This window comes from Humulus lupulus, chromosome 9, assembly GCF_963169125.1.
Source record: "Humulus lupulus chromosome 9, drHumLupu1.1, whole genome shotgun sequence".
Lineage (NCBI taxonomy): Eukaryota > Viridiplantae > Streptophyta > Magnoliopsida > Rosales > Cannabaceae > Humulus > Humulus lupulus.
The window spans coordinates 132106580-132178668 of NC_084801.1; the positions used below are offsets into that span (position 1 = coordinate 132106580).

At 38.0% G+C, this 72089-nt stretch overlaps 2 protein-coding genes and 1 non-coding gene across 3 annotated transcripts; 2 read left to right on the forward strand and 1 right to left on the reverse strand.

The window, feature by feature from the left end:
• Window positions 1-33304: 33304 nt before the first annotated feature.
• On the forward strand, window positions 33305-34189 carry LOC133800057 (uncharacterized). Its single transcript, XM_062238035.1, has one exon. The coding sequence runs from the start codon at window positions 33305-33307 to the stop codon at window positions 34187-34189; it is 885 nt and encodes a 294-aa protein (XP_062094019.1).
• On the reverse strand, window positions 33563-33669 carry LOC133802777 (small nucleolar RNA R71). The gene has a single exon (XR_009877523.1). It is a non-coding gene; the product is annotated as a small nucleolar RNA R71 (small nucleolar RNA).
• Window positions 34190-48322: 14133 nt separating the features above from the next.
• LOC133800058 (uncharacterized) lies at window positions 48323-51036 on the forward strand. The gene is made up of 4 exons (XM_062238036.1): window positions 48323-48694; window positions 49241-49732; window positions 49816-50266; window positions 50375-51036. The coding sequence occupies exons 1-4, from the start codon at window positions 48323-48325 to the stop codon at window positions 51034-51036; spliced, it is 1977 nt and encodes a 658-aa protein (XP_062094020.1).
• The last annotated feature ends 21053 nt before the right edge of the window (window positions 51037-72089 follow it).

The following is a 72089-nucleotide window of genomic DNA, read 5'->3' on the forward strand; positions in this document are numbered from 1 at the left end:
AGAGGCAACAAGAAATTCGAATGGACAGGAGACTGCGAGCAAGCTTTCCAGGTCTTAAAGGCCCACATGGCACAACCTCCTGTTTTATTAAAACCCATGGACGGAGAAACTTTGTTCATTTACTTGGCGATCACCGAATTTGCTGCTAGTGCGGTACTAGTACGAGAAGAAGAAGGCGTACAAAAGGCGGTTTACTATATAAGCAAGAGGTTAATCGGGGCAGAGTTGAGGTATCCTCCCATCGAAAGATTAGCCTATTGCTTAATCTTGGCCTCAAGGAAGTTACGTCCTTACTTCAAAGCCCATCCCATCATAGTCTTAACCGACCAGCCCCTTCGGCAAGTTCTGCAAAAACCAGAGGCGGCTGGGCATTTATTAAAAAGGGCAATCGAACTCGGGCAGTTCGATATTACACATTCACCTCGAGCAGAAGTAAAAGGATAAGTCTTGGCTGACCTTATCGCTGAATTCACTGAGCTCCCAGATGACGAGCAATGCGAAAAACCTAGTGCGCCTGAGCCCCTAGTCAAAGCTCCTTCGTGGAAGTTATTCAAGGACGGATCGTCCAACGAATCTCATGCAGGAGCAGGAGTGATATTGATAATGCTGGAAGGGCATCGATTTCATTGCGCTATTAGGTTCGATTTCACTGCATCGAACAATGAGGCCGAGTATGAAGCACTCCTCGAAGGACTAAGGTTAGCCAAAGACATGAATATAAAAGTGCTTGATATCTACAGTGATTCACAGCTGGTAGTGAATCAGGTCTTAGGGGAGTATCAAGCACGAGGCCTCAAAATGGTGGCCTACTTAAACAAAACTAGAGATTTTTTGGTGCAATTCGAGAAGTATACCCTCCGGCAAATACCTCGGGATCAGAATGCAAACGCAGACGCCTTAGCCAAACTCACAAGTGCGAAGGATGCTGACACCTTAAATATAGTGCCAGTAGAAAGATTACGCGAGCCGAGCATACGAGCGGATGAGACCAATATGGAAATCCGGATGGAAGATACATGGATGGCACCATACTTGGAGTATCTCACAAATGGTGTACTACCAGCAGATAGAAACAAAGCCAGAACTCTTCAAAGATAGGCTGCTAGGTATATACTGGTCGATGGTGTCCTTTACCGAAGAGGATACTCCATGCCACTGCTCAGATGCATTACACCGGAAAAATCTAAAGAGCTGATGAGGGAGGTACATGAAGGCTTCTGTGGGGATCATGCTGGGGGGCAGAGCTTGTCAAAAAAGATTCTGAGGTAGGGTTATTTCTGGCCAACTATGAACGAAGATTCAATGGAGTTTGTGTGAAAATGTGATAAGTGTCAAAGATTTTCGAAGATCCCACGCGCAGCTCCCAACGAATTAAAGCAAATGCAGAGTCCTTGGCCTTTCGCAGTATGGGGTATCGATTTGATTGGATCCCTGCCAACAGGGAAGGGTGGAGTAAAATATGCAGTCGTAGCAGTTGACTACTTCACCAAATGGGTCGAAGCTGAGCCACTCGCTACCATAACAACCAAGAAAGTTCTTCACTTTGTCATCAAGAACATTCTTTGCCGGTATGGTTTACCTCGAAAAATTGTCTCAAACAACGGCACCCAGTTTGACAGTGACTTATTCACAGACTTCTGCGAAAGACATGGAATCGTCAAAATCTTTTCTTCAGTCACACATCCACAAGAAAATGGGCAAGTCAAAGTAGTGAACAAAACACTCAAAGATACCCTGAAGAAAAGACTTGAAGACGCTAAAGGACCATGGCCAGAACAGCTGCCTGAAGTACTCTGGTCGTATAGAACTTCTCATCGAATAGCGAAAAATCATACCCCGTTTTCCTTAGCAAATGGGTATGAAGCTATGTTGCCTGTCGAGTTAGATCCGCCCTCACATCGAAGAATCACATATGACCAGGACAAGAATAGCCAACTGATGATGGAATCCCTAGACTCACTTGAAGAGAAACGGGAAAAAGCCCAACTCCAAGTAGCTACGTACCGGCAAAAGGTCGCCCGGTATTTTAACTCAAAGGTGAAAGAAAGAAAGTTCAACATCAGAGATCTAGTACTTCGACGAGTTTTCTTAAACACCCGCGACCCAACTGCTGGAGTACTCGGACCAAACTGGGAAGGACCTTACCAGATTGAAGAAGTCCTTCATCCAGGCACCTACAAGCTTGCACGCTTAAATGGAGATCTCGTTCCACGCTATTGGAACGGAGAACACCTGCGCAAGTATTACCAATAAACAGTCCTTTTTAAAGGAATGGCTTGTATTAATTTTTACTTTTTACAAGTTTTGAAAAAGGGTTAGCCACGTTGTATGGCTAATCGCTTATAAGTGTAAGATCTTTTTAAGATCACTCGTAAAGACATGTTTAGTCCATTTTTAATACGATAATTATAAGGGACTGTGCGCAGCCAGTCATTCTTGCCAACCTTTGTAAATTTATTTTTACAAGTATTTGTTCATTACGTGTATTGTTTTGCTGTATTATAAAGTGTTACATTTTCTACCGAGCAGTAATGTTCGTACAGGTCGTGGTCAAGGCAAGTGACCATGGACCTAAAGCTCATCGATCACTTGGGGGGCATATAAGGTACATTGATAGCAAAGCATACCAAGAGGTATGTAAACACATGAAAAAAATAAGTGAAAGCATGCTACGGTACTTAGAGTATTTTTCAAAATTTATATTTTGTTAAATCAAGCCAAAGTACTATGCTAAGTTTGGTCATGCGAATAGATGTTATAATAGACAGAAATATTATAATATCAAAAGGCATTCTTTTACACCGCGAGCAGTACTGCTCGAATGTAATTGTTTAATTAAAAGTAAAAAGCTGCCCTTGCAGCAACAAAAAAAAATTATCTTTACAATGCGACCCGTGGGCCATGAAAACGAAATAAAAAGAGAGAAAAATTCTTAAGGAGCCGGAGGGTTGGGAGGAGTGCCTTGGTCAGCCGAAGGACTAGCTTCAGCATCAGCACCATCAATCCCCTCTGCTAGGGAGATCTTTGGAGAGGCAAGCACTTTGGCCTTTTCTTCTTCTTCCAGCCGGATGGCGCACTGTGCCATCAGAGTCCTCTTCAAATGTTCGGACAGGTAGTCGAAGTTAGCCTCCCGGTTGTGCTTCCAGAATTCATAGAAGCAGAGGTGAGTGGCCTCCTTGTACTTCTTTAAATTCTTGGCCCCGGCCTCCTCGAGCTCCTGCACTCGTTTTTCAAGCTCCCCCATCTCCTGCTTCCTGGCGATCAGATCAAGCTCAAGCTGAACACATGCTTGAGTGTTGAGCCTGGCACTTTCTCTGAATTTTTCCCGGGATTCGTTGGCTTTCTTCAGGGAATCTTGGGCGTCCAGAAGCTCCTTGGTGAGAGTAGCTTTGTCCTCGCACAGTTGTTCTTTCTGTTTGGACAGCTCCTTATTCTCCTCGAGCAACTTGTTGTTGTCAGCCTCAAATGCTTGTTTAGTCTCGGCAAGCTTGGAGTCAAAGTTCTTTCCTCGAGAAACGAATGCCCCAACACGGCGCCAGCCAGTAGTTAAAGTTAGCAGCCCCTGAAGACAGAGAATAAGATAAAGTAAGGACAAGAAATCAGAAATAAATGATAAAGTAAACAGTAGATAACTTACGCTAACTATCTCATTCAACCCTCTGTTGACGACCTGATCAGCCTCCATGGAGGCAATTTCAGTAATGGCTGTCTGGCTGCGTCTGTGCTTGGAGAGCTTATATATCCTCTCCCTGGCTGAGCCGACCACGAAGCTGGGCAGGGAGCCTTCGGGCGAGGTGTTCAATGCATCCTTACCAGGAGCCTTAGAAGAAGGTTGTGGATCAGCAGGAGTGGGAGTCGTCTTCCCGGAGGAGGGTGGAGGTGGTGAGTTCTCCTTGGAGGGGGCTTTGGCTGGAACATCGTTTGTTCGAGCCTTCTTCGAGGAAGTCTTGCTGCTTTCCCCTCGAGCCCTCTTGCTATCCTTCTCCGGGACAGAAAAGGCAGTGGCAGCCTGGTAGTGCTCAAAAATGTCCTCGGAGTCCATACCTGCACAAAAGGAAGCAACGCAAGCAGTAAGACTAAATGGTCATGCAGGATAAAAGAATGAAAGTAAAAGGATTACAAGTAAAGTACCCACGCTACAACTACAGGTCGTTACATTATTTACTGAACTACTTAGTTCCTGGAAGAAATCTGGATTTAAGGAGGGAGCATTCTTAAAGTTTCCATCCCCATCAAATAGATGAGAGGGAATTGGCAAATGATTTAAAAGCGAGATTATTATACCGTTTTCATCAAACGATTCGTCAGAAAGTTCAGTAGGCTCAGCAGCCTTTTGTTTTCCTTTGCCCTCGGGGGCCAAGGGTTTCTCTATTTGGTGAGGGACAGCAGGTTCCCTAATCGTTACCCCAATTGGTCTCCTCCGCGGAGGAGACGCTTGGGGTTGTTGCTCGGGTTCCACTTCAGCTTGGGCATCATCCGCCGAAGGTTTGCTCGTCGCTGGTTGGGGATTCCAGAGGCCGGCCAACCTAAGGTTAGCCTCAGTAACTAAATTTTTGACACTCTTATCAGCATTCGGCATGCTGGCTAAGAGTGCCGCCCTTGACTCCATCCCTGGAGTTGGGATTGGACGTAACCATGGGCCTGGAACACAATGAAATGTTAAGACATTGTGGCAGAGAAACACTAAGTGAAGAAGCTAGTGACGTAAGAATTTTTACCTCCTCGGGTGAAGGCCAAGTTGTCTGCGGCTAAGTCGGGAGTAAGGAAGTATTCCTGGTGATACCTCGCCACGTTGGAGATGTAAGTAGTGTCGGACAGGAAAGTGCGCTCGATTTCTTGATGACAAAAGTGGAAGAACCCCGTGCCTTCTTTGTTAAGGTTGGACTTAAGGTCAAAAAGAAAGTTGACCTCGTGGGGAGCGGGTTCTGGCCATTTTTTGAGTTTGTAATGGATATAGAGTGCGGCCAGCATTCTATATTCATTTGGGGTAATTTGAAAGGGGGCAACTCCAAAGTAGTTTTCCACCCCCTGAAAGAATGAGTGAAGAGGCAAAGTGGCACCTGCCTCAATATGAAACCGCGACCAGGACGTCTGGATTGTTTCGAAATTCTGGGCTCTAGAGCAAAGTTCTTGAAAGTTCTTGATCAAAATGGCGAAGTAAAGGATTATAAGAAAGATAAAAAGGTTACTTATAGAAGCTGAAGTATAGCAAAAATTGGCAATCATGACTTTCCCATTTTCAAAACGTGGGGGAGTGTATAAGCCGTCAAATTGGTTTCTTGAAAACCGAAAAGGCTTGATTAGACATAATTATGTCAAGGTTTTCAAAAATGCACGAAGACTCTGACAGATTTTGTGGGGCATATGAACGGTTGTTTCCCTAAAGTTTCTTTATTGCTGGTCGCACTAAACAAACTTGGGGGGCAAATGTTATCCAAAAAACAGGCATGGATGACATGGCAGACGTTTGGTACACGTGGCTGACACCTGGCGGAAGTCTTGTTGGACCATCGACCAGAAAGATTTTCGTGGCGCAACGCTCAATCGTTATATACGACCAGCTTGGTCGTATATTCGTTATATTTGGAGAAAATCTTATGCAGTTATGATCATATCCGAAATTATCTCCCATGATTTCCTGAGTATCCGAATATTTAGGAAAGAATATATGTAACTGTTGACTGCTTTTTTAGCCAACGACGTGAGAACGTCAAATATGACAAGCCTTCAAGAGAATGTAAACGACAACAGACAGTTTATGAACAGAAAGATAAACAACACAAGAGATTTTATAGTGGTTCAGCCCCGATTGTCGGTAATAGCCTAATCCACTTAGAGTTGTGATTTATAGATCTATACTCAAGGTCAGATGGACTGAGCCAACTGAGTTTCTTCAGTACAGATTGTGAAAATACAAGAGTTCTCTCAAATATCATCACTTTCTCTCTCTAGAATACACAGACCCAATTTTCTCTCTCTAGAAAGAAGAAGCAGAAGGAGCCCCTCTCTCTTCCCATAAGCCCCCTATTTATAGGCTTAGGGTTATACATACGGTATCCCCAAGAACCGGGATATTTTATTATATTTATTACATTTAAATTACAAAGAAACATTCAAAATTCAAAATGTAACAAAGCCCCCATTTGTGGGAAGAATGAGAGATTCCCGCATATGTTGTTGAAGTTGTTTCTGGGGACTTTGACGTAGTCTCACATGCATGTTGGTTACTCCTTCAAGATTTCCTTGGACCAAGGTGATATATGCATGCTTGGCTCTCCTCGAACCAAGGTGGTCCGAGCTAACACCCTTGCTTCTCACCTCGGACAAGTCCGAGCATACCTTCTTCAATCAAGGTCCGACCGGACCTTGTGGCCTTCTCCTCGGACCAAGGTGGTCCGAGGCATCCTCCTCTTTCCTTCTCCTTGGACCAAGGTGGTCCAAGGCATCCTCCTTAACATCTCACCTTGGACAAGCCTGAAGCACTCCCCTTTAGCATCTCCCAACTATGTCCGATCGGACATTGTGTAGGCTCTCCTTGGCAAAATCTAAGTCTCCATTCTTGGCTTGCATGGGACTCCTCCTCCTTATCTACTTACCTTGGACACGTTCGAGCGAACACTTAGGAAACCTTGGGAGGCTTACCTCAAACACACCCTTTGGGGTCTCCTAGGCCCACATCCTCCTTGGGGTCTCCTAGGACCACTTTCTCCTTGGGGTCTCTTAAGACCACTTTCTTGAGTTCTCCTTGGACCTCATCCTTGGGTTCTCCTAGGATCACTCTCTATGGGTCTCCTAGGACCACATCCTCCTTGGGGTTTCCTAGGACCACTCCCCTTACCTCTCCTAGAATGCATTCTCCTTAGCCTCCTAGGATGCATTCTCCAATTTTTGGGTATAACATTTGCCCCCCAAGTTTATTATACGATTTCCCTCGTATGATAAACTTTTCTTCTAGCAAAATATTCTTGAGATCATTCAAAAGCTCCTATCCGGTTGATAACTTTCACGTAAACTTCCATGATAGAACTTGTCTGGTGATTTCTTCAAACTCTATTTTCTTGATACAATGAAAACATAAGCTCCCTTTGTATGTGTTGCAAAATCATCATGGTATAGAGACAGGTTGTTGAATATCCTCAATTTGGTTGCGCTAGGATTAGAATTTCGGTGATCGATCGGATGCTAGGACTAGGGCCCTCGAACAAGATTGTCCGAACGGACACATGCATTAGGCTCCTTGGATATGCTCGGCCTGCACCATGCAAAGCATGGTCTCCTTGGATGTGATCCGACCGGATGCAGGCACTCTCCTTGGGTATGGGTCCAAGGCAATCACTTTGGCTCTCCTCGGACATGTCTGAGCCACATATTTTTGGAAACTCACCTCGGTCATGTCCGAGCCACACATCTTGGAAGCTCAAACTAAGGTCCGATCGGACTCTTTGTGGCTTCTCCTTGGACCAAGGTCCAAGCCAATGACTTTGAAGCTCACCTCGGATAGGTCCGAGCCAAGCACTAGGCTCCTCCAACTATGTCCGATCGGACCCTTGGCACACATGCATGGCTCTCCTCGGACATGTCCGATAGGAACTTTCATGACTTTTCCTTGAACCAAGGTCCAAGATAATGACTTGGCTTCTCCTCGGACATGGCCCGAGCCAAGCTTTTGTGGCTCTCCTCGGACTAGGGTCCGAGCCCATCTCTTGAGGTGCCAAAGACCTATGTCTGATCGAACACTAACACTCAGACGCACTCGGGCCTTCCTGAATACTTATCAATGTGATCCGATCGGACCTGAACACTTCTTCTTGGCATCTCCAACTATGTCCGATCGGACATTGCGTACCCTTGGCCAAAAACTAAGTCCATCTTTTGGGCATGCATGGTACCCTCTCCTCGGACTTGGTCCGAGCCAACCATTTTGGAAGCTCACCAAGCTAAGGTCCGAGCCAATCCCTTGGCACACATGCATGGTCTTCTCCTCGGGCTTGTCCGAGCCAACCATCTAGGGGCTCCTCAAGCTAAGGTCCGATCGGACCCTTGGCACACATGCATGGTCTTCTCCTTGAACATAATCCGATCGAAGCTTTCATGACCTTTCCTTGAACCAAGGTTCAAGCCAATGACTTGGCTTCTCCTCGGACATGGCCCGAGCCAAGCATTTGGCTCCTCCAACTAAGGTCCGATCGGACCCTTTGTGGCCTCTCCTTGGCCGAGCTCTGAGTTTATTCCCTTGGCATGCATGTGCTAGGGTCCGAGCCATGTCTCCATTGGCTTTCCTTGGACTAGGTCCGACCGGACACTTCTTGTCTCCTCTTGGTCGGATGTAGCACCTTAGGCACACTTCTTGTCCGAACGGACACTTCTTTTCTTGAGGTGCCAAGGACCTAGATCCGACCGGACACTTCTTGTCTCCTCTTGGTCGGATGTAGCACCTTAGGCACAAAATTTCTGGGCCTAGATCTTTGGACATAGGCGAGATGCTCCTTGGATCAACATGCATCCGATCGGCCATCTCAAGGTATGCTTGGACACTACATTTTTCAAACATTTTAAGCACCTTGTTTGAACCTCCCATAATTATTTTGAGAGATTGATTCCTCTCAATCAATCTTGGTGAAAACTTGACTTCTCCTCCCAAAGACAAATTTTCACCATGTAGCATTTATTTTGCATGCATTTGTTTGATTCACTCCAGGGAAGTTGATCAATGATACATGCTTAGCCAACCAGGGAAGTTGTATCTGCTCTCCTGAGCAAGAAAACTTTGCACCTGATCAGCTAAACTTGTAGCTGTTGGCATTCATATTTTACTTCTCTTTATTAACTTAAAACATTCTAAGTCTCCTCTAGACTTATAAAGTTATAAGTTTTTTGTGAAGAGTAAAGTCACTCTGGTGTATGCCTCATATTTTCGCATGAGTACTTAGTTTTCTAACTTAGAAATTCTAGACATTTCATAAGTCCATGCTAAGTATACTTTCTCACACTCTTATTGCTCTAACAATTTATGAGCATGATGTCTATGGTCACACGAATATCTGCTCCTAACTTGAAATTTTAAAAAATTCCAAGTTACTTAAGCTTTGCCAAGCAAGTTAGCTTAATGGCCTTTTTGGACTTCGAAAATTTACATGTCAGCCTAAAAACAGATATATTAACTCGTGCTCTTATTGCCTGTGTTAAGTTATATACCAGTATACCCCATGTGCCCCCCAGGTGGTTGAGGGTTGAAAGATCCTTAGTCACTTGCTACCTGACCGAATCTGTTCGAGCAGTTAATTACTCGTGAAACACATAGAATATATGGAAAATACTCAAGCAGTTGAACACTGCTTGAACATATCGACCAGTTGAACACTGCTCGGATAACTAACACACATGCATATTTGTAGCAAGAATCGACCACGCTGCGCGTAGTCTCTTTTATTACACGTAAATTAAAATGGACAAAACATGTCTAATAATGAGTCTTAAACAACCAAAATTGTTCAAAATAAAATGACTGGTTAGCAAATAACCAGTTCATACACCAAACTTAAATAACAAGTCTAAAAAACTCAAAATCAAGCTACCACTTTGAAAGCGGTATTTAAAAATAATATCTCCTTCGATGCTCTATGTGCACGTCACTCCAGTGATTCCTGCTCCTAGCACTCCTCCTCAGCATACTCCTCCTCTTGCTTCGTTGCTCTCCTCAGCTAAGGGTGGACCTCCACATATAGTGTCTATGGTGAAGTCCACAGGTCCAGGCTGCAAGGGTGGAGATCTTTGTCGCTTGAATCCGGAGTTGCTTCTACCTCCTTCTCCTTGGGGTGTCTCTGCTCGATACTTCTTCAACTTGCCCGACCGGAGAAGAAATTCTATCTCGTCCTTGAGGTGGTTGCATTCATTCGTGTCGTGACCATAATCTTCATGGAAGCAACAATACTTGTTCATGTCTCTCTTCCTCATCTCTCTCCTGATGGGTGGAGGCTTCTTGTAGGGAACCTCTTCTTGGCTAGCAAGATATATCTCTGCTCGGGTGGTTGAGAGAGTGGTGTAGTTGGTGAATTGAGGCTCATACTTGGTTGGCTTCTCACTTGAACCCAACTTTGCTTTCTTTTCCTCATGGTGGTCAGACCCATTATTTCCACGCTTCCTTCCACCATCACTAGGAGAGTCAGTTGGTCTGCTTGGGTTGTTTATGCCATTCTCCCCTTTCTTTATCGCATCATCCAAATTCATATATTTTTCCGCCCGGTCAAGAAATTGTTGAAGTGTTGAGATTGGATGGCGATGGATGCTGTCCCATAAAGGACTCCGATAAATTATCCTAGTAGATATGGCAACCATCTTCCCCTCGTCTCCTACAGCGGTTGCTCTATTGGCTTCTCTCATGAATCTCTGTATATAGCTCTTTAGAGACTCATCTTTTCCTTGTTTGATATCTGCCAAGTCATTGGCGTAAACTGGCGGAGTCCGGGCAGTGCTGAATTGTCTGCAAAACTCTTTCCTGAATGCCTCCCAAGAGGTAATGGAGTTTGGCTTAAACCTCCAATACCACTCCTGGGCAGTGTCTGTCAAGGTGGTGGGGAAGACTCTACACCGAAAGTCATCACTCACTCCGAGCAGTTCCATCTGGTCCTCAAACTTCCCAACATGTCTTATCGGGTCTGCCTTTTCAGTATAAATTGGCAGTACCGGTGCTTTGTACTTTGCTGGTGGTTGGGCTGCTCTTATTCGAGCACAAAATGGGCTGCCATTCTGGTAGTCGATCGCATCTATCTCGGAAGGTCGTTTCGACAAACCTTGCACTGCAGCAGCTAGCATGTCAAGCTGGGCTTGGATGGCTGGTGCAACTGATGAGGTTCCAAGGTTTTGACCGCCTGGTCGGGCATTACCATCTGGAGCGCCACCGTCAAGTATTTCTACTTGACTGGCAGGACGGTCCAGATTTCGCCCTTCGACCGGGACGGTCCTCCTCTTGTCGGTGATAACATTCCTTATATCCTTCGATTTTCCAGAGGGCTTACTACGCGGGACTTCCCCTCTCCTGCTACGCTGCTGGTCGGGGGTGCAGTGGAGGCTTCTTGGCGCACTCTGGGCAGTTTTCTCCTCCTTGTGGGTTATGCCCCTCCTTTTCCTTGGATTGGTTGGTGGGATGACTATCAGCCTCATCCCTACCATGCCCATCTTCGAACTGTGAGGTTCTCTTCTCTCTAGGAGCTTTATTTTGCTCCTGCCCAGGTGGAGTCTTCTTACTGCCCGATCGATGACTTCTGGAGGGGGTTCTAGAGTGCTCCCCTTGGGTTGAGGTAGTGTGCGATTGGACTCCATCTTCCTCACGACCAGGTGGGTTGTTACCACCCCTCCTTGGTCTATCATTGTTCTTACCACCAGCTCCTGGAGGGAGTCCTCCTCGTGCTGCAGCTTGGGCATTGGCCTGGGCCAACTGGGTAGCTGCCTCTAAAGCAAGTGCTGCTTCACGATGTCTTCAGTCGACCTCCTCCTATTTTTTTCTAAGCTCCTCGCTCTTGGCCTCCATATCGCGTCTTTGCTGCTCTAACGCAGCTCTCTGCCTGGCCATCTCTTCAGCAAACGCCTCCTACCTAGCGTGGAATTGTGCCATCTCCTCCTATAAGGCCCCCATGGTCTCTTGGAGCTCTTCAACTCCCGGAGTTACGTCCTCAAGCAGGACTCTAGGCTCATTCTCATGATATTATGGGCAAGGACCTTCTGATCTAGCAGGCTCTTTAGAGGAGCTTGTCCTCTTTGAACCAGCAGTGGTGTTCTTAGGCGCCATCTTGCTTCAGGGACCGTCTGTTCTTCTCTTCAGGCTCTTAATGAAAGCACCAAAATGTTGACTGCGTTTTTAGCCAACGACGTGAGAACGTCAAATACGACAAGCCTTCAAGAGAATGTAAACGACAACAGACAGTTTATGAACAGAAAGATAAACAACACAAGAGATTTTATAGTGGTTCAGCCCCGATTGTCGGTAATAGCCTAATCCACTTAGAGTTGTGATTTATAGATCTATACTCAAGATCAGATGGACTGAGCCAACTGAGTTTCTTCAGTACAGATTGTGAAAATACAAGAGTTCTCTCAAATATCAGCACTTTCTCTCTCTAGAATACACAGACCCAATTTTCTCTCTCTAGAAAGAAGAAGTAGAAGGAGCCCCTCTCTCATCCCATAAGCCCCCTATTTATAGGCTTAGAGTTATACATACGGTATCCCCAAGAACCGAGATATTTTATTATATTTATTACATTTAAATTACAAAGAAACATTCAAAATTCAAAATGTAACAAAGCCCCCATTTGTGGGAAGAATGAGAGATTCCCGCATATGTTGTTGAAGTTGTTTCTGGGGACTTTGACGTAGTCTCACATGCATGTTGGTTACTCCTTCAAGATTTCCTTGGACCAAGGTGATATATGCATGCTTGGCTCTCCTCGGACCAAGGTGGTCCGAGCTAACACCCTTGCTTCTCACCTCGAACAAGTCCGAGCATACCTTCTTCAATCAAGGTCCGACCGGACCTTGTGGCCTTCTCCTGGGACCAAGGTGGTCCGAGGCATCCTCCTCTTGCCTTCTCCTTGGACCAAGGTGGTCCAAGGCATCCTCCTTGACATCTCACCTTGGACAAGCCTGAAGCACTCCCCTTTAGCATTTCCCAACTATGTCCGATCGGACATTGTGTAGGCTCTCCTTGGCAAAATCTAAGTCTCCATTCTTGGCTTGCATGGGACTCCTCCTCCTTATCTACTTACCTTGGACATTTTCGAGCCAACACTTAGGAAACCTTGGGAGGCTTACCTCAAACACACCCTTTGGGGTCTCCTAGGACCACATCCTCCTTGGGGTCTCCTAGGACCACTTTCTCCTTGGGGTCTCCTAAGACCACTTTCTTGAGTTCTCCTCGGACCTCATCCTTGGGTTCTCCTAGGATCACTCTCTAGGGTTCTCCTAGGACCACATCCTCCTTGGGGTCTCCTAGGACCACTCCCCTTAGCTCTCCTATAATGCATTCTCCTTAGCCTCCTAGGATGCATTCTCCAATTTTTGGGTATAACATTTTTCCCCCAAGTTTATTATACGATTTCCCTCGTATGATAAACTTTTCTTCTAGCAAAATATTCTTGAGATCATTCAAAAGCTCCTATCCGGTTGATAACTTTCACGTAAACTTCCATGATAGAACTTGTCTGGTGATTTCTTCAAACTCTATTTTCTTGATACAATGAAAACATAAGCTCCCTTTGTATGTGTTGCAAAATCATCATGGTATAGAGACAGGTTGTTGAATATCCTCAATTTGGTTGCGTTAGGATTAGAATTTCGGTGATCGATCGGATGCTAGGACTAGGGCCCTCGAACAAGATTGTCCGATTGGATATCCATCTTGCATCTGTATATCCTTCTAAGATTGAAGGAAATTTGGAGTAATGAAGGCTTAGTCCTTTGGTTTTCTTGAGATAACCAAGGACTCTTCCAATCTGTAACGTCCTGCGTTTTCGGGTACCTTTAAACGACTTGGGTCGGGATTTTTTCCCCGAGTTAAGAATATTATGTTAAATAATATTATATTTGTTTGGAAATTATTCCATGAATTATTGCTAGCCAAATTATGAATTTTGTGATTTAAAAGTCAAGACAAGACTTTTGGTCATCGACCGACACAAAAACCCTGATCGGGTAAAAGTCTCGGAAAATAAAATGAAAAACTATGGAAAATATATTTTGGGCATAAAATACATTCATAAAAATTAAAGTTTGGTCAAAAATAATAAACCTAAGGAAAAATGGAAATTTCAGGACATTTTGTGTTAAATGCCTAATTTTACCGAAATGGGGAATTTTATTCCATGAATGGACCTTAGGTTAAATTTTATTGTGTGATTAATTAAATTAAATGTGAGAGACATTTAATTTAATTATTTAATGTTAATTTTTGTGATTAAAACTTAATAAGAGTGAAAAATGTATCAAAAGTCAATTTGGACTTTTCTTCTTATGAAATATTTATTAACCTTTATTAAATATATATATATAAAATATAGATAAAATGAAAAGGGTGGCCGGCCATGTGATTTTGTAGAGTTGTGTGAACCCAATTTAATTAAGTTTAAATCCCATTTAATTAAGAAGTTAAGTGGGCAAGTGGGTAGAAAAGCACGTAAGTGTTTTAGGATATTTTGAAGAGTTGTGTGAGCCATTCTAACCCCCAAAACTGACCCCCACACTCTCTCAATCAATCTCATCTGATTTTTGAAGACCTTCTTAAGTTTTCTCTCCATTTTCAACCCCAAGAACACCAAGGAGACTTGGAAGCTAAGCTTGGTCTAGGAAGGGTTTTCCCTAAGGTAAAGTTTCAATAATCTAGACCTTTGTAAAGTTTTATTCATAGAGTTCAATAGCTAATTATTTATGTTGTTGGGGGAAGTTGGTTAAGGTTTTTGAAAGGTTTTGAAGGAGCCAAAGCTAGTAGGAAGATCCACACCTTAGCAGGAACACCAAAGAGGTAAAAATTCTACTTTGATGGTTGTTATTGTATGATTTTTAGTTTTAAGCATTATTTTGTATAGTTAATGCTTAAATTTTCTTATTTGTGATGTAATAAGGTTATGGTAGTTGTTTTATAATTTTAATGATGCTTGTGTATTGATTTTTGAAAATAGGAACCAAAACCCCCAAGGGTTTTGTAGGAAACCCAAAAACAAAACTTGTTTTGAGCTGTGACTTCCAAGGGCTAAAACAGCCATTGTATATTGATTTTGTAAAATTAAATTGTACTGTGATGTTGTTGAGATTGAGTACATAAAATTGAGCTTTTGAAACACCAAAAAATGTTTAAAAATGAGTGAGTTATGCTATTTCAATGTTTAGGTAAAAAAACTGTTTTTTCGTATTCTTAATTTCGGAACCAAGTTTGGACAGCCACTGTATAGGTCAAATGAACCCAGTTTTTTTCTAAAATTTGGTGGACATATTGTTGGCATAATCTAGTATTCCACTGTAAAATTTGGTAAGAAAATATTGAACAGTTTGAAAGTTATTAACTGTCAAAGTTTGGAAAAAATAAGGACTTGAAAATAAGGTCATTTTTACCTCATTGTTGGAAAATAATTTCACCAATAAAAAATGCTCATTTGACCTAAGATTTTACAAAGACCTAAATGGCGTACCAAAAATGAAATTGGGAAATTTGGGTAACAATTGGTTAAGTAAATTTCAAGTTATGAACTAACAAAGTATGTAGTTAAAAATGTGAAAAATAGGTTTTTCACACTTAGTGTAAAAATGAGATTTTGGAACTCAAGGTAAAAAGTAAAAAATTTCTTATTTCAAGATATAAACTTGGTAAGTCTTGAAAACATATTTTCACTAAAATTACCACTTTGAGTTTAGTGTGAATTATTTTTATTAAAGAATTTTTATTCTTTTAAAAATAAGAGATTTAATTTATTAATAGTTAATAAATTTAAAAGAGGGTTTAAAACCCTATATTTTGAGAAAATAATTAAGTGAATTATTTTTCTAGTAAGTAAAATTGATTAATTGATTTTGGAAAATTAACTAGTCAAGAAGGGAAATTTATAACGGTTTTCCTAATTAAGACAAATTAGACAATTTTCTTAAAACGGTTTTTAGAGATTAAAACCTTAAGAAAAATAAAAGGGAAATTAAGATTTTATTTTCTTTAAAAATAATTAAGGAATTTATTAGTATTTTCTGGATATAATACCGGCTAAAATCTTACATATTTTAACCGACTTGTTGAAAGTGCGGGTTAATAGTGATACCTTGAAAGAATAATAATTTTAGTGGATTGTGGGAAAATACCATTGTGATACCCGAGCCTAGGTATCGAGACCTTAGGATAGGTCTCCCCGAGACATAGAGTGCAGTCTCAAATATTTTTCTATAAATTTCCTTAATGGGTTTAAAAACCAAATAAGGATCATAAATCCATACAAATGAATTTGAAAATGACCAAATTGCCCAAAATAATAATAATAAATTATATGCCATAATTAATCCGAGTATACTATATGGATAACTACAGTATTGGCTAAGCATAACTGGACTGAACGTTGGAGGGTGAAAACCTGCTGAGCGCTAAGGACTCCAGTTAAGTCAACTTAGATTGTATGGCTGCAACATGAAACGATTATTGTCTTGTATGTTAGTATAGGGATACATGCACATATATAGACTGTCGTAGAAAGTTGCTTAGAGACGTTAGTCTAGTGAGTGCTGATTTAGAAAATATGAACGATAGATATCCGTCATATCCTAGACGGCTGATCCCTCTTGCACTGCTTGATTTTATTATGTCCGGCTCATTACTGCGACGAGTGGCCAAGAGGTGAGGATAAGCTGGTTAAACCTAGGGGAGCCAAAATAAATGGGACCTAGGGGCCCTCATGCTTGCTTAATCAGTGAACGGTTAGAACCTGAGCAAGTGCTCTGATAAGTTATTCCCGGATAACAGCCGTGAACGGTGAGGGTTGCCAGATATTACATATTTGGATATATCTCATACATCTAAATGTTGTAACTCTCTATTATATGTTTCAATATGTGGCACTATTTGTCACATTTATTTAATCCAAAACATTATATTATAATATAATATAATATTACATTATATTATAAAATAATATAACAATAACACAGTCACCCAAATACATGAAAATAATTGACATTGGGTTTTCTACCTTTTCAGATCTCATACGGAGTTTTATTTGTACCTGAACGCAGAAAAACACGATGAATTATGTAACAAGCAGTGTTAATTGCTTCAGCCCACAATTTTTTTGTGAGTGTTTTGCTATTCAGCATAACTCTGGCCATTTCTTGCAAGGTACGATTTTTTCGTTCCACTACCCCATTTTGTTATGGGGTTTCAGCTGCACAAAATTCATGCAAAATTCCAAAAGATTTACAATATTCATCATGAATAGAATTTTCAAACTCCTTACCATGATCACTTCATATTCTTACAGTTTTTCCAATGTTACAATTTCTTTCAACTCTGAGTCTTGTACAGAGAGTTTGAAAAGCTTCAAATGTATCTTTTGGCTTTCAGCCCATCAACAAGAAGCACATTTTTTAGTTTTGGTAACCCTTCAATGTTTAGAGTACCTTTACCTAAAATATTTCTTGTCATTCTATCCCTGAATGTTACTACTCCACACTTCAAGGATTTGAAGTTGGTGAGTATGTTGGCATTACCTGTCATCTGTCTTGAACAACCACTATCAAAGTACCATGAACTAGATGCATGTATTTTATGACAAGTAAAGGTAGCCAAGCAAACAGAGTTATTTTTCTTGACCCATATTGTTTTTATTTTTGAATTTCTTTTGGTCAAGAATTGATTCATGCTACCAAAGTATTTAACATAATTATTTTAAAAAAAATTTAACAGTGAAAAACACTTAGGTCTTATGTGTCCTTTCATACCACAAAAATGACAAAATGGTACAAATTGTCCAATGTATTTCTTCGGAGAAATTTTCTTTAGTTGTAAATCTATTAGGAAAGATGACAACTGTGTGATCTCTGAAGAGTTACTTGTTCCTGCCAAACAGTTAGTTGTCACAACAGTCGGATAATTCATGGATTTTACAAAAACTGTTTTTCTTGAGGATTCAAATCCATTAGATCCTAATCCACTGTAATCACCAGCCTTTTTTCCTTTGTGAACATAGGTTAAGGCAACACTATTTCCCTCATCATCACTCTGTTTAGAGTCTTGATCACTCGAAGTGGCTGCCATGACTTTCTTTTTCTTTAAGGTATTTTCACACGCAGATTGAATGTGTCCAAATCCTTCACATTCCCTGCACTGAATACCCTTTTTATTAGTTTCAAAAGGTTTAGAAAAATAACCTTTTGGGTTTTTGGATATGGCCTTTTTGTTTCCCAATTTCTTTGTGTACTTTTGAAATTTTTTCGTTAACAAAGCTATCTCATCATCCGAGCTTTCCTTCTTTTCTCTGGAAGATTTCAAGGCAATAGATTTCTCCTTGATTTCTTATGTTTTACCTTTTTATCTAATTTGTTGGTTTAGTTCAAAAGTTTGGAGTGAACCCATCAATTCTTCTACTTTTATTTTGTCCAGATCTTTTGCTTCTTCAATTGCAGTTAGCTTAGTCTGAAACATGTCAGGGAGAACTCTAACAATTTTTCGAACCAAAACATTATCTTCAAGTTTCTCACCAAGAGAAAAATATTCGTTAGCAATATCTGAAAATTTCTCATAAAATTTAGTGAGGGTTTCATTTTCATTCATTTTTAAATTTTCAAATTTTGTTGTGAGCATAACAAGCCTAGAACGCTTGACATCAACAGTTCCTTCAAATTGAGTTTGAAGGATTTGCCAAGCATCTTTGGCCGAAACACATGAAGAAATCAATTTGATGTAACCTTCACCAACACCATTAAAAATAGCATGTAATGCTTTATTATTGTAACTAGACAGTTTATTTTTAGCATCAGTCCAATCAAGTTTAGATTTTACCTTAGTTACATCATTGCTTTTTGTTGGAGGAGTCCAACCACTCAAAACAGCTCTCCAAGCCTTTTCATCTTGAGATTTGATGAAGGCTCACATTCTAACTTTCCAATATGGATAGTTAGAATCATTGAGTAAAGGGGGACGAGTTATGGAGCCTCCTTCTGTGAATAAAGACATTACAAGAACAAGGACAACAAACAGAATAAACCAAGATCACACTAAAAAATGAGTGACCCGCTCTGATACCAATTGAAATTCCATTTTTAGTAATTACCAAATTAATTAAACCATGTGACTTAATTAAAGCACGAAATGGTAATTAAATGTATAAACAGATTTTAGTTCTGTCGGGACAGAATCTGAACTTGTCACGATAGAAATTGAACACAATAAAAAGACAGTGCAAAACAATAAAGAACACAACGAATTTTTACAAGGTTCAAAAACCCTTTCGGATAACCTACTCCTTGGGGCCACACCCAAAGAATAAAATCAATTAATAAAGAATCATAAGTACAAAATATTGACTTAAATAAAAAAAGACTCCCTCTTGAGATTTGCTGCAACTTTGTTGTACTTCTCTTCACTAATCTGATTCTGATTGAAACTCTCAACCACTTGATCTCCGTTCAATGGCCAGTGAGTGCTTGCATCCTCCTAACGCAAGGCTTGTAAAAATCCTCTCTCAAAGAATATAAAAGTTGTGTTCCAACTACAATGTGTATTCACTCATGAACATGGTATAAACTCACCACAAAAACTAAACACTCATTTTTCTACAAGATCACGTGAATACTATGATCTTGAATACTAGTGCTTTCATTGATAGATTAGTCAAGAAGCTTAAAGAAAATCAAATGGCGAAGACATCCAAGAAAGCTGGACAGGCTGCTGGCGCTACGTTGTCTCAACCTCCTCCTCCAAATGTGGCTAAAAATGAACCATGCTTGGATTTTGAAGAGGAGGAAATGGATTCTGAGACACTGAGGGTAACACTAGGCGTGTTGCAGGATGAGTTGGCCAGTCTGAGGGTCAATCAGGAAAATGCGGCAGAGACCTTGGCGCTCCAACAAAGGGAGATTGAGCGTCAGCGCCAGGAGCTAAATGAGCGGTAGGAAGAAATGGACTGCCGGCAGAGAGATGCCACGGCCGCTCTTGAAGCAGCCATTCAATTAGCCAGAGGGCATTCTGCGCTGGCCTCTCAACCGGATTAGCCACCAAGTGCACCACCACAACAGGCCCCAAATCTGAGTCCTCTGATCTAGCCAGCAAGCCCACAAAGGCCGGAGCAGCCACCTGTTGCTTAGGATGATGTCCCAATTCGGGATTCTGAGCAATAGCCACCTTCTCAGGCCGGTTGGGGCAATCCCCAGCACCAGAGGCAGGATAGGGCCAGGCAGGGCCCCCCTAGCCCTAGACGCCCAGGGGATGATGAGCCAAATCCACCGAGCAGGGGGCAATGCCCTTCTGCCAAAAGAAGGCATAATGAGTCAGGCTCTACGGTCAGGGGACCCAACGACCAACACAGGCCTCCCCCTGACGCTCGGGAGATTCTAGTCAGAGGAGGAAAAAACGTGACTAGTCGGTCACGCCATAGTCGGCCATAGTTTAGAGACGACCATGACTACAATGAGGCCGATTTTGGCAGGGGGAATGTTAGTCGAAGGCATGAGGAAAGAGGTGGAGACAGGAACCCCCCACCAAGAGACAATAGGCTTGTAAGCCATAACGTTGGGGGGCAGCCATACATCATAACGCCTTTGATCAGCTAGGAGTTAGTGAGCAAAGGTGCAGTGTGTTGGGTTTTATGCCCTTATAAAACCATGTCAGACATGTAGCACGATTTCATATTATCAATAAAAGTAGTAGAAATCATTTAGTTTGACAACGGTGTTGCTTGCTTGTTTTACTACATGATTATTAAAATAATACAAACATTTATAAAATCTCGAACATATGGATAGTTACAATTATAGTGACTAGGTGACAGTGGATTATAGTTGTAATTATATGTTCAAAAGAACGAGTCCTAAGATTAGATTAGTGCATTGGATTTTCACTGATTAGGCAATCTATGATATGATCTACTTACACATTCAGGGTGTGATGTCTTGTCCAAGGCTTCGACCAAGTAGATAAGATCGGATGTATTTAGTTACATCGGACTAGGACCGATATTGATTATTGATTGATAAATAAGTATCGTTGTTATCAAATCTAATCAATGTCACAACGTTGACCATATATTAAGTCGATCTTAATTCTGAGTGATAATATTCTGCTAATTATATTATTTAAATCTTTTGACTTGTTCGTTACCAGCTTACCCTACGGTCTGGCCCATACTTACATCTTGGAGATTTATTAGTGTAATTGAGTGGGAGTATTATTCATAGATACGAAATCTATAACTTCTGTATGAGAAGTGAAAAGATGATTTCCTTAATTGCTTTGTTCAAAAGGTTAAATGATTGAGATCTCATTTCTGTGATTAAGTTCACGGAAATATCATTTATAAGGAACTTAGTGGGAGTTAAGGATAAAATACTGATGAGGGGTAAAATGGTAATTTGCACCCAGCTCGTTAGTAAGTCATTGATAGAGGATTGACTGATTGTAATGGTTATAACAATGGATAACGTATTTATGGTTTTGAAAATACGTTTTATGAATTTAAGAGTTCAATTCCGAGTCTATAGTGGAGTCACGATGAATTAATAAGGTAGTGAAATTATTCGTAAATAAATTCACGGTAACTTGTTGGAGCTTGATTTCATGGATCCATGGTCCCCGCATCACCTTTGAGAAAATCATCTAGAATGTCTCAATTAATTGATTTAATTATCAATTAGGATTTTTAAAGTTGACTAGGTCAATATTGGAAAATTTACAGAGATATGAGATTTAGAGAATAAAAGAGAATCTTTGGGTAAATTTATTAATATTGATAAATTGGTATCAATATAAATAAATAATATAAATCAAGTTTCAAATTATAATTACTTAATTTGAATAAGGATTTAATTAATTAATTAAAAATAAATAAATAAATAAAATGTTTTGAATTTAGGCCCAGTTGAGATTTAAATTAAAAAACAAAGAGATTGGGCCCAAGTCCATTTATGGCAGCCCAAGGCTTTTATTTTTGTTTATTATTTTTAATTAATTTAAATTTAAATAAATCTCATTAAGTTGCCTATATAAGGAATATGATATCTACGGTTTTCATAAGCAAGTCAGTCTCAGTTGATTTAGGTAAGTGAAAACCTAGACACTCTAATCCTTTCTTAGCCACAATCTCTTCTTCTTTTTTAGATCTCTATCTCATGTGTTGAGAACCAGCCCACACTAGTTCTGGGTTGATCAAAGGCTTGGTGAGGAAGACTATATTGCTGATCTTGTTCAATCTCTTGATAATACTCTGCTACAGAAAGGAATCAAGGGTTAGAGAGATTGAAGGATGAAGTTGTTCCAGTTCCGCTGCGTAATGTAAGTTTTTACTTTACTCTGTATTTATATCAATTTCATAGGAGCATGTTCTAGGAATTTGCATGTTTGTTTGATAATATGTAAATTGCATGAAAATAAATAAAGATCCTGCAATTAGTTTTTCCAACAATTGGCCTCAGAGCCATAGGTTGCTAGTTTATTTTCATGAATGAACATGTATGAAATTGATTGATATGTTAGGTGTTAATTGGATGGTACATGTTATTGGTATATGTGTTATGTTTTCTTATGTAAATTTAGCAATTATTTGGTTGTTTTTTGCTTGTTTTGGATTTAAAAACTGCAGAGATTTTTTTTTAAAAAAAATTTTGACTGATTTTTGCAGTGTGTGTGCTGGGCACGCATGGAGCCGCCGGCGGGACCCGGCCGTATGGACGTCCGTATGGCGTTAGTGCCGGAACTCGCGCGCGGCATTTTTTCGCAAAAAAAAAAATCAATTTTTTTTTTAAAAATTAGATATTTTGTGCAGATAGGTTTAAAATATTTAAAATTGATTATCTGATAATTTTATAGATATTTTTTCTTTTAAAAATATTTTGAATTTGTTATCGGATAATCATGATATTTTAAGATATTTTTTTTATTTTGTTATAAATAAAATATTAAAATTAGTTATCTGATTATTTAAGATATTTTTATTGTTTAAAATATTTATAATCAGTTATCAGATAATACTAGATATTTTAAATTTGGTTAAAAGATATTTTGATATTTTAAAATTTGTTAAAATATTTAAAAATAAAATATATTATCATTCCTAACAACTTAACAATCTTGGTTAAATTAATTATTTGAAATTGAATTTTGTTTGATAAATTCTATTTTAATTAATTTAATATTTTGTAACTTGTTTAATTAATTATATTGAATTTTGTCCGATGAATTCTATGTTAATTAATTATGGTATTTTACAAAATAGTGTATTGTTGTGCTATATTTGCATAATTTAATAATACATGCTTATAGAATAACATGTTAGACCCATCCAATTATTAACATATCAAACATCATTATTAAGTTATTTTTGTATTTGGGCTTTAAATATAAGTATAATGATGACCCAATTTTTGCGTTTAAAAAATGTGGGAAAACTCAAATAAAACTTTCATAAAATGTTAGGTTTTATTTGGGCCAAATTGAATATGTAAAGTTTAAATTCCTCTCTTGTGGGTGGTTCCACTTGTGAAGGCTCATTTGCTTTGCATTACTATATTGGGCCTAATCAATTGAATAACAATTAATAAAACAAAGGTTCAAATTCATGTCTTTTTGGGCTTTGTGTGGAAGTTAGGGAGCCTTAGTAGTGGGTCCGACATACTGAACCCAGCTCTCCTCCATGCAAGCTTGAATTGTTAAGGCCCATTTACCTAAGTTGGACTTAATTGTATTAGGTTATTCTTTTTAGTTGGACCTAATAATTGATTAAAAACATATTAATTCTAATTTTTTGATTAATTTTCAATGGTAATTTTAGAATTAATGGAAAATTTATAAACTATGGTTTGTTGATTATTTTTATAATTTGGCGAACCTTAGTTGGTTTATTGATTATTTTGATAATTTGGAAAACCTAAGTTGATATTTTTTCAAAAAGAATAAAATACTAAAATATTTAATAATGAGTTTTAAAAATTTTCAATTCGATCTCCACCGTTGATTTAACAAGGTTAGAGTTCAGTGGGGCCTCATGGCGCTTTGATTTCGTCTCCCTACGGAAGTTGTTCACTGGACTTCTTAACATGGTTAAATTTCTTAGGATAGATGGTTATAGATGGACCTTCTATAGACTCATCCCTACGATGACTATAGGAATTAAGTCTATAATAATCAAAACCGTGGGTCAAACTCATAAAGTAAGAAATATTTGTGACTCTCGCCTACCGGGACACATGAGTTTCCATTACTTTGATCGGATGGAATAGGTAGTTAATAAAAGTCTATGACGTTTTATTAATTAAGATGTTCTCTATTTAACTACGTGAATATTTGTGACTCTCGCCTACCGGGACACATGGGTTCATGGCTAGCTAAAGTACCTAAGAAATAGAAGATAAGTGTTTTAGTATTTTGCTTATCTCAAAACATTTTGTATGTTATGCTATTTCTAAAATATTTAATGAATAAATGTTTGTCAAGCAATGCGTTGATTTATACTTAGTTGATAATAGAAGCTCTAGGCTTCCCACCTCATACTCTCTCTGATCTCTAAAATGTTACTCTATGGTGAGAACCTCACGAAATGTTTGTCCAACATCAACATCAACATCAACATGGTGTTGATTTTAGACAACATCGAGTTCGTGATAATCAAAGATATTCCTATTTTTCCCATGCAACGATCACCAAATCCTTCAAAGAGGATCGTTGATGATAGTTCGAGCAAATGAAAGAATACTAATACTACTAAACAAGCTCAAGGAGAAGCTACTTTGAGCTTCTTCTTCGAAGAGCAAGAGAGGAAGAAATTCATACAAAAAGAACAAGAAGTCAACTGGCAAGGCACCAAATGCTGCAAAGCATCTTGGAGCAAGGCCTGATTAAAAGTACACAAAAAAGGGGAGTGTTTCCAACTGTAAGGAGACTAGGAATTGGAACAAGATTTCCCGGAACTCAAGGCATATGGAACCCAAAATAATTAAATTTGTCTTGGATGCATGTGATTTTAGAGGATGATACTTCGGTTTTGGATCGCTGAATCACAATCTACTAAACATGCATGTACCTTTTTTACACTTTTAGCATTGGGAAAGCCATGAAGGATTAAAAGCCACGGCTTGGTATCCATCAAGGGTTGTTCGTATCAAACAAGGCAAAAGGATAAGCTTGAATGAATTTTGGAAATAAATATATTGTTTTAAGAAAATGTTTATTTTATTCTGATTTTCAATAGAAATTTTAGTTTAAGTTTTTCTTATTACATCAACAACAATTTGTAGTTACTTTCACAAGTAATAAAATCCTATTTCTTTAAATGGATGAGAATTGTGGGGTGGATGTATGAAAAACAGGCTATACCTATTGCAACTAAACGAACCCTATGTTATAAATAATGAGTTGTTTAAGACAGCTAATTCTAGGACCGTTAAATGACAAAAGGTCAATAACGTTAGAAATGACGTACCTTTGGCATTTTCGCTTTGGTCATATTTGTTATGATAGGATTCAAAGACTAACAAAGGCTGGGCCTTTGAGGGAACTCACCTAGGGTGACCTACCTGTTTGTGAATCTAGTCTCAAGGGCAGAATGACAAAGCGTCCATTCTCTGTGATAGGAGAAAGGGCCAAAGAACCACTAGGGCTAGTATGTTCAAATGTCTGGGGACATATGAATGTTCAAGCGAGGGGTGGTTATGAGTATTTCGTCACCTTTATCGACGATTGTTCTAGAGACTCATGTAAGTACCTAAAACATAGGAATTCTGTGAATTTGTTAAGAAATTCAAAGAATTCATTGCTATGGATTTAAAACCAAATTAGGTAAAACGTTAAAGATCTTGCGATCTGATAGGGGTGGAGGATATTTGGATAATCAGAACCAAGATCATTTAATAGAACTTGAAGATTTGTCTAAAACAACTGCCCCAAGCACTCCGCAACAGAACAGTGTTGATGAGCGATGTGAATCGCACGTTTATGAACATGTGTGTTCTATGATAAGCTATTAAACTCTACCAACTTCTTACCCAGATCTTTTCTGGAGACATACTACCTAGACCGCATGTGATATATTTTTAAATGTTGTGCCGTCTCAAAATTTGTCTCCAAGACACCACTAGAATTATGAAATGGTCGTGAACTTGGTTTACGTCATTATGGAATTTGGTGGTGTCATGTTTTTGTCATGAGGAAAAAGGTAGAAAGCTAGAACAATGAGCTGAGGGTTTGCTTGTTTGATGGCTATTCTAAAGGTACTCAGGGTGGTTTGTTTCATAGTCCAGTAGACAAGAAAGTGTTTGGCTCTACAAATGCTACGTTTCTGGATAACGACTAAATAATGAATTTCAAGTCTCATAGAAAAATAGTATTAGATGGAAAAACAATAAACTATTGTTCCATCCTTACCGACGCAAGTCGATGAAAACAAGGTACATTTAGAAACCACTAATCCAAGTCAGAAAGTTACGATGCCTCATCATAGTGGGAGGATTTCTCGGAACCCGGTACCTATGATATGGATAGTGAAACCCACAAGTTGGTTGGGGACACAAGTAACAATGATTCGTTGGCCTTTAAATAGGCAATGGGTAGATCTGAAAGGGATTTTTGACTCGAAGCCAAGTACAAGGTAATAAAGTCTAAGTACTCTTCATTCGTCTGATATCTTGTAGATGTGCCATTGGACTTTAGGCCCATGGGGTGCAAGAGGATCTATAAGAAGAAGAGAGGAGCTTATAGAAAGGTCGAGACATTAAAGGCTCGACTCGTGGCAGAGAGAGAAATTTGACTTAGAGAAAACTTTTTCTCCAGTAGCCATGTTAAAATTCATTAAGTATACTCTTACCATAGCCACAACTCTTGATTAAGAGATAAGGTAAATGGACATCAAAGAAGCATTTTTAATGGCTATCTTGATGAGACAATTAACATGTATCAATCAGAAGGATTTAAAGTAGTTGGACAAGACATTCGGCAAGCTGAGTAAGTCAATTTATGACTTAAACAAGCTTCGCGCTCCTGGAACTTAAGGTTAAATGGAAACATTAAGACCTGAGTTTTTGAACAAAATGTAGTTGACCATTGTGTTTGACAACTTAGGGAAAAAGACATTGTGGTGTTTTGAATCCTTTATGTAGATGATATCTTATTCATTGGAAACAATGTCAAGAAATTATCAAACATAAAGAACTGGCTAGAAACGAAATTCCATATTTCGTTGTAGCAAGTCGTGTTCTTGGTATCCAGAACATCAGGGAAATAAATAACTGAACTTTAGCTCTAACTCAAGCGACCTACTTTAGTGAGGTGCTTGGTCATTACTCTGTAACAAATTCCGAGAAAGGATGTTTAGTGTCTTGACATGGAATTTATTTTTCTAAACAGCAGTCTCCATAGACTCCTCAAGAGAATGAAAAGATGTAACGAATTCCTTATGCATTTGAAATTAGAAGTCTAATGCACGCTATGTTGTGTGTTGTGATCGAAGATCTTCTATGCAGTGGGAGTGGTGAGCAAGTGTCAGTAAAACCTTTGAAATAAACAATAGATGGAAGTCAGTATCTTTGATGGACTAGAGACTATATGTTAGTCTTTCCAGGTGGATCTTTGTACCTGTTAGGCTACACATATTCGGATTTTAGACTGATGTTGATGACAAGAAGTCTACTTTTGAAAAATGTGTTTAATCTTGGAGGTGGAGCTATGATTTGGAGAAGCGTTAAGCTATCTGCCATTTTAGAATCCATTTTGGAGGCTGAGTACATAGCTGTGTCTATGGAGGCTAAGGAAATAGTTTGGCTAAGGAAGTTCTATATGGATCTCAGTGTTATTCCAGAAATGGATAAACCACTCATTTTGTCGAGTGACACTAATGAGGCAATAGCGAATTCGAAAGAACCTCGAAGCTACAAAAGAGCAAAGCATATAGAGAGAAAGTACCACATTATTGAGGATGTGTGGCGAAGGTGTGAAGGAAGGTGATGAAGATAGCATTGTAAGGCGATCTTTCATATCCCTTTACCAAGATATAAGCAGAAAACATAATTGTGAAGCATGTAGAATGCATGGTTTTGAAAAACATGTCTCATTTCTTTTAAAATGGCAAGTGGGAGTTTGTTGGGTTTTATGCCCTTATAAAACCATGTCGGACATGTAGCACGATTTCATATTATCAATAAAAGTAGTAGAAATCATTTAGTTTGACAACGGTGTTTCTTGCTTGTTTTATTACATGATTATTGAAATAATACAAACATTTATAAAATCCCGAACATATGGATAGTTAAAATTATAGTGACTAGGTCATAGTGGATTATAGTTGTAATTATATGTTCAAAAGAACGAGTCCTAAGATTAGATCAGTGCATTGGATTTTCACTGATTAGGCAATCTACGATATGATCTACTTACACATTCAGGGTGTGATGTCTTGTCCAAGGCTTCGACCAAGTAGATAAGATCGGATGTATTTAGTTACATCGGACTAGGACCGATATTGATTATTGATTGATAAATAAGTATCGTTGTTATCAAATCTAATCAATGTCACAACGTTGACCATATATTAAGTCGATCTTAATTCTGAGTGATAATATTCTGCTAATTATATTATTTAAATCTTTTGACTTGTTCGTTATCAGCTTACCCTACGGTCTGGCCCATACTTACATCTTGGAGATTTATTAGTGTAATTGAGTGGGAGTATTATTCATAGATACGAAATCTATAACTTCTGTATGAGAAGTGAAAAGATGATTTCCTTAATTGCTTTGTTCAAAAGGTTAAATGATTGAGATCTCATTTCTGTGATTAAATTCACGGAAATATCATTTATAAGGAACTTAGTGGGAGTTAAGGATAAAATATTGATGAGGGGTAAAACGGTAATTTGCACCCAGCTCGTTAGTAAGTCATCGATAGAGGATTTACTGATTGTAATGGTTATAACAATGGATAACGTATTTATGGTTTTGAAAATACGTTCTATGAATTTAAGAGTTCAATTCCGAGTCTATAGTGGAGTGACGAGGAATTAATAAGGTAGAGAAATTATTGTAAATAAATTCACGGTAACTTGTTGGAGCTTAATTTCATGGATCCATGGTCCCCGCATCACCTTTGAGTAAATCATCTAGAATGTCTCAATTAATTGATTTAATTATCAATTAGGATTTTTAAAGTTGACTAGGTCAATTTTGGAAAATTTACAGAGATATGAGATTTAGAGAATAAAAGAGAATCTTTGGGTAAATTTATTAATATTGATAAATTGGTATCAATATAAATAAATAATATTAAATCAAGTTTCAAATTATAATTACTTAATTTGAATAAGGATTTAATTAATTAATTAAAAATAAATAAATAAATAAAAGGTTTTGAATTTAGGCCCAGTTGGGATTTAAATTAAAAAACAAAGAGATTGGGCCCAAGTCCATTTATGGCAGCCCAAAGCTTTTATTTTTGTTTATTATTTTTAATTAATTTAAATTTAAATAAATCTCATTAAGTTGCCTATATAAGGAATATGATATCTAGGGTTTTCATAAGCAAGTCAGTCTTAGTTGATTTAGGTAAGTGAAAACCTAGACACTCTAATCCTTTCTTAGCCACAATCTCTTCTTCTTTTCAAGATCTCTATCTCATGTGTTGAGAACCAGCCCACACTAGTTCTAGGTTGATCAAAGGCTTGGTGAGGAAGACTATGTTGCTGATCTTGTTCAATCTCTTGATAATACTCTGCTACAGAAAGGAATCAAGGGTTAGAGAGATTGAAGGATGGAGTTGTTCTAGTTCCGCTGCGTAATGTAAGTTTTCACTTTACTCTGTATTTATATCAATTTCATAGGAGCATGTTCTAGGAATTTTCATGTTTGTTTGATAATATATAAATTGCATGAAAATAAATAAAGATCATGCAATTAGTTTTTCCAACACAGTGATGATGACTTAAGGGACATACTCAACGACAGACGCGAGAGGCACGATGAGTACGGTCCTCCAACACCAGTCGGCCCAGCAATCCCAGACGCAATTCAGGCTCAAATTGATGCTCTGAACCAGGCAGTAGAACAGCTGGTTGGGAGCCGGAGAACCCACATAGAGTACGACCGAAGGAGAGGCACTCCGTTTATGCAGAGGATTGCTGTGGTAGAAACCCCCAGCAAGTTCAAAGTGCCAGTACTGCCGAACATTGATGGGTATGGGGACCCAGTATCTCATGTCAACAAATTTGAGATACAAATGGATATTCAGAAGGTGTCAGACGATGCCCGCAGCAGGATCTTCCCCTCCACACTATCTGACACCGCCTAGGAGTGGTTCTTTTAATTCCCTCCTGCTAGTATAGTATCCAGGGAAATTTTCGTGAAGGAATTTTACGGAAAATTCTATGCGGGTCGCGTACACCCCACTGAGGCCAACCAGCTGGTCGAGATACACCAAAAGGAGGGAGAGACCTTAAAGGAGTATGTCCAACACTTTATGCGAGCAGCGGCTGGAGCCAAAACAGTGGGTGACGAGGGAGAGATGATGGCCATAACTGTTGGGGTTAGGTGCCATTCCCCCCTCTGGAGCAGCTTGAGAAAGAATGGGGTAAGAAGTACCCAGGAATTCCTGGATCGAGCTGATTGATACATCAAGCTCGAAGATGCGATTGCCAATGAGGGGAAGTCGCCTACAAAAAGACAAGGGACCAAAGGAAGATCTCGCCAAAGCCGCCAACGGGTCGGATAAACCCAATGGCAACGGCAAAGGCAACAGGAACAGGAACGACAGAAATGGTGGAAAAAGGATGGGCAACGAGCCGTCAACATCTAAAAATAAACGCCCCAAAGGCAACAGATATGAGCCAAGATTCACTAACTATACGGCCCTTGTCGAGAGTAGAGCAGAGGTCTATCAGGAGACCAGCTCTAATGTCCCTTATAAGCGACCAGCGCCTATAAGGAAGGATATCTCCAAGAGAGATACAACAAAATTCTGTCATTTTCACAATGACTACGGACATGACACCAATGAGTGCAACCAGTTGAAGGACGAGATCAAGTTCCTGATCAGGCATGGACACCTAAGGAGATACGTACGAGCCGTAGGAGGGTCTCAGCAAGAGGCTCAAGGTGGCAATGAGTAGGCACCTGCACGCCAACGCTCGCCACCTTTGCAGCCAACTCCTGTGGCAAGTACATTACTCACCATCTGTGGTGGCCCACACCTTGCAGGGGATAGTGGGAAAGCAAGAGAGTGGTACGCTCAGATCTTATGCCACGACTAGGACATCGAGATGATGAGTGTGGGGGATCATGCACTAAAGAAAGCTCAAACAGAGGAGGAGTTGATAACCTCCTCTGAAGATGATGCTCAACACGTCCGATTCCCACACTCTGATCCGCTGGTCGTTGACGTCCAAATAGCCAACATGATGGTTAAAAGGGTGTTGGTTGACACAGGAAGCTCAGTCAACATCTTGTACAAGTCCTCACGGGAAAGGATTAAGTTGTCTGTCAAAGACATGGAGCCGTGCAACCAAACCATATACGATTTTTTTGGCGAAGGGCTCGCCCCGACAGGGTCGATTAGACTCCCAGTTACAACAGGAACTACGCTTGCAAACATGACATTACTCACTACTTTCATAGTAGTTGATTGTCCTTTAGCGTATAATGCTGTAATTGGAAGGCCAATTTTGGTCGACCTGCGAGTCGCTACCATGATATGGCACCTTTCCATGAAATTCCCAACCGATGCAGGGATAGGATGCGTGTTGGGAAACCAGCGAGACGCAAGGGAGTGCTATAACGCCTCAATATCTAAGGCGAAGAAAGGTGGGTCGAGGGAAGCTGCCGGAAAGGAGTTGTAAACGGCCAGTGATGTACAAGCCCAATCAGGTGATTGTGTCACCAAATAGGGTGTTGCACAAAGCGAGGATAGGGATTTGTATTCTTGCTTTGGGGATTTTGATGAAGAGATAGAACCCATCGAGGACCTAGAAGAGGTCCAACTCAATGACGCAGATCCGACCAGGGTTGTGAAATTCGGTAAAAACTTAGAGACAACAACGAAACAAGAATTGGTGGAATTTTTAAGGAAAAACCAGGAAGTCTTTGCCTGGTCGCATAAAGACATGGTTGGAATAGACCCTGCAGTTATTAGCCATGTCCTGAACGTAGAAAAGAGTTTTCCACCAGTACAACAGAAGAGGCTGCTCGACAAAGATAGATCAAAGGCTCTAAAGGAAGAAGTTGAGAAGCTAAAGGAGAATGGATTCATCAGGGTAGCATTTTATCCATCATGGGTCTCTAATCCCGTGCTTGTTCCCAAGCCGAATGGAAAATGGCAAACGTGCGTGGATTTCACAGACCTTAATAAAGCCTACCCTAAAGATTGTTTCCCACTCTCTAGAATCCACCAGCTGGTCGATGCCACTACAGGGAATGAGATTCTCTCATTCATGGATGCATACTCCGGATACAATCAGAACAGTATGCATCCCCTTGACGAGGATTACACTAGCTTTCAGACCGATACAAGGCTATACTCTTGAACTCCTTTGATGATCTAATACAACATTAGTATTTTTCTTCTTAATCTACTAAGCTTGTCCCAATCTATTTTAATGCATGAAATTTGATTGGCCATCTTATTTCATTATCTATTTGTGTTTGAATTGAAATTATGAAAAGTGAAATTTAAAGAAGCTTTGATTGAAATATCATATATTTAATCTAGAACGAAAGTATCTAGATTATTTGTGTAGCATCTAGGTTGTGAATTCATTGCCTCCTAATTTTTGAATTTATCATAGAAATATAGAAAGTTCATAATTAGGTTGAGTTTTATAATTTCTATTCTGATTATAAAATACCTTGATAACTTGTTAGCTTAATAAGAAAAAGAGTTTTTAATATTGTGTTAGTGATTGATAGGAGGGATTGTAGATGAAATTAAAACCCCTAATTGTTAAAGTCCTTGGAATTTTATTCTTGTATATGTTCTTACAATCTTGCTTTATTTTTAATGGCTTTATTGTTTTTAATTATCAAGATACAAAACCAATTTTTGTTAACCAAATAGAAACTGAGAATTAATTATCTAGTAATTGATAATTCAGCCCTTGTGGGATGATACTTGGTCTTACCAAGAAATTATTAAAAATTGTGACTGTGTGCACTTGCATAGCTTTAATTTTTGCAACAACTTTTTGGCACCGTTTCTGGGGACTTGAAATTATCAATATCAATAAAATTAATTCTATTTCTAATTTGGTTGTTCTTTGTATTATTTCTAACTTGTTTTGTGTGCATTCCTTTGCCATTTCGCAGGTAATACTGTTATATGTGTAGCAGAAAAGTAGAAGATAGCCTTGTTCCTATTAATCCTGAGATAGGAAAAGCGTGCAGACAGAACCGTAGAAACAAGAGTGTGATTCGTCAGATTGTAGTTATGGCACAAAATGATGGGTTGAATGGTGGGGTGCCAGAAGTTGTACAGGGGCAAGATCAGAATCTCGCAGTGAGAAGTTTACGGGATTATGTACTCCCAACTATTATGGGAATACAAACATGTATAAGACCGCCGGTTGTGGAAGCTAATAATTTTGAAATTAAGCTGGCGATCTTATAGATGGTGCAGTCTACTGTGCAATTTGGTGGCTTGCCTTTAGAAGATCCCCACATGCACATAGCTAATTTCCTGGAGCTATGTGATACATTCAAGTATAATGGGGTTAGTGATTATGCGATCAGGTTGAGGCTTTTCCCATTCTCACTCAGGGACAGAGCCAAGAGTTGGTTGAACCCCCTCCAGGAGAATTCCATCAATACTTGGCAGGATTTAGCTCAAAAATTCATGGCCAAGTTCTTTCCTCCATCCAAGACAGCAAAGTTGAGGGGAGAGATTAATAATTTCTATCAGATGGAGGGGGAGTTTTTGTATGATGCATGGGAGCATTTTAAGGAGCTATTGAGAAAATGCCCCCATCATGGTATTGCGAAGTGGATGATGGTCCATAATTTTTATAATGGGTTGTGTGGTACTACACGTACCATAATTGATACTGCAGCTGGTGGGGCATTCATGAGTAAGAGTGTCAATGAAGCATATGAATTGTTAGAAGACATGACCACCAACAACCACCAATGGTCTAATGAGAGGTCAACTAGTGTTAGAAAGGTTATCGGAGTTCATGAACTTGAAGCCATCACTGCCTTGACTGCTCAGGTTGCTTCCTTGACAAAACAATTGCAACAAAATACAGTGTTTGCTAATGCCATTCAGATGCCAGCAGGTTGTGAAATTTGTGGGGGTCCACATTCTTTTGATCAATGTTCTTTAGGTGACCCTAATAGTAATTTCAACAACCCATTATCCAACACTTACAATCCTAGTTGGAGAAATCACCTAAATTTCTCATGGAGAAACAATCAAGGCCAACAGTCACAATTTCAGGGCCAATACCAGCAGAATATGCCACAGCAGCCCATGAATCAAGCTTCCTCCTCACAATAACCTAGGCCAAAGGTTCAACAAGAAAAGCCCAATGAATTGCAAGCATCTTTGTTGACTTTCACCAATACTAAAACTCAGTTTATGACTGAGACAAGATCATCCATTCGAAATCTTGAGACACAAGTGGGGCAATTAGCTAGCATCTTGAATAACAGTCCGTAAGGGAACTTGCCTAGCAATACTATAATGAACAATGTCAAGCCATGACTTTGAGAAGTGGTAAGCAAGTAGAGCAATCTGTACCCTAGTCATCTGTTGAGAACTATGAAGAGTTGGGTGAGACATCTGATTTTGAGAGATAGAAGGTTACAGAAGACCATCCTACTACAGAATAGGCACCACCAGTTATTATTGTTGATTCCCCAGTCAGAATCCCATACCCTCAAAGACTTAGGAAAAACTCTCTTGATAAACAATTTTCCAAGTTTTTAGAGGTTTTCAAGAAGTTGCACATCAACATTTCATTTGCCGAGGCCTTAGAGCAAATGCCCAGTTATGTAAAGTTTATGAAGGAGATCCTTTCTAAGAAGAGGAAGATGGAAGATTATGAGACTGTGGCTTTAACTGAAGAGTGTAGTGCAATTCTACAAAGAAAATTGCCCCAAAAGCTGAGAGATCTGGGGAGTTTTACTATCCCATGCACTATAGGGAATTTTGAGTGTAAACAAGATTTATGTGATTTGGAGGCAAGCATTAATCTGATGTCCTTATCTGTGTTTTAGAGACTTGGTTTGGGTGAGGCTAGGCCTACAACAGTCACTCTACAGTTGGCATACCATTCAGTAAAGCATCCACAGGGTATTATTGAAGATGTGTTGGTGAAAGTGAATAAATTAATTTTTCATGCTGAATTTATTATTCTTGACATGAAAGAGGATACAAATGTGACTATAATTCTTGAAAGACCATTCATAGCCACTGGGAAAGCTCTAATTGATGTTCAAAAGGGAGAGCTTCGATTGAGAGATAAGGGGGATGAGATCGTGTTCAGTGTTTTCAAGGCGATGACATATCCAAGAGGTAGTGACAATTGTTATAGCATTGATGTGATTGATAATGCCGTTTCAGAAAGAAGGTGGAACAGTGATGCCTTAGAGGCGGTTTTGGCAGGTGGTGAGGAAGATAGTGATGATGTTGAGATGCGGGAATATGTCAAGTGGATAAAATCTTGCCAGCCATACAAAAAGAAGTCTGAAGAGTTGGAGCAAGGGCCAGAAAGACCATTGCCATCCATTGAGCAACCACCAGAGCTGGAATTAAAGTCTCTACCATATCATTTATGTTATGCTTATTTGGGTGAGAAAGAGACTTTACCTATAATTGTATCAGCTGCACTTTCTAAAATAGAGATGGAGAATTTATTGAGGGATTTACTGTTGGGAATTGTGCCCTGAAAGTATATGTAGTAGACATTGTTTTATGAAATAAATAAATAAATTGAATTTGTTATGCATATATTTTATGGACTATATTATTCTGTGATAATATTATGTAAATATCAAAAAAATTCCTAAGTTTATATATGCGATCTCAAACACGTATTGGTACGGGAGGATTGTGTTTGATATAAATAAACTTGAATAGTTCGCAGTAAAATAAAATTATGGAATCTTTAGATTAATTACTGCAAGTACGGTCCACTAGTATTATGAATATATGTGATCTAGATTCGAATCACTAGCGTAGTAGGACACTTTAATGGAGGTGCTTTATATATTAGAGAATATATAGAACTGGACCAGATACGTTTATTAATAATTAGTTAAATAACGTTTCAAAGTATTAATTAAATATATCAACTGATGATCATATACAAATAGATCTTAATCCTGAAGTTACTATGAACTCCTATTTATGTTATATGGGTTCTTTGATTCACTCGTTAGGGTCTGTCAGAATTATCAGGCTAGAAACTTTTATTTTGGGAACTCATTAATGTAAATGGCTGGGGACATAGTATACAGATATGGAATCTATGCCTTCTCGCAAGAGATTGAATAATGGTTCTCTTAAGGGTTGACTTTTGGGACTGAAATGTTATTGAGCTCAAATTCATAATTTAGTTATGAGTTAACCTTCACTTGTAATGTCAATGGTACTTAAGGAAAGAAGAGATAATTAAAAGGGTAAAACAACAATTTTATTCCCGATTAATTATGAACCATTATTAGAGGGTCAATTTGTATGCAATGATTATATCAATGGACGTTTTATCATTATAAAGTACTCAGTAAATGAAATATCTATAATTACAAGAGTGCAGTCTCATATTTATAGTGGAATAATCATGAGATTAATAAATTAAGATTATTTGATTAAAGAGTAATTAATAATCTCAAATTTATTGGAGCTTGGAATTATAGGTCCATAGGTCCCCACAGTGGCTCTATCAACACTATTCAAGGTAAGAGTTGACATAAAAGGAAAAATAGTTGAAAGACATATTTAAGAAGAAATTTGTTCTTTGGGCCAAATATACAATTATATGATAATAGTGATTAAATAATTAATTACAAATTAGTTGTAATTAACAAATTTAATTAATATTTAATTTTCAAAATTATATTAAATAATTAAATTAGTTTTCAAAAATTAATTAATTATAATTTTTGAAATTATAATAAATTAAATATTTATTTTCGAAATTATTTGATTTAATTAATCGATAGAATTAATTAAATATCTTTATTTGAGTGGGAGATAATAATGTGATAAGTTCAAATTGGATTTGAATTTAAAAGATTGATATTTATTCAAATAATTAATTATGTTTGATAATTAGTTAAAAAGATATTTAATTTAAATTTGAACTCAAATTTTAATTAGTTATGAGGTTGTTAGATTTTTATCTGACAAAGTATTTTGAATAAATAATTAAATAAAAATAGAAAAATCAAATATCCCTAAAAATTACGGTGGTGCATGACCACACACAGTGCATGTACTGCATATTTTAAGGGACAAAATTTTCAATTTTATTTAATTAATTAATTAATTTATGGATAATTCAAAAAATCAGTTTTTAGATATTTTCATTAATAAGATAATTAATTAATTAAAAGATAAATTGTAAGTTGGTTACAGATTTATTTTTTTAATTTGAATATTTTCTTTTAAGTATGAATAATAAGAAAATATAATAAATCAGTCATTTGCTCTGTGAAAATTAGAACGATACTTTTCTCTCCCTGAAAAGATAAAGAACCAATTCTCAACCATTTTCTCTTAATCTCATGTGTTGAGTACATTAAGTAGAATCACAAATAAAGTATCCTTTATTCTCTAAGTTCCCACACACTTCTTGAGGTGTAGAGAACGCTGTGGAAGATCCTCGTGTGAGTACTTGGGAGCAGCTGGGATAGGAAGATCGTTCTTATTACGAAAAGATAGCATGGAGACTTGATAGGCTTCAAGATGAATGATTTCCATTCCTAACTTGCTTATGATTAATGTATGTATATTAATGGATCTGCATATTTAAAGGTAGTTTAAATATGTTAGAAAATTTTTGTTGTACAATGGGCCAACCCCATAACCATTCCGCTGCGTATTAGGAAACTCATTCCTAACAATTGGTACCAGAGTGGTCATTAATCTCTGCATGCATTAATTACTGTGTGGGCATAATATGCATTCTTAGGTTATTGTAATATATGTGAATGGATGGATGTATGTATGATTATAGTTTATTCTAAAGGGTTTAATTATATGGTGTTTTGGATTTAGGAATTGTTCTTAAATTTCTAGATGAAAAATGTAAGCCATTTTGGGGCATAAGATTTTTTTTTTGTAATTTAAGTTTCTGCATGAAATTATTTGAAAAAATTATGTAAGGCTTGAGCCCCGAGTTTCGTGCCCCGAAGCCCGAGCCTCACCTAGCTGCATGCCTGCGCCCCTGCGCGCATTGCTCAGCCGCACGCCTACGCCCCTGAGCCTGCTGCTGTCGCATGCCTAACACACCCCTGCGCTTGCTGCTTCCGGGCGCCCAACGCTCCCCTGCACACCTCAGCTAGTCGCGCACCCAGCGCCTACAGCGCACCCCACACCTGTCACACGCGCACCGTGCGCTCTAGCCGCAACATCCCAGCAGCTGCCGTGCCCCATGCCGAGCCACCATATGCAGCCACCCTAAACCCTAGGACTTGCATCTAAAATTTTCCATTTAAATTATGGCTTAATTAATTTTAGCCCATTATTAAAATTGTTTTATTTTGAATTAATTGTATGAGCCCGAATTCGAAACTGGGCCTAATAACTTATTTGGGCATTAAAGCCCAAGTTAATTATTCTTAAAATTTGTTTAAGATAATTAAAAGTTATTTTAATTTAAAATTAAATGGATAAGTGGCTTAATGGATCAAGACTACTTGTGAAGGCGCAAAGTTGAAGATGGAGATCTCTTTAGGTCTTATTTAGTTTCTTACATTTTTGTGTATATTTGTGCAAGTGTTGTAATTTTTCTAGAAATACCCAAGACACCCGGCCCACATTTATTTCTTTATTTAGTTAGTATTTATTTATTTAAATGTTTGAATGTGATTAAATTGTTTAATAATTTATCATGCATTTTTTGACATGCCATACATATAACCCACACAATATTTAAAATTGTGCATGTATCTCATATGAGTAGAAACATGCCTTAGGATTGTCCTTTGTGATTATATGCTTTATGTGATGAACCATATAATAATAAATCTAGTTTTAACTAGTTCAAGAGTGAAAAAATATTTTAAAAGTTATTTAATTTCTAGTATTTAATAATATTGATTTATTAAATAAATGATATTCCTAGTAATTATAGCAAATTAAAATTGAATTAATTAGGACATAGTTCTATAATTTTAATTTTGCTTAACTTGATCAGTAATTATTAGAATATCATTTGGTAAAAATAAATCACTATATTTTTGAGAAAACACATATTCTAAAATAGAGAGTGGGAGAGGGACTTATGACAATAAGTCCCCTGGTATCCATTATTAGTTTGCATCGAGGTAGCATGGAGAGGGCCTCGCGACACCATTGCTTGTGTCCCCTTAAGGAAGGCTTCCAACTGTGTTATTCTCAACACAAACTTTTTTTTCAAGAATAGGATTTAATGATGTATTTCAAGTTTGACTGAACCTAAGGCACACTCTTGAGTTAAGTCATTGATCTAAAATAACGGGTTACACTCACAAAGTACATTAGGCTTTCGAGGGGACTAGTGTATTCTTGACCTAACAAGCGGCTGTTTATAAGTCAAAAAGAGAAATATTGATTTAAGTTTTCACTTATAAATTTGAGAACTTGTCTCAAAATTAATATGGAATTAGTCTGACCTACCTTAAGGCTGGTCCATTAATGTTCAAATTAATTAATCGTGGAATTAGTAATTATTTTTTATGTGTTCTTTAATAGTTGCATTCATGCATCACGTTTACTATTCTGAAAAATTACTGATATTTATTATATGCATAAATTCATTTTGTTTATTTATTTATTTTCAGCAATTATGTCTAGCTCAAATCATGTATCTTCTTTACTTGCTAATGAAAAGTTGACTGGTGAAAACTACATGAAATGGAAATCAAACTTGAACATTGTATTAATATGTGAGAACCACAAAGTTTTCTTGACTAAGGAATGTCTTGAAGTCCCTCCCGCTACTGTTGCTAAAACTGCAAGGGAAAAGTTTGATAATTGGATCTTATCAAACAACAAAGCAAAGTGTTATATGCTTGCGAGTATGAGCGATGTGCTTAGAAAGAAGTTTGAGAACACTGAAAATGCTTATGATATCTGGGATTCCCTTCAAGAAATATTTGGGTAGCAGTTAGACCAATGCATGCATGAGGCCACCAAATCCTACATGACCAAGTGTAACGCCCTGGATAGCCAAGATTGTTACACTATGTGTTTATAAAGGTGCAAGACTTGCTAATCAAGTCATTTAGTTAGAAACATGTTACTGACACTATAGTTGAACTAGGGTTAAAAGATTTTGGTCTCAAAAGCTACATCTCTTATAAATAAACATTTTCTTTTTACATGGGATCCCAAAAGTAATAAGTTTAAGACCGTTTACAAAAGATTTAAGTTTTAAATACAGTTGCTAGCCACTCTAAGGAAAAACAGACAAATAGGCTTTCCTCGTCCTGTTCCACTCCTCGGCCATGGCGGCTGATCAGCTTACTATGTACATTCAGCCCCGTAGCTCTCCACCTCAAGACTGGTCCACCTTGCCTTTGCCTTTACCTGCACCACGTAGCACCCATGAGTCAAGGCCCAGCAAGAAAAACAATAATAGAGCATAGTCACTCAACAGACAATCAGATAACTCATACCGCATAAGCATGTACTCAACAGTCTAAGTATTCATGTTAATAAAGTATTCAGCATACCAAGTATATCACTTCATATCAATAATCAATCCACATATGATAACTAGGGTTAACGCCCTTAGGCCGCACCCTCTATTTATTCCACTGACTCCGGCCCGATTAAACCGAGTATTAAGCTGTCCTTAGCTACCAGTGGCCAAGCCCTGCCCTGTGCGCAAGTATTATTTATGGCACCCTTAGGCCGTTTATCACATGTCCCATGGCATAATTCCATCTATGACATCATACAGATATAGGGAGCTCTTAGTCCCATCACAAACACATAACCGAGTGCTGTTTTCTTACCTTTAGATTTGCTAACTTTGTTCAATTCGTTCCTCAAGCACGATCCCTCTCGAGCCCTAGCGTACACCTAGTCACAGCCATAGATCAGAATCATCACCAAACTTCAAATCCAAAACCTAGCCTTGGGACCAATCCCTAGCCCTCAGGAAACCCTAATTCCACCAAACGGGGTGGTGGAATCAAACCCCGAACCCTCGGGCAAAAACCCTTAAAAATAACCCCAAAACCCCTTTTCTGGAAACAGGGTAGCGCTACAACGCCCTAAGGTGGGCTCTATAGCGCTACAAATAGAGCCTAAAATGTCCCAGACAGCATATCCTAGCACTGTAGCGCCCAAAGGCTAGCGCTACAGTGCTAGTCACAACACAACAAACCCTGCATTTTCTTCCTTCGATTTTCCCCAAGCCAAACCTTACCAAAACTCTTCCAAACTTTAATCAAACATAAAAACAAGCTTACCAACATCTCCAGCTCACCCCATACATCCCAACCACACATAACTCAATCACATGCACCCAAAATCAAGGAAATCACCATAGCTGAACCTAAAGCTCAGAACTCAATAAAAACAACAACTGAAACCACAGAACTTGAACTAGAATTCCTTACCTTTGATGGATGAGCTCAACCTAGGTTATTCTCCACACTAGCTTAGCCTTCACCTCCTCAAAGCTTCAGTCTCAACTCCCTAGAATTCCCATAGAATTCTGCTTAGAAAACCAATTCAACACCAATACCAAGAACTGAATATTAACCTCAAAGTCTTACCTCAATTAACCAGTTTCCCCAACCTGATCAAGACCCCAAGTATACAATCTCAGCCTTAACCTCCTTTGGATTCTAACCTCAAATCTCCAAAAGAAATTGGTGAAGAAGACTCAAACCGTTCTTAGAAATTGCCATGTTTTTCCTTTATTTCCTTTTCCTTCTTTTCTTTCTTTTCTTCAGACTTCCAGCTCTTTCTACACAATCCACTAAGGCATAAAGCCAAAACAGCACTTAACACCTATCCTTTATAAGCCAAATGACCATAATACCCTCCCATTATCCCTAAGCCTTTAAATCAACCTAGGGGCATTTTGGTCATTATACCTAATTCCCGCTAATTCCTCGAGTGTCTCTAATGTTTATCGCTTACTTCCCGACACCTAACTAATCACCAACTATATTCCCTAATATCAAAATAGACTCCAATATATTCTCTAAATTCCCAAAAATACCCCCAGGCTCGTCCCGAGCCGAGTATAAATCCCCGCCGTGACTTTTTCGCTATATCGCTCACTAAGATCGCCTCGAATCACAGATTACAAATATATCCACATAATAATGTGGTCTCGATAATTTATCAAAAATATATACAGTTATGCCCTCAATGGGCCAAAATTACGATTATGCCCTTCTAACCTAATCAGGGCCTACATGCATACTAGTACACATAGTCATGCATCACAGATATTCAAATAATCATATAACATGATTTTAAATCATTAAATCACATATAATCCAATTGTGCCCTCCTGGCACACTAATCAAGGCCCTTAAGCCTTATTAGTGAATTTGGGTCGTTACACCAAGAAAATGAAAAAAGGAGTTTCTGTCAGAGAACATGTATTAGGCATGATCATTATAATGCACGATGCCATTATCCATGGGGAAATCATTGATGAAAGGACTCAAATAAGAATTATACTTGAATCGCTTTCTCCAGGTTTTAAAGGTTTCACAACCAATTATGTCATGAACAAATTATCATATAACATGACACAGGTGTTGAATGAGTTGCAAACTTATGGATCTCTTAACAAAGGTTTTGAGAAAGAAGGAGAAGCAAATGTTGCTGATTCTAACCCATCCTCTTCAAAGGCTAAAACCAAAAAGAGGAAAAATGAAATGGCAAGGACAAGGAGAAAGACAAGAATACAAAGAAGCCTAAAAATTCATCTAAAGGCAAAGAGAACAAGAACACCAAAAACTCCAAAAGGGAGTTGCTTTCACTGTGGAGAAGGTGGTCACTGGAAGAGAAACTGTCCAAAGTATCTCGTTGGCCTGAAAGAGAAAAAGAAAGGTAAATTTGATTTACTTGTGTTAGAAGCGTGTTTAGTGGAAGACAATTCCTCATCCTGGATAGTAGATTCAGGAGTCACTAACCATGTTTGTTTTTCTCTACAGATTCTTAGTTCGACGAGGAAACTTGTTGATGGAGAGGTGACTAAGAGGGTAGGCAGTGGTCAGATTGTCTCTGCAGCAGCAGTTCGAACAACCCATTTGGAATTTGAGAAGAATAAATTTCTTGTTTTAGAGAACTTTTATTATATTCCTTGATTTTCTAGAAACTTAATTTCTGTTTCTATGTTGCATGAACAAAGTTTTAAAATTTCTTTTAATAATAATTCAATTGTTATTTCAAGATATGATTTTAAGATATGTTATGCAAAATCTATCGATGGGTTTTATAAACTGCAAGCTAAAGAGAAATCTGTTTATAATTATGAATTATTTAAAACAACTAATCCTAGATCTATTAAACGAAAAAAGAATGATTCCGATAGTGAAACATATCTATGGCACTTGAGATTGGGCCATATTGGTCTAGATAGAATAAATAGGCTTGTAAAGGATGGTCCTTTAAGAGAATTATCTACTGGATCTCTCCCTGTTTGTGAATCCTGTCTAGAAGGCAAAATAACCAAGAGACATTTCTCTGCTAAAGGTTCAAGAGCCACAAAACAACTTCAGCTAGTACATACGGATGTTGGCGGTCCACTTAATGTACAAGCAAGAGGAGGTTATGAATACTTCGTCACTTTTATTGACGATTATTCAATATATGGTTACCTATACTTAATGCAAAGAACATTTGAAACTTTTGGAAAGTTCTAAGAATTTCAAGCAGAGGCTGAAAATCAATTAGGTAAATCACTAAAAGCTCTTCGATCTGATCGAGGAGGAGAGTACTTGGATTTTGAATTCGAGGACCTCTGCGTGAGCATGGAATTCAATCCCAACTCACAGCACCTGGAACACCATATCAAATTGGTGTTTCAGAAAGATGGAACAGAACGTTATTAGATATGGTTAGATCGATGATGAGTTTCTCATCATTACCACTGTCATTTTGGGGATATACGATTCAATGTGCTGTATACATATTGAATGTTGTTCCATCTAAGTCTATCCAAAAGACACCCATAGAATTATGGAATGGTTGTAAACCTAGTTTACACCATTTTCGAATTTGGGGATGTCTTGCACACGTGCTTAAAGGAAAGACTGGGAAGTTGGAATCACTCTCTGAAGTGTGCATGTTTGTGGGATATTCCAAAGAGACTAGAGGTGGAATTTTCTATAGTCCAAAAGAAAATAAAACATTTGTGTCCACAAATGCAACTTATCTTGAACATGACTATGTTAATAACCACAAACCCCGCAGTATGGTTGTACTAGAGGAGATGGTCTCGAATGAAGTTGCAAAGTCACCAACAACAACCAATGAAAAATAGCAAGAGGAAACTGCTAGTTCTAGTCAGAATAGTAGAGAGCCTCGTCGTAGTGGGAGGGTTAATAAGCAACCCACACGCTATGAACACGAAGTTCAATTGCTTGTGTCTGACACAAACAAAGATGATTCATTGACATTTAAAGATGCAATGAATGATTCTGACAAGGACAAGTGGCAAGAAGTCATGAACCAAGAAATGGAATCAATGTATTCCAATTCTGTTTGGGTTCTTGAAGATCCACCTGAGAATATCAAACAAATTGGTTGCAAGTGGATATTCAAGAAGAAAAGAGGAGTGGATGGGAAAGTAGAGACTTTCAAAGCAAGGCTTGTAGCCAAAGGATACACACAGAAAGAAGAGGTTGACTATGAAGAAACCTTTTCTCCTGTAGCATGCTAAAATCCATTCGTATACTCTTGTCCATTGCTGTGTGCATGGATTATGAGATTTGGCAAATGGATGTCAAAATAGCCTTTCTGAATGGCTACCTTGATGAAACCATTTACATGTCTCAACCAGAAGGGTTCGAATTAAAAGATCAAGATCAAAAGGTTTGAAAGCTTCTTAGGTCCATTTATGGATTCAAACAAGCTTCTAGATTTTGAAATCTTAGATTTGATGACACAATTAAAACGTCTGGTTTTGAACAAAACATTGACGAACCTTATGTCTATAAAAAAAATCAAAGATGGTGCAGTAGTATTCCTCTTTCTTTATGTTGATGATATATTACTGATTGGAAATGACGTAACATCATTATCAAAGGAAAAGAACTGGTTAGCTGAACAATTCCAAATGAAAGATTTGGGAGAAGCCAAGTATGTTCTGGGAATTAAGATTCTTAGAGATAGACAGAACAAAACTTTGGCACTCTCTCAAGCAACTTATATTGATAAGGTGCTAGAACGCTTTAATATGCAAAACTCCAAAAAGGGTTATATGCCAACCCGTTCTTGAGTATTCCTTTCCAAGGAGCAGTGTCCCAAAACACCTTAGGAAGAGGAAGACATGAGACAGTATCCCTATCACTCAGCGGTAGGCAGTCTAATGTACGCCATGTTATGTACCAGACCTGGCATTCGTTACGCAGTAGGGATAGTCAGCCGTTATCATTCCAATCCTGGATTTAGTCATTGGGCTACAGTGAAGAATATTCTCAAGTATCTTAGAAATACTAGAGATTATATGCTTGTATATTCAAGTGGAGACCAGAACCCCACTGGTTAACTGATTCTGATTTTCAATCAGACAGAGATAGTCGGAAATCGACTTCTGGATCAGTGTTTACTCTTGGAGGAGGAGCGGTAATCTGGCAAAGTATTAAACTAACCTACATTGCAGAATTCACCACGGAAGCCGAGTATATAGTGGCTTGTGAAGCAGCTAAGGAAGCTGTGTGGCTCAAAAAGTTCTATTCCAATCTCGAAGTAGTACAAGATATGGATAAGTCACTAGTCCTATACTGTGACAACAGTGGGGCAGTAGCTAACTCAAAGGAACAACGGGGTCACAAGAGGGGAAAGCACATCGAGAGGAAGTATCACTTGCTTAGAGAGATAGTTCATCGAGGAGATGTTGCAGTTATGAAGATAGCTTTAGAGCATAATCTTGCAGATCCTTTCACAAAGACTTTATCCATAAAATCTTTTAAGGAGCATGTAAGAAACATGGGAATGAGAGAGATGCATCATTTGCTTTAGGGCAAGTGGGAGATTGTTGGGAATTGTGACCTGAAAGCATATGTAGTAGACATTATTTTATGAAATAAATAAATAAATTGAATTTGTTATGCATTTATTTTATGGACTATATTATTCTGTGATAATATTATGTAAATATTAGAAAAATTCCTAAGTTCATACATGTGATCTCAAACACGTATTGGTACAGGAGGATTGTGTTTGAGACAAATGAACTTGAATAGTTTGTAGTAAAATAAAGTTATGGAATCTTTAGATTAATTACTGCAAGTACGGTCCACTAGTATTATGAATACATGTGATCTAGATTCGGATCACTAGTGTAGCAGGACACTTTAGTGGAGGTGCTTTATATATTAGAGAATATATAGAACTGGACCGGAAATGTTTATTAATACTTAGCTAAATACTGTTTCAAAGTATTAATTAAATATATCAACTGATGATCATATACAAATAGATCTTAATCCTGAAGTTAATATGAACTCCTATTTATGTTATCGGAGTTCTTTGATTCACTCGTTAGGGTCTGTCAGAATTATCATGCTAGAAACTTTTGTTTTGGGAACTCATTAATGTAAATGGCTGGGGACATAGTATACAAATATGGAATCTAGGCCTTCTCACAAGAGATTTAATAATGGTTCTCTTAAGGGTTGACTTTTTTGACTGAAAGGTTATTGAGCTCAAATTCATAATTTAGTTATGAATTACCTTCACTAGTAAAGTCAATGGTAATTAAGGAAACAAGAGATAATTAACTGGGTAAAATGATAATTTCATTCCTGATTAATTATGAACCATTATTAGAGGGTCAATTTATATGCAATGATTATATCAATGGACACTTTATCATTATACAGTACTCAGTAAATGAAATGTCTATAATTACAAGAGTACAGTCTCATATTTATAGTGGAATAATCATGAGATTAAGAAATTAAGATTATTTAATTAAAGAGTTGAATTAATAATCTCAAATTTATTGGAGCTTGGAATTATAGGACCATAGGTCCCCACAGCGGCTCTATCAACATTATTCAAGTTAAGAGTTGATATAAAGGGAAAAATATTTGAAAGACATATTTTAGAAGAAATTTGTTCTTCGGGCCAAATATGCAATTATATGATAATTTTGATTAATTAATTAATTATAAATTAGTTGTAATTAACAAAATTAATTAATATTTAATTATAATATTATTTTCAAAATTATATTAAATAATTAAATTAATTATTGAAATTTAATTAAATAATTATAATTTTTGAAATTATAATAAATTAAATATTTATTTTTGAAATTATTGGATTTAATTAATTGGTAGAATTAATTAAATATCTTTATTTGAGTGGAAGATAATAATGTGATAAGTTCAAATTGGATTTGAATTTAAAAGATTGATATTTATTCAAATACTTAATTATATTTGATAATTAGTTAAAAATATATTTAATTTAAATTTGAATTAGTTATCAGGTCGTTAGATTTTTATCTGACAAAGTAGTTTGAATAAATAATAAAATACAAATAGAAAAATCAAATATCCCTAAAAATTAGGGTGGTACACGACCACACACAGTCGCGTGTACTGCATATTTCCAAGGACAGATTTTTCAATTTATTTATTTAATTAATTAATTAATGGATAATTAAAAAAAATCAGTTTTTGAATATTTTCATTAATAAGATAATTAATTAATTAAAAGATAAATTGTAAGTTGGTTACAAATTTTTTTTTATAATTTAAATATTTTCTTTTAAGTATAAAGATATCTCAGACAACTTAGTCATTCGCTATGTGAAAAATAGAACGATACTTTTTTCTCCCTGAAAAGATAAAGAACCAATTCTTAGGCCTATTATCTTGATCTCATGTGTTGAGTACATCAAGTAGAACCAAAAATAAACTCCCACACACTTCTTGAGGTGTAGAGAACGCTGTGGAAGATCTTGGTGTGAGTACCTGGGAGCAGCTTGGATAGGAAGATCGTTCTTATTACGAAAAGATAGCAAGGACACTTGATAGGCTTCAAGAGGTATGATTTCTATTCCTAACTTGCTTATGATTAATGTATGTATATTAATGGATCTGCATATTTAAAGGTAGTTTGCATATGTTACAAAATTTTTGTTGTACACTGGGCCAACCCCACAACCATTCCACTCCATATTAGGAAACTTGTTCCTAACATTTATGTGCTCATAAATTAGCCATTGGTTGGACATTGGCAGATATTAGAGGAATAAGCCCTTCAACAGTGATGCACAAAATCTTGATGGAAGAGGACAATAGGCCATCTATAGAAGCTCAGCAAAGACTAAAGCCAGCCATGAAAGAAGTGGTACTTGAGAAGATTCTTAAATGTTTAGATGTTGGGATGATATGCCCAATATCTGATAGTGCATGGGTGAGCCCAGTGCAAATAGTGCCAAAGAAGGGTGGTATGACTGTGGGAAAGAATGAGAAGAATGAACTGTTTCCATCTAGAACGCTGAGAAGATGGAGGATTTGCATCGATTACCGCAAATTGAATAAGGAAACATGGAAAAACCATTTTCCCTTCCCTTTCTTGGATCAAATGCTTGGCAAACTAGCGTGCCATAGCTACTACTGCTTTTTGGATGGTTATTTTGTGTACCATTAGATCGCCATTGCACTAGAAGATCAGGAGAAGACCACCTTCACTTGTCCTTATAGTTCTTTTGCCTTTCGAAGAATTCCATCCGGGTTCTGCAACGCTCCTGCAGCCTTTCAACGGTGTATGATGTCCATTTTCTCTGACATGGTCGAGAGAACTATTGAGATCTTCATGGATGAATTTTCTATTTTTGGGTAGTCCTTTGATGAGTGTTTGAAGTATCTTGAAGCAGTGTTGTAGCTGTGTGAAGAATCCAATTTAGTTATGAACTAGGAGAAATGCCATTTTATGGTGAAAGAGGGTATTGTTCTTGGCCATAAGGTCTATAATAAAGGCATTGAGGTGGACTAAGCTAAAATTTCCACCATTGAAAATCTACCACCACCTGTGTCAGTCAAAGGGGTTTGAAGTTTCCTTGGGCATGCTGGGTTGTACAAATGGTTCATAAAGGATTTTTCAAAGATCTCAAAGCCCCTTTCCACTTTGTTGATGAACGATGTTGCCTTTGACTTTAACAAAGAGTGCCTAAATGCTTTTTAGGTATTTAAGGAGAAGTTAATCTCAACATCGATTGCTGTTGCTCCAAATTGGGATCTTCCATTTGAACTGATGTGCACCGCAAGTGATTATGCGGTGGGAGTAGTTTTGGGCCAACAGATTGATAAGGTATTTCGGTCTATTTACTATGCTAGTAGGACTCCTAATGATGCACAATTGAATAAAAAAATAATAGAGAAATATCTCCTAGGAATTGTTTATGCCTTTGACAAGTTTAAACCATACTTGATTGGCAACAAGGCAATGGTTTACATTGACCACTTTGCAATCAAATATTTGATGACCAAGAAAGATGCAAAACCACGTCTTATCAGGTGGGTTTTACTGTTGCAAGAGTTTTACATGGAGATCTGGGATAAAAAAGGCACTGAGAATTTGGTAGCATATCACTTGTCAAGACTTGAGGTGGAAGAGAGCCAGAATGACAAGGAAGTCCAAATAAATTATCACTTTTCTGATGAGCATTTGTTTGGGGTAAGTGATAGTTTTGCAGTGTCGTGGTATGCTGACTATGTGAATTTCTTGGTAGTAAAATTTGTGCTTTCTGAGATGTCAAGGAACAGTTGAAGAAATTTTACTCAGAGGTGAAGCACTACTATTGTGAGGAGCCTATTCTCTATAGGCATTGTGTAGATCAAGTTATTCGTCGTTGTGTGCTTGAGGATGAAATGCACTCAATTCTCACCCATTGTCACACTTTGCAATGTGGTGGGAATTTTGGAGCATCAAGAACAATAGTGAAGGTATTGCAAAGCGGGTTCTATTGGCCAAGCCTGTTTAAAAATGACAATTCTTTTGTGAAAGCTTGTGATCGTTGCCAATGTACTAGAAACATATCAAGGAGGAATGAAATGCCACTTATTATGATCCTCGAGGTTGAGCTCTTTGATGTTTGGGGCACTGACTTCATGAGCCCTTTCCCATCATCATTCAACAACCGGTTCATTCTATTAGCGGTGGATTATGTGTCAAAATGGGTTGAGGCAGCTGCAACAAAAGAAAATGATGGTAAAACGGTCATGAATTTTCTATATAAGAATATTTTTACAAGGGTTGGTACTCCCTGAGCTCTCATTAGCAATGAAGGGAGTCATTTCTGTAATAAACAACTTGAAGCTTTACTTTCTCACTATGGAGTATACCACCGCACTACTTTACCTTATCACCCTCAATCGAATGATCAAGCTGAAATTTCAAACAGGGAGGTGAAAAGTATTCTTGAAAAGACGGTGGATAGCTCCAGAAAGAATTGGTCCAAGAAACTTGATGATGCACTTTTGGCCTATCGGACGACATTCAAAACTCCAATTGGGATGTTGCCTTATAGGTTGGTCTTTGGAAAAGTGTGTCATTTTCTAGTTGAGTTGGAACATCGGGCTTATTGGGCAATGAAGAAGCTGAATTTTGATGAGAAAGCTGCTGGACAGAATAGGCTACTCCAAGTAAACGAGCTTGATGAGTTCCATAATGAAGCCTATGAGAATGCCAAGATCTACAAGGAATGCACCAAGGCATGGAACGACAAGAACTTGATCAGAAAAGAGTTCCAACCCAGGCAACAGATACTTCGCATTAATTCAAGGTTGAGACTCTTTCCAGGCAAGTTAAAATCTAGGTGGTCTGGTCCCTATACTGTGGTAAAGGTATTCCCATATGGCTCTGTTGAAGTTGTAGGCAAGAATGGCTCATCGTTTAAGGTAGATGGTCAATGGTTGAAGCCATACATGGGTTGTCCGATTGACCAAGCCAAGTTAGTGATCCTCTTGAAGCCCCTCTGAAGAGGAGTTCAGCATCCGGATAAATGACGCTAACAACAATGCCTTTGGGATGCATCCCATAATTTTTAGTTGCTTTCTTTACTTTTTGCCTAGTTGGAACAATTTTTAAGTTTAATTTTTGCACTTGTAATTTTTTAATTTTTGGATGATTTTTGTAGATTTGGAACCGTGGAAAGCGTGAACACTCAAAAAAATGTAAGTAAAAATATTTTTTAGGGCTGTGGAACAACCTTGTGGTGTCGGGGCTAGGCCCTTTACAAAAATGAAGGAGTTTTGTCAAAGAGAGGCAGGCTGCGACAAAGTTCAACAGGGCTATGACGCTCAAACCTAGAATTCCCCAGATATTTGAGGTGGGTCACGACAAAGAATAAGAAGGGCTGCGGTCCCTGAAATCAAAACTTCTCAGAAAAAGGAAGCAGGTCGCGACGCTAGAATAGGCACGCTGCAGCCCTGGGTCGCACTGAAGCTTTAAAAAAATAAAAAATCCTAAAAATATTTCACTTCTTCACTTTAAATTTTTTTCCCTCTTCTCTATACCTCCGAATTCACATTCCCAAACACTACTTTCATCCATCATTCTAACCTTCCCACCCTCATTTATCAACTTCTTCAATTAAATCACCACCGCCAAGCTATTATCCATCCATATTTTCCCAAACTTACCTTCAAAACAATTTTTCTTCATCAAAAAGGCCCCCAATCCGAAAATTCCCCATCCAATACCTTAGTGTTTTGAATCTTGTGCTTCGAAAGGGAGAAGAAGGGTGAAATCAAGGGTATCTCACACAAGTAAGTCCAATTTCATCATTCTTTGTGAAGTTTTTGTGCTAAGTTGGTAGTTGTCGATAAATTGTTGTGTGGGTATTTTGTGGAGAAAATTTCTAGATTGCTGTGAGTGAGATTGAATAGTTTGTGAGAAATTAGACTATTTGTGATCAATTTTTGTGTGGGAAAGTGAGAAAAACAAGGGGAATTTCTGCCCAAATTTTTCTAGGAGGTTTGGTGATTGAATTAGAGTTGTGTAAGATTGATATGGGTCGAAGATAAATCCTCCACGAGCTGCTCATTCCAAAAAGGCCTCTAAGCTCTCATCCTCCCATAATGTGCCACCACCACCGCCTCCTCCACCGCCATACTAATGTGACAAGTGTCCTATTCGGTAAGTTTTATTTCCTTTTCTTTTTATATCACGTTGGGGACAATGTGTCAACCAAGTTTGGGGGGAGAGTCTTACTATTTTTTGTGTTTGTGTCGTGTTGTTAGTTTGTGTTTTTTTTTGTTTAAGTTTTATTTTAGTTAATTTTTGTGTTGTGTTTGTGTGAATCAAGTTGTCAATGCTAGCCTATGATATGGAAGAAAATGTTATGCAATTTTTTGAAAATTTTGATCAATTGAATCTTTGTGCTTGGTTAGACTTCATTGGTAGCTTGTTTCGATCCATGAAAAAAATATATGAATTTTTAGCCATTATTAGAAAATTCTTTGAAAATTGAATTTGAATGTATGCATTGTTAAAAATTGGCTTGGGGTTTGATGCATGAACAAATCTAGAATTGCTTGTTTATCATTCAAGATGAAATCCTAGATTAGATATGCTTAGGAAAGTGATTTAGGTAATTTCTTGGAACGTTTGAGACTTTCAAGCAAACGTAAAAGTAATTTTCCATTTTTACCCTTGTTGAGCCTAAAATTATCCTCTTTGTTGTTTGACACCAATTGTGAGCCAAATAGACATTTTGTTAGTTTTCATTCCTTTAGAAAATTACTATGAGCATATGGATAAATAATGGGGAAAGAATTTTAATGAGATGTGATTAGATTTGTAAGTTGGTGTATTGTAATGAAGAGTAAAATTGTTGAGAGTTGAAAAGAAAAAAAAAACAAAGAAATTTGAAAATCCAGCTACACTCTTGTAATGTTTTCACAAAAACAAGTTTGGGGGAGTGTAGTTTGAATGAAAAAAAATGATCATGTGAAATAAGCTTTTCTCAACCTTTACTTGGGTTCATATTTGGTTTTCTTAGGAAATTGTTTGAGTGAATTGTTGGTTTGTAAGTTCATATGCTAATGGTAATTTGGAGCCTAAATGACATATATTTACCCATTGCCTAAGCCTATTGTTATGAGCCTAAAGTCCTAGTGATTTTTGAGCATATTTTGTCTACATTAGTGGAGAGTGGTGAACAATGCAGGTATATGGATCAGTGGTTTGATGGGTTGATGGTGAGTATTTGGCATGCATACATAGATTCAATTGTTGAGTAATTTTTGTGGTAATGGTTGAATTTTTGGATTGAATCAAGTTGTCAATGTGGTTTGACTGAAATTCTGGATTGTTTCTACAAATTGGGATTTTGGACATTTGTGTGAGATTTTTTGAAATTGAGGCTAATTTAGTGTTGTTAGCTTGATTCATTAGTTTGTGTCATTTTTGTTTTTGAGTTGTCTATGTGTGGGTGTTTATTTTGAATCTTTACTTGAGGGCGAGTAAATGTTAAGTTTGGGTGAGTTTGTTGAGTCTAGTTTTGTGTTGTATTTTAGGTAGTTTTTATTGAGTTTCTCTATTGTTTAGTGCTATATTATGCTTGTTTATATTTGTTTTCAGGTTTTAGCTTATAAATAAAGGAAAAGAATAATTGGAGCAAATTGGAAGAAAAATGATGAAAATTTGGCTTTTTGGTGTTGATTCCGTGAAAAGATGAATCCTCATGAAATTTTATGGCTTCGGTGCATTTTCGAGACCAAAAGCACAAAAATTGAAGAAGCTGTTAAGGGCCACGACACTACGATGTTGAGCCGCGCCCAGGTCCAAGGAAGAAAGCCTGTTTTTTGAGGTTTTACACGGGCCACGGTGCAGAAACAGAGGGCCGCATTGCTAATGAGTGTGTCTGCCCAGAAAATTTACATGGACCGTGACATTGAAGAGGTTGGACCACGACCCGCCTGATCAAAGCCCAGCTATAATTTAGATGGGCCGCGACGCTGGAATAGGTGGACCACGACCTGCATTGCAAAAGAAAGAAAAAAAATTAGGTTCTTAAACCTAATTTGGAGATGGAGTAATCAGATAGGAGTGAAGGACAAATTGTGAAACAAAGAACACACTATGGATCATCTCCATTTGCTCTCTACAATATTTTTCTATTGCCTTTTAATTCTATGTTATTTTGAATTGCTTTTTATGTTTAGAATGACAATGTCGAACTAAATCTTTTTTAGGGTTTTTAATGGATTCTCTTGAAATCCTTTGATGATCAAATGCAATATTAGTATTTCTCTTCTTCGTTTATTAAGCTTGTCTCAATCTATTTTAGTGCACAAAATGTGATTGGCCATCTTATTTCATTATCTATTTGCGTTTGAATTGAAATTCTAAAAAGTGAAATTTAAACAACCTTTGATTGAAACAACATAGATTTAATCTAGAACGAAAGTATCTAGGTTATTTGTGTAGCATCTAGTTTGTGAATTCATTGCCTCCTAATTGATGAATTTATCATAGAAATATAGAGAGTTCACCATTAGGTTGAGTTTTATAATTTCTAATCCGATTATAAAATTCCTTGACAACTTGTTAGCTTAATAAGAAGAAGAGTTTTTAATATCGTGTTAGATATTGATAGGAGGGATTGTAGATGAAATTAAAACCCACAATTGTTTAAATCCTTGGAATTTTATTCTTGTTTATGTTCTTACAATCTTGCATTATTTTTAGTAGCTTTATTGTTTTTAATTATCATGATACAAAACCAATTTTTGTTAACTAAATAGAAACTAAGAATTAATTACTTGGTAATTGATAATTCAATCCTTGTGGGACGTTACTTGGTCTTACAAAGAAATTATTACAAATTGCGACTGTGTGCACTTGCATAGCTTTATTTTTCACAAAAATATTTAACTATTTAAAATGTAAATATCATTATTTATGTTATTATTTTGTTATGCTTATAACACAAGTTCAGGATGGCCCATAGGCCCATATGTACATCCATGAGTCTATAAATAGGACTTATAGGATTCATTTAGGACAGGCGCAATAATTTGTATTCAGAGAGAAATATTGCTTTTATACGTAGTACTTGTATTTAGCTTTAAGACTTGTGCAACTCAATCCACCCTTGTTCGTTGATCGCAAGTTTTAAGGTTTTACATCAATAAAAACACTATGTGGACGTAGGTTATTACAAATCTCTATGGTCGAGCCACTATAAAATCCTTGTGTCGTTTACATTCTTGCATTCAGTTCTATAATTCCTATCATTTTCCGTGACTCCGTATCGTTGACTAAATCGAGGGTCAACAATGTTGGCCATCATTTCCTTCACAATTTTCTCCTAGCTTTAGTAATTTATTCTTAAAAGTCTTTTCGTACCTACTTAATAATTGATTTTTTTCTCGATTTTTCCAGAGTTATGTTAAATTCCGTATTTTGGACTTACAAGGTGATTAGAATTAAACAGATTGTTTAAATGCTGACTATAGATTAATTTGTTTAAATAAAATTATGTGTTGTTACCACAACTATGATGAATGTTAAAACAGAAACAGAAAGCAAGTAAAAATTGACACAATGGAATTTTTACGTGGTTCAGAAATCCTTTTAGATAATCTACATCCACGGGGCCACGCCTAGAGAATAAACCAATTCGTAAAGACCAAAGTTGTACACAAGCATTGACTTAAGCAACGTAAGACTCCCTCTTAAACTATTGCCACAATCTTGTTGTACTCTTCTTTGCGAATTTGGTATTGATGAAATACTTAATCTCTTGAACTCCCTTCAAAGATTAGTGAGTGCTCTCTTCCTCTAGAAGTGAGACTTGATGAAATCTTCTCCCAAAAATCCTTAGGAACACGTTCATAAGAAACACAACTCCTAAAGATAGATACATAGAAAAATGTACGTGGCATAACCACAAAGATTAAGGTGAACAACTTAATATTTTCAAAGAAAAACTCCTCAAGAAATTAACAACAAGTGTTTTCAAATTCAAAATGGAATAGATAATTTTTTCAAAGGCCTTGGCAAGGTATTTATAGCTGAGAAAAATGTCCAAGACCAGTGTTGTACCCCAAAATAAACACAAATTAAACCACTTTGCACTGGGTACAGCTGGTAGATAATCGCATGGAAAAAGCGAACAGGTAGAACATCTATCTAACTCTGGTGTGAGCAGATCGAGTTAAACATGGCAGTATGACAACCAGATAATCTCCAGGTCGCCTCTTGCATCAATAACCTAGTTTGAGATGCGTGATGGATAGATCTTCTTCTAGATACTCTGAACCTAGCCCATGTCAAGTACTGTTAGCTCCTCGACATCTAGCTCAAAGGAAGTGTTCAGCTCACGGAAGCTGGGTCATGACGCACAATGAAGGATCCCAAAAGACTCAGAGATCCCTTATATGCTCATTAATGCCAAGATTTTATTACACATTTATTACCCGAGATAATGGTTGTAAATTCCATAGGCAATCATATCCCTATGTAAATGAGAGATTATTCTGATTTATTATTTACCATATTTATGCATGTGGTTACCCAAAGCTATCCAGGATATCCCTCTATAAATATCAGGGGAATTGATAGAAAAAGGTCCTACTTCTTGAGATACAGAAACTCTGCTGAAATTTCAAGAAACAATTTCATCTAGAGCCTTAAAGAGATTAATAAGATTTTCTCGTGGACTAGGTGGATTTTAACCACTGAACCATGTTAATGTGTGAGTTTTTGAGTTATTGTTCATTTGACAAATTACAATTTAGAAAGAGAGCACTAATATATTTGTTGTCGGATTTCTTAATCCACTGTTGGCAAAAAGTCGCTTCGACATATTGGTGCTTTCATTAAGAGCATATTAGTGCTTAATCCCCCACATAAGCTTCACCCAACACTGACCATGGTGTTCACCCAGTCTATGTATGACAATAAAATGGAATAACCTGGTGATCATGAGGCGCATCATACGGTCGTTCCCGTTGGAAAAGGCCTAGATGCTCAACACCGTCCTAGAAAGCAATATGTGGGCCAAGACGATACTAAGAGCTCAGCATCACGCCCACCAAATCCCAATCCGGGGTATCTGACAGCCATCGAGATGGAAAATTCCTAGATAGGAAGTCATCTCGCTAAGGCTAACAAGCAGATCGAGGAGATCCTGGCTTGATTACCCCTTCCTGCGACTGATGTTAACACCAGAAGGAGACAAAGTGGGTCCCATAGGTCCCACAAGAATAACTGACCCAATATCAATTGCTCTGTCAGAACTATAACTCTGAGCTCCATACCTTCAGAGAAACATTAGTGGAATACTCAACCTGCTAATCCTCCTATGAACCATCGGCCCCATGTCAGTCGATCAGTTAGAACTGCGACCCCAAGCTCCGTGCCTTCTGAGAAGATTCCATAAAATGTTTAGAACAATCCGACAGGGCAAGCTGGGACCAATTTAAGGAGGCAAAACACCCCAAAAAATCCATCCGCTAACGAAAGTTACTGGACAAAGAGTCAAACTGGAGGCAGGTCTGAGAGCAATCTAAGGAATCATTTGAGCTCCGTACAAAGTCTTCATTCTGTAGTGTCCCAAAATTTTACTTAGCTAGATAGTAGTAGTAGTTAGTCTTAGTTTGTAGTATGTTAGTTTCTGTGGATTTTGGTTCAAGTCGAGACTTAGTTGGAAACTCATAGCAACAATTATGGATTTTATAAGTTTAACCTATAGTTTAAAAATATTTATTATAACATAAGGTTTGATTAATATTGCTGGTCCTAGAAATATTGTTTATTATAACCTAAGGTTTAGATAGAATTAATAAGAACATGACACTTGTCATAATCATGTTTATTAAGGATTTGAGTATTTTGACGAATAGTTTAAATTAAAAGAAAGATCTAGAAGCTCTAAAACCTTCTAGCAGCTGTTAGGATCACATTTTGACTCAGTCAAAGCTGTTTAATCAATTCAAAATATGCTGAAAAAGTTCAAATATGTGTTTGATATATCAACGTATGTCGATATATCGCAGCTATAGGGGTCGATATATCACCTACGGAAGATATGGAAAACACGTCGAATTCGCACGAACGAACAAACAGGGCTAGGGGAAAATGGTCTAGGCGATATATCGCCCAGGGTAGGCGATATATCGCCCTTGGTTCATTTATTTTGAAAATTTGGGATTTTTAAATTTAAAAACAACCTTAACCACTTGGACCCGCCTTTGAACGAATTTGACTGAGTTCTGGGCATCTGTTGAACGAAAATTCAAATCTTTCATATTTTATATTCATTAATTTATTCAAATTAAAAAGGGTTAGTTTCACTCCTTGAACTCTATAAATAGGACCTAGTACTCAGCCATTTTCTTCATTCTTCAAGTATTCTTTAGAGCCTTCAAGTTGCTACGGTTACTATAGAGGGAAACACTTGGGTTTTGGAATAAAAGCTTTTCCAATCTACGCTTTTCTAAACACTTGGGAAGTGAAATATAGTGTTATTTCGGTATCGAGGTGTAGATCAAAGTCATAGTTATCCAAGGTATTCTTATCCTAAGTTAAGATCTTCATGGTTCCTTAGTTTTCTTTTATTTCCTTTCAGATCCTAATTCTTGTTTATGATTCTTGATTAGGTGTTTGAGTTTCTTGAAACTTAAGGTTCTTTTCAGTAAGTTTCTTCTTGATGGTTTAGTTCTCTTTTTCATCTCTTTTCTTTAGACACTCACAATTCTTACTGTTGGTTTTAGGAGTGTTCCAAATCCCATTCTTGTCTCCAAATCCCGGTTTTTAGTAAGGAAAATAGGTTAGATTATATGTGTTTATATGTTTATGTTATGATATGTTTTATGCTATGATATGTATATGTATAAATATGTTGTAGTCCTTGGACATATGACTTGCTTAGATAGCAAGCCCCAATAATTTTTATCATTTTCGTGGTATAGAGTTATGATTTACCCTACCTCGATTAGTAGACAGAGGACTTAGATTGGTTATCATATACTATAGTTGTGATCTAACCTACATCCATTAGTAGACAGAGGACCTAGATGGTTTTATCACATATCATTTTAATGAGTTAATGGCCATTAATATTGTAGTCCTATATGATATACGTTTTTATAGTCATATGTTTTATAGTATATGTATATGATATAGTCTTATGATTATGATTTATGATATATGTTGTTAGTAGATTTTCCTTGGTGGGCATTAGGCTCATTCCTTTATTTTTAGCTTGATGTAGGAAAATGAATATGGAAGGCGGGAACGATTTGTGGTAGCTTGGCATGTGTGTTGAGGATGAATGGAGTGAATGGACTATGTGAAGATCGAGGATGACGTTGTTTAAGTCTTTTAAATTATGTTTGATGTATTTTCTGCAATTAGTATTAAAAAAATTAAAGTTTATGTTTTATGTTTTATAACAATGGGATCCCATACCATATTTATATTCCGTATCGCATTTTATATTTTTACCTTATATGGTGTTTGGTAAAATATTTTGGGTTTTAAATAAGGTTATGTTATTTCTTATGTATGTATTTAAATTAGTAGTTATGTCATAGTGGTTTTTAATGGTCCAAGATCTTAGAAATAGTCGGGTCATTACAGTTTGTATCAGAGAAACAGTTCATATGCATGAAGTTCTCCTTGATACACACGCACAAGCTCCGAATCTAACCGCCAATGTAAGTGTTTATGTTTATGTTATTTGCTAACCGCCAATGTAAGGCATTGTAAAGGATTAGAGAGCCAAGGAATACAGTAGGAGTGTTAGAAAGAATCACTTTGAGATTAATCTTATTCCACAAGGAGATAGTCCATCTTTAGACTACTAAGTAAATTATGATGAGAGCTACAGAGAAATATGTCTTAGTAATTAGGCTTTGTAAAGATTTTCCTTCTGTAATTTCAACATTAGAAGAAATATGGGAGACTATAGATGATGATGATGATGATTTACTGGTAGCCATGAGATACTATTTTCTCATACATAGGTTCACCTCTATGTTGGAATTTCAATTCACTAATGAACAAAAGCATAGAATCTTTATGAATCTTCCCAAGGTAATTTTGAGGCTCAAGATAATGATGAGTATGAAGAAATAGATGATGATATGTTAGATGAAGGGTCAGATGTAGAAGGTCTTGATTTTTAGATTCACCCTAGTTATGTTAGTTTGTCTATTTGTTTATTTCTTATTAATTTTGCATTTATGATTGTACTTAGTGAAAACCTTTTTCCAAATAAATATTATTGTTATTTTTGAATGACATGTATGAGTTTGATTTTTTTTCAATCATAATAAATTTAAATAAATAAATAATGACCAAATTCGGTGAGGGTGGATACAAATCAATGAACCGGGTTCTATATTGAGAGTTCAAGGGGCCATAGTAGTGGGAACGATTTTATTAATCCCAGCCCTCCCTCAATATGGTTAACTTTGGAACAACGACGAGTTTCGAGCCTGAGAATTAAGTCATATAGGATGATTAGAAACAGACTTAGAAAATAATAAAGATGGCTGATTTTCTAAGTATAGAAACACACCCTAATTATAAAGAATGCTTACATAATTTTTCATAAGAAATCATAACTAATAGGTCGGAGTTAAGTTTGCTTAGACTAAGTTTTACCTTAGAGCCTATTAGGGTAAGTTCTAACACGCTTTTTCTCGACTGTTAGAACTTTGCTGAAGATGTCGCTTAGAAGATCTGCACGCACAACCGACAATGCCTCCAACGCCGCCAACGGCACTATTGAAGCCCCTCTAGTCCGAAGAAGGGGAGCACGTGCTACCGATAATGCTGCTAACAAAAGTGCACCACCTCCGGTTGACAACACCGCTGAGATTGTCCGACTACGACAACAAGTGGAAGAATTGCTGCAGCAACAATGACAACAGGCTCAGCCGTAGCCTCAGACTCAGCCCGAGCTTCAGCCGCAACTGCAACCTCAGCAAATGGCTCAAGCACCCCAACAAGTAGGTCCTTATGGGGGATGGCCAATGGCGAACTATGCACCTTACCCAGCTTAGTACATAGAGAAAATATACGAGCGGTTTCGTAAGCAAGACGCTCCAAACTTTGAAGGGAAAACTGAGCCCTTCGAGGCGGAAGAATGGCTCAGGCATGTAGAGCCGATCCTAGCACACATGAACCTCGGCTATGCGGATCGCATATCCTGTGTTTCTTTTCTTCTAAAGAAGGATGCTAGAATATGGTGGGATATAGTACATCAGACTCACGACGTCGCCACCTTGACATGGACTAGATTTGTGGAGCTCTTTCACAAGAAGTATTACAACTCGACAGTCATCGCTACAAGGGTAGAGGAGTTCACCAGTTTGAAGCAGGGCAACTTAACGGTAGCAGAGTATGCTCAACAGTTTGATCGACTAGCCAAGTTTGCACCAGAGTTGGTCCCAACCGACTTTTTGAGGGTTACCAAGTTCGTTAGAGGATTCAGACCAAAGATTGATCTAGGAGTCAAACTAGCAAATCCTGGAACCACTTCTTATGTCGATGCTCTAGAAATGGCTATAGAGGTGGAGAGGCTTCAGGCGAATGTTAGTAAGGATGAGGCTAGTAAGCTTGAACCTAAGCAGCAGAATCAACCTTAGAATGGTCGGAACCACAACAACAACCATCAGCATAACAACAATAATGGCAATAAGAGAAGGCATCCTAATAGTAAGCAAGTTAATGGTGATAAAAGAGCATAGACAAATAATGGAGGGAATAGGTCGGGTTATGTAGAATACTTGCAGTGCTCCAAATGCCAAAAGAAACATCATGGGGAGTTTCGTGCAAACACCAAAGGATGTTATAATTGTGGTCAAGAAGGTCATCAGAAGAGGGAATGTCCACAACTCAAGCAAGAAGAGAAAAGGGACAACAAGATGGTTCCAGCCAGAGTCTTTTCCTTCACCTAGTGAGAAGCTGAAGCTAGTAACAAAGTGGTCACAGGTCAGATTCCTATCCTTGATAATATATGTTTAATATTATTTGATTCGGGAGCAACACACTCATATATCTCATTCGGAATGATAGAGAAATTAGACAAACCTTGTGAAAGATTTAGAACTAGGTTTGTGATAGAATTTCCTTCGGGAGAAGTAATCCTATCATCACGGATAGTACGCAGAGTACCGATCAAAATCAAGGGCGTGGAACTAGAAGGAGACTTGATAGAGCTAGAGATAAAAGACTTTGATGTAATACTATGGATTGGATAGCAAGACATAGAGCAACCATCGACTGTAGACGCAAGCAAGTGATGTTCGAAATTCCTAACAGTCAGAAACTTTGCTTTATGGGAAAGGTTTTAGGACTACGAACACCGCTTATTTCATCTATCAATGCTCAGAGGATGATTGAGAAAGGATGTCATGCATTCTTAGCCAGCGTCACATATGTGGTAAAGGAAACACCACTAAAGGTTGGAGACGTTCGCATTATAAAAGAATTCCCAGAAGTATTTCCTGACGACTTACCAGGATTGCCGCTGACTCAAGAAATTGACTTCACAATCAAACTAGTATCGGGAACCGAGCCTATCTCAAAGGCACCATATCGGATGGCACCTATGGAACTCAAGGAGTTGAAGACGCAACTACAAGAGCTCTTAGACTTGGGTTTCATTAGACCAAGCCATTTGCCATGGGGAGCCCCAGTTCTATTTGTAAAGAAGAAGGACGGAAGCATGCCGATGTGTATAGATTACCACGAGCTGAATAAGGTGAAAATTAAGAATAAATACCCGCTACCCTAGATCAAAGACTTGTTTGATCAACTTTAAGGAGCAACCGTGTTTTCAAAGATTGATCTACGGTCCGGTTATTACCAGCTCAAGGTGTGGGAAGAGGATATTCCCAAGAAAGCTTTTAGAACTCGATATGGACATTACAAGTTTCTAGTTATGTATTTTGGTCTTACCAAAGCTCCAGCCTCATTTATGGATTTAATGAATCGGGTCTTCAAGGATTACTTGGACAAATTCTTCATAGTGTTCATCGACGATATTTTGGTGTACTCCAAGGACGAAGTTGAGCACGAGGGGAATTTAAGAAAGACCATGCTGCAATTGAATAAGCATAAAATCTACGCCAAGTTCAAGAAGTGCGAATTTTGGCTTTCGCAAGAAGCGTTCCTCAGCCATATAGTATCCAAGGACGGAGTTGCAGTAGACCCAGCTAAGGTAGAGGTTGTAAAGGATTGGCCAAGACCTAAGAATGTGTCAGAGGTTAGAAGTTTTCTGAGGCTAGCAGGCTATTATCAGAGATTTGTAGAAGGATTTTCTAAGATAGCCACTCCACTTACCAACTTGACCCAGAAACAACAGAAGTTCAACTAGACGGATAGGTGTGAAGAGAGCTTCCAGTTTCTCAAGGATAAGCTATGCTCAACACCAGTACTCTGTGTATCGACACCCAACGACAAGTTTGTAGTATACTATGACCCATCGAAGCAAGGTTTGGGTTGTGTGCTGATGCATGACAAAGTAATAGCCAACGCCTCAAGGCAGTTGAAGATATACGACTAACGTTATCCAATGCACGATATGGAGTTTGTAGCGGTGGTCTCTGCATTAAAAATCTGGCACCATTATCTTTATGGAGAACGAAATGAGATTTATATGGATCACAAAAGCTTAAAGTATTTCTTCACGTAGAAGAAGCTCAACATGAGGCAGCGCGGGTGGTTAGCACTAGTAAAGGATTATGACTGCGAAATCCTATACCACCCGGGAAAAGCAAACGTAGTTGCTGATGCGCTAAGCAGGAAGAGTTACAGGAATCTAGCAGCATTATCTGGAATAGAAAAGCCGCTTCAGCAAGAGCTGATCAATGCCGGAATAGAAGTAGTCATTGGTAAACTAGTTAACTTGTCCATCCAGTTAAGTTTGTTAGAAGATATACGGATTGGACAAGGGCATGATGACACATTAGTATCTCACATAGCTGCAGTCAAAGAAAGCAAGGCCACAGATTTCTCTATATCAGGATAGTGGTTCTTGAGATATAAAGGCCGGATATGCATGCCGAATGACTATGGAATTAAGATGAAGATTTTAGAAGAGGCAATACCCCATACTCAGTTTACCCAGGATCGACCAAGATGATTCATGACCTTAAGGCATTGTATTGGTGGCCAGGAATGAAGAAAGACGTAGCAGAATATGTGTCTAAATGCTTAGTATGCCAGCAAGTGAAAGCAAAACATCAACATCGTAGTAGATAGACTAGCCAAGTCAGCTCACTTCCTGCCTATCAAGACTACGTACACAGCAGACCAATACGCAGACATTTATGTCTGAGAAATAGTACGACTGCATGGAATCCCTAAGACCATAGTATCCAATAGAGGATCAGTGTTTACATTGAGATTTTGGTGAAGCTTGTAGCAAGCCATGGGTACCAAGTTAAGTCTTAGTATGACATTTCATCCTCAAACAGACGGACTGTCCGAGCGTACCATACATATTTTAGAGGATATGTTGCACACTTGTATACTCAACTTTGGAAGAACAAGGAGTAAATATTTTCCATTGATAGAGTTCTCCTACAATAATAACTACAAGTCAACGATCGGGATGGCACCCTATGAGTTACTTTGTGGAAGGAGGTGTCGATCGCTGTTACATTTGGATGAGGTAGAAGAAAGACAACCTCTTGGACCCGAAGTTGTTAGAGAGGCTTAGGATGCAGTAGCGCTAATTAGAAAGCGTATGCTCGCTGCTCAGAGCCGACAGAAAAGTTTTGTGGATGCCAAGCATCATGATGTAGAATTCAAAGTCGGAGATCAAGTCTTCTTAAAGATATCTCCTATGAAAGCTGTGAAGCGGTTTGGGAAGAAAAGCAAGCTTAGTCCCCGGTTTATAGGTCCTTTTGAGATATTGGACAAGGTGGGAACAGTTGCATATAGGTTAGCCCTACCGCCAGCTCTAGCAAATAGCCACAATGTATTTCACATCTCGATGCTGCGTAGATATGTGTCAGACCCATCTCACGTCCTCAAGTACGATACGATAGCACTCTAGAAAGACTTAAGTTACGAGGAACGACCAGTTAGCATCCTAGATAGAGGGATGAAGGGATTACGTTCTAAGAGTATTCCGATAGTCAAGGTCCTATGGAGTAATAGTTGTGAATGGGAGGCAACATGGGAGTTTGAGAAAGACATGTTGGCACGGTATCCAGAATTGTTTGGTAAGTAAATTTCGGGGACAAAATTCTTTTAAGTAGGGGACAATTGTAGTGTCCCAGAATTTTACTTAGCTAGATAGTAGTTGTAGTTAGTATTAGTTTGTAGTATAATAGATTCCGTGGATTTTGGTTCAATCCGGGACTTAGTTGGAAACTTATAGCAACAGTTATGGATTTTATAAGTTTAACCTATAGTTTAGAAATATTAATTATAACATAAGGTTTGATTAATATTGCTGGTCCTAAAAATATTGTTTATTATAACCTAAGGTTTAGATAGAATTAATAAAAGCATGACACTTGTCATAATCATGTTTATTAAGGATTTGAGTATTTTGATGAATAGTTTAAATTAAAAGAAAGATCTAGAAGCTCTAGAACCTTCTAGCAGCTGTTAGGATCACGTTTTGACTTAGTCAAAGCTGTTTAATCAATTCAAAATATGCTGAAAAAGTGCAAATGCATGTTTGATATATCAACGTATGCCGATATATCGCAGCTATAAAGGTCGATATATCGCCTACGTAAGATACGGAAAACACGTTGACATAGCACGAATGAATGAACGGGGCTCGGAGAAAATGGTCTAGGCCATATATCGCCCAAGGTAGGCGATATATCACCCCTGGTCCATTTATTTTGAAAGTAATTTAAAAACAGCCTTAACCACTTGGACCTGCCTGTGAACGATTTTGACTGAGTTTTGGGAATCTGTTGAATGAAAATTCAAATGTTTTTCATTTTATATTAATTTATTTATTCAAATTAAAAGGGGTTAGTTTCACTCCTTAAACTCTATAAATAGGACCTAGTACTCAACCATTTTCTTCGTTCTTCAGGTATTCTTCAGAGCCTTCAAGTTGCTAAGGTTACTATAGAAAGAAACACTTGGGTTTTGGGATAAAATCTTTTCCAATCTAAGCTTTTCTAAACACTTGGGAAGAGAAATATAGTGTTATTTCAGTATCAAGATGTAGATCAAAGTCATAGTTATCCAATGTATTCTTATCCTTAAGTTCAACTCTTCCTGGTTCTTTAGTTTTCTTTTATTTCCTTTCAGATCCTAACTCTTGTTTATGATTCTTGATTAGGTGTTTAAGATTCTTGAAACTTAAGGTTCTTTTCAGTAAGTTTCTTCTTTGATGGTTTAGTTCTCTTTTTCATTTCTTTTCTTTAGAAACTCACGATTCTTACTGTTGGTTTTAGGAGTGTTCCAAATCCCGTTCTTGTCTCCATATCACGGTTTTTGGTAAGGAAAATAGGTTAGATTATATGTGTTTATATGTTTATGTTATGATATGTTTTATGCTATGATATGTATATGTATAAATATGTTGTAGTCCTTGGTCATATGACTTGCTTAGAAAGCAAGCCCCAAGAATATGTTTTGTAGTCGCTTGGGCTTATGACTTGCTTAGATAGAAAGCCCCAATAATTTTTATCATTTTCATGGTTTAGAGTTATGATTTACCCTACATCGATTAGTAGACTGAGGACCTAGATGGGATATCATATACTATAGTTGTGATCTAACCTACATCGATTAGTAGACAGAGGACCTAGATGGTTTTATCACATACCATGTTAATGAGTTATTGGCCATTAATATTGTAGACCTATATGATACACATTTTTATAGTCATATGTTTTATAGTAGTATGTATATGATATAATCTTATGATTATGATTTATGATATATGTTGTTAGTAGATTTTTCTTGGTGAGAATTAGGCTCATTCCTTTATTTTTAGCATGATGCACGAAAATAAATATGGAAGGCGGGAAGGATTCCTGGCAGCTTGGCATGTGTGTTGAGGATGAATGGATAGAATGGACTGCGTGAAGATCGAGGATGACGTTGTTTAAGTCTTTTAAATTATGTTTGATGTATTTCCGTAATTATTTTTTAAACAATTAAAGTTTATGTTTTATGTTTTACAACAATGGGATCCCATACCATATTTTATATTCCATATCACATTTTATATTTTTACATTATATGGTGTTTGGTACAATATTTTGGGTTTTAAATAAAATTACGTTATTTCTTATGTATGTATTTAAATTTGTAGTTATGTGATAGTAGTTTTTAATGGTCCGAGGTCTTAGAAATAGTCGGGTCATTACATGCTCTGACCCACAGCTCGACCTGCGTAATCATCTGAATTCACAAAGAAGATACCAAGTTCGCCATGTTGATTTGAGTTATACTTAGCACAGGGGAGATCCGTCTATCGTACACGACAATGAGAATGTCCCACCTAACTGAGCTCAAGCTTGGAGGGGAAACAACCCATCTAATGCGTACAATAGGATGAGGGCTGATGATTAGCTCCAAAATAAACTAAAGGCCAAGGATCCAACTCTCGAGTGACTGGCCTTGATGGAGGAACAGATGACATAACTCCTATCTGGAAAATGAGTCGATGATTGTGATTTTGATGAGGGGCTCGAGCCTTTTGCTCCAAACATTGTGGCAACTCCATATCCTGTTGGCTTTAGGATGCCAATCATACCCATATATGATGGAAACAATGACCCGTCCAACCACCTTGGGATGTTCAATACGTTAGTGATGGCCCACAATGTCGAGTTCGACATAAGATCCAGAATGTGGCTCAATAAATACAAGAAATATTCAATCACCACGTGGAATAAATTGTCTTTCGAACTAAGAGACAATTTCAAGCTTTGAAGGAAACTCGCGTTGAGGACGATTCGCTGGCTAACATAAAACAATCTGGTGAGTCCCTGAAAGCATTTTTGAACCGGTTCACTAATGCATCAGCACGAGCTAGGGATGTTGATGATAACTCCATGCTCATGGAAATGATGATGGGGATCACGGTAGGAGGTGATTTATGGCAAGAACACCAGCGAAAAAGAGTAAAAAGTGTAAATGAATTCCTGGCTCAGGCTCAAGAATGGATAAATCCGGAAGAGGCGTGATTTTCTATCGTAGGAACCAGCCAGACCCCTGTTCAGCCTGCTGAAGCGGTGGCAGATGTTGCGACTATGGCTCAACCTGTTTCCCAAAATAACCAGGCGGGGAACAATAAGAGGAAGGGGAATGGTGAGGGCGAACAGAACATAACCAAAATGAACAAGCCCGGAGAAAAGTTCAAGCCCATTTAAACCTACTATACCGACCTGACTAATACGCGAGAGCATATTTTCCTAGTGAATTCTAATTGCCTTCCATGGATGAAGCCAGAGCCTTTGAGGCACCAGAGGGTGAAGAGAGATCTTGCTAAGTTCTGTCGATATCACAACGACATCAACCATAACAATGATGATTGCCGACAATTAAAGGACAAGATTAAAACTCTCATCGAAGCTGGACCATTAGCCCAGTATGCCCAAAACCGAGTAGTTCCCAATCAGCCAACCAGGCAAAATACTCATCCAGTTTTGAAAAATCTAGTTGGCCAACCCCAGGCTCAGACAGACCAAGGGAACCAAGTCGATCCCCCTATAATAGTAGGAGGGAATATAACCATTATCACTGGAGGACCCCATTTGGCAAGCACAACTAACGGGGCTCAAAAAAGGTACATACAGGAGCTGAAACCCACAATGGTACTGAATTTATCCCGGAGCAAAGGTTATCAAAACAACATCGGTTGGAAAAATAACCAATCGTTTTCTTGGAAGAGGACACTAGCCATGTTCAGTTCTCACATAATGATTTGCTGGTGGTAACTGTTAGCTCGCCAATGGAAGGGTATAGAGGATATTGGTTGATAATGGGTGCTCAATAAATGTGCTATTTAGGTCCACCCTATAAAAGATGGGATTATTTGTAACCGATCTTAAGGTGACCTCAATGACCCTGTACGAATTCTCAAGAGAAGGAACGACAGCCATAGGGACGATCAGACTTGTAGTTACGCTACGGGATGATACGTGAACTACTTCTAAAATACTCGAGTTCATCGTAATCGATTCTCCAGCCCATTCAATGCGATTTTGGGACTACCCGCACTGATGACTTTTGAGGCTATCACCTCGATTCGCACCTAGTGATGAATTTCGCCTCAACCTCTAGTATATGTATTGTGAGAGGAGACCAACTCGCTGCCAAAGAATGCTATAACATTTCCATGTAGGGAAAATCACGACCCGTGCATCAAGCAATGGTCATTATTGAAGAAGGAGAGGAGCCCCGGGTAATGGAAATTGCCTGTGAGGCGGAAGAACCTCAGGAAGGAAGTAATAAGGTCGACCAGAAAGACGACATTGATCCAAGATTAGGTGAAGACAAGTCTGAGCTCCCAGCATTGGAAGAGCTTGAGGGAATCAGCATTGACCCAGATGTACCTTCAAGAGTAGTAAAAGTTGGAAAAAGTCTTGGAACCGAAAGGAAGGAGCTGGTCGAGTTTTTGAAAAATAACTTGGACGTCTTTGCCTGGTCGCATGAACATATGGTGGGAATCAGTTCGAATGTAATAATGCATACTCTGAATTTGGACAGGAATGTTCCTGCGGAGGCACAAAAATGAAGGCTTCTGGGGAAAGATTGATCAAATGCTTTAGAAGAAGAGCTAGCTCCCTTACTTAAGTGTGGATTTTTAAGAGAAGAAAAATATCCGACCTGGGTTGCTAACCATGTTTTGGTCCCAAAACCCAACGGGAAGTAGAGAACTTGCATTGACTTCTCCAATCTCAATAAGGCATGTCCTAAGGATTGTTTTCCACTACCTCGAATTGATCAGTTGGTAGATGCAACAGCCGGTCACAAGCTCATGTCTTTCATGGACACTTATTCTGGATAACACCTACAGACCAAGAGCACACTAGCTTTATGACTGAGCATAACGTATACTGCTACAAAGTTATGCCATTCGGGAAAAAGAATGCCGGTGCAACGTAACAGTGGCTGGTCAGGAAAATGTTTGTTAACCAGATCGGGAAAAAACATGGTAGTATATGTCGATGATATGCTCGTTAAATCAAAGACTGTCAGAAATCATGTGTAATGCCCTGGGTAACCAAGACTGTTACATTGTGTGTGTGTTTAAATAGTGCAAGAATTGCTAATCAAGTCATTTGGACATAAACATGTTTCTGAAGTTAACTAATAGGTTAGGGTTAAAAAAATTTGACCGTAAAATAGTTGACTTTCATTAAAATAAGACTTTGGTACACGGGATCCCAAACGTAATGTTTACAAGGCGGTTATAACCCTCAAGAGTCAATTACAACTAAAGCCAGCCTAAATATAAAAATACAATTTTGGCTCTAGTCCCTGTCAATCCCTCGGTCGTGACGGTCGAGTAGCTACCGATGTACACACTGCCCCAAAAGCACTCCAACTCATGGCTAGTCCAACTCTCCCCTTCCCTTACCTACACCACATAGCACCCGTGAGTCAAGGCTCAACAATAAAACTAGATTCAACAAGCATAGACAACAACGATATATGCATAGCAAACTTAGATCAACCAGTTCAATCAACAAAAAAATACAAGCAATAAGCTAGGCAACAATAAACAGTTTAATCAAAACATATAATTCAATCTCAATACAATTAGTTAGGTGTCAGTGCCCTTAGGCTGAGCCCTCTAGTTATTTAGTTGGTCCTGACTCGCTTAGGTCGAGCTACATTCTGCACGCTTAACATCAGCCCCAACTCCCTTACGCCGGACTATCACATCAAATATGACAGATAAACAATTGCAAAACATGCAATCAAAAGCAGCACGAACAAACATGCCTATCCAAATATCTTTAATCACCAATACATTTATAATCTCACATATGTTTATTTATAGGGGATCTCAGCCCCATTCATAACTCAGGTGCAATTTCCTTATCTCGAGTCCCAAGCTAAGGATGTAGAGCGGTCCCGAGCACGTTCCTCAACCCCGGGCCTCAGCGGTATAACCCAGTAACAACGCAATAATGGATAACCATCAAAACCTAATCCAATTGATCACCTCACAATAATATATTAGCCTCCCAGACCTCGAATTCTACTAAACCGGGTAGTAGGATCATTCTCGAGCAGTTAGGTTTGAGTTACCGGGCCTAAAATTCTAACTTGGCTATTTCTCTAAATTAGTTCCGTGGCCTACCCCCCTAGGGTCGCAGCACGCTACAAGTCAGAAAGCCCCGAGGGTCACGATACCTAAAGAATAAGGTCATGGTTCGAGCCCAAAAACCCAGAAACCCACATATTTTCTATACGTTTTTCCTCAGCGTAACTCATCAAAATCCAACATAACATGCATCAAAACCATAAATTGAACATCTATACCTTACTAGTCTACTCAGATAAACAAAACCACCTAAAATTCTAACCAAAATCCTCATAGGAACTCAGAATTCAGCAAAACCCCTTTAAAACATAAAAGCTTAAGAACACCTATACTAACAACAGAATTCCACCATGTATTCACAACTTAAACCTTACCTTGATGATGAACCTGCCCCTAAGTTGCACCCCAAATAGTCCTATCTTTAATTATCCAGTCCCCAAGCTTCAATTCCTAAGCCTTCTCTTCAAAACTCCAAAGTCCTTAAGGCACAAGAGAGGGAGAGAGAGAACGGGAAAGTGAGAGAGAGAATTGCTGAATGAATGCTAATATGTTCTGGCTTATTTTTGAAGCCTATTCTACTATATCCCTTAATCATAAAGACCAAAATGCCCCTAATGATAACTCATCCCTTTATTGCCCTTAAGGGTAAAATGGTCATTTTCCCCGTTTCTCGCTAATTCCTCGAGTCATCCTACAAATTCCCAATTAATCCCAACATGCCCAACTAATTACCAAATACTTACCTGTTACTCAACAAATCCCAAATATAAGTTAAATTTCCTAAAATACCCCTAGGCT

Excerpts from the sequence above, each read along its gene's own strand:
- LOC133800057 (XM_062238035.1), top strand. The coding sequence starts at position 33,305 with ATGGTGCAGTCTACTGTGCAATTTGGTGGCTTGCCTTTAGAAGATCCC.
- LOC133800058 (XM_062238036.1), top strand. The coding sequence starts at position 48,323 with ATGCACAAAATCTTGATGGAAGAGGACAATAGGCCATCTATAGAAGCT. Across the intron at positions 48,695-49,240 it reads GCTTTTTGGATGGTTATTTT|GTATTTAAGGAGAAGTTAAT; the intron begins GTGTACCATTAG and ends AATGCTTTTTAG. Across the intron at positions 49,733-49,815 it reads CTGATGAGCATTTGTTTGGG|GAACAGTTGAAGAAATTTTA; the intron begins GTAAGTGATAGT and ends TGAGATGTCAAG.